Raw genomic sequence first — 72,089 nt, 5'->3', positions numbered from 1 at the left:
TGTGTTTCTTCTCTGCTTATAAGGACACAAGTCATATTAGATCAGAACCCACCCCAAAGACCTCACCTTGACTTAACTAATTACATCTGCAATGACTGTATTTCCAAATAAGGTCCCAGTTGCAGGTCTGGCAGTTGAGACTTGAACATAACTTTTTGGAGGACACAAATGAACCCATCACACTCGTGGTTCCATGGTACAGACTGGTGAGCAGGCGGCTGCATTCTATCGTGTGAGCCCTAAGAGGGCTGCCAGTGCTCCTACCATCTTACTGAGATCCTCTCCACAAACCACTAGTTTACCTTCTTTCTGCCACCCATCTGTCTGGGACTCAAACGTGCCTGGATGAGGGTGCCTGAGCACACACCTACGAGCCCGGTCCAGAGCCATGCGGTCCCCACTATTGTCCTCCCCTCAGGTGCACATTCCCCCACCCACCCTACCCCCCTCATTGTGAACCCGCGCTCCCCCAGAATTCCATAATCAGCCCATTCAACATTAGCCTCCTGTTAAACCCCAACTTTCCATACGTGCGCATGGAACAAGCGAATCTGGTGCCAGCGGGGCCCGCAGCAGACAGGCCACCACATCGCTTTGCCTGATTCTTGCCATCTGCTTTTGCTTCCAGAGGTGTTTATGGGCTGGTTGTCACACCTCGTGTGGGCAGCGTGTGGCCCTTACTGTGCACTTGTTCTCATCACCTTGGAGGTCATGGCCAGTGAACGAGCAGCCTCCGCTTGTCTCTGCTGGACCAAGGCCAGGCTGCTCTCAGCGACTGGCTTGGCAACTCTCCTCAGAAACTGCAGTGCCAGGCCTGTGAGGCTGCTCCCCAGACTCCAGAAGTGGGAAGAGCGTGTTGATCTGAAGGGCACTTCTTCTGGTACGTGGCAGAGAGAGGCAGAATCAGGAGCCCTTGGAGATTCTTCAGGCCCCTCTGCACCTCAGTGCTCGAATTTACTTCATAGCATCTGATCGAGTAAAGTTTTTGAATCCCTGCTTATACATGTCCTGAGTAGGGGCGCTTGCTACCACCTAAGGCGGCATACTCCATGACTAAACAGCTTTGGCAGTAACAGCAATAGTCTCAATATGATAGTTGACCCTATAGGACAGAGTAAACCGCCTCACAGGGCTTCCAAGACTGTAGTCTTTATGGAAGCAGACTGCCACATCTTTCTCCCATGAAGCAGCTGGTAGGTTCGAACCGTTGACCTTTCAGTTAGCACCTGAATGCATAACCACTGTGCCACCAGGGCACCTAATAATTATTGCAGTTAGCATTTTTACAGAGCACTGCTATATGCCAAGGAGTCCCTGAGTGGTGCAAACGGTTAAGTTCTTGACTACTAACCGAAAGACTGGTGGTTCAAACCCACCCAGAGGCACCCCAGGAGAAAGGCCGGGTGATCTGCTTCCAGAAGGTCAAAGCCATGAAAACCCTATGGAGCACAGTTCTACTTTGCAACACATAGGGTCACCATGAGTTGGAATCTGCTTGACAGCAACTGGTGTTGGTTTAGTATTCTATATGCTAGCTGCTAAGCACTTTACATAGGTTATATCGTGGAATTCTCACAACAAACTCTATGAGGTGGGTGCTATTATCATCCTATTTTACCGACGAGAAAGTTTAGGCAAGAGAAGTTAAGCAACTTGTCATAGGTCACACAGCTAAGTGTTGATTCAAATCCAGGTTACCTAACTCTTAAAAGCACTTTCTTTGAGTTCACTTTCTCTCTCCTTTCTCTCTTTCTCTTCCTCTCTCTCTACCTCTTGGCTCTAGGTTTGCTCTTCTAGACTCTGTGGGCCCAGTGTTCTTATTCTTTCCTGTTACAGCCCTTCAGAGCCTTGATGGCAGAAATCATGGCCCCTGAGCTCTGTATTTTTCCATTCCTAAGAGCCCCAGTTCAGAGTGTTCCCCATTTTTCCTACGACATGGCTTCCAGCCCTCCAGCCCTCTCCCCATCAAGCAGCCTTCCTCCAGGACTCTAGCTGGGTGTGCCCACTTTGAAGTGAGCATAGGCTCAGATATACAGGTAAGATCAGGACCTCACATCCCTTATCCAGGACACTGAAAAATGCTCGTGAATGCAGCCCAAGGGCATTTGGGAATCCACACCTAGAATGCTGACTCATTCGTAGCTCCACGTCAACGAAATCCCCTTTGGGGATTTTCTCGTTGGCTGTTGCTGCTGAGTCTTCCTTCCCTGTCTTGTACTTGCACAGTTATCTTTCTGAACCTGAGAACTGGACCTGACAATTGTGTCTTTTAAAAATCTCAAGCAATGACAGTCCTACAAGGCATTAGACTCACAAATTAGAGCAAAGTTTTCCCAGACATCCTGACTGGAAGTGGCTGGTAGTTTTGCACTGGCCTTAGTTGGCCAAGTCATCAGCTTTGTTAACCTCAAGAAGGTGCAAAGGAAAAAAATGGGATTTTGAGTCAGAAGACCTGGGTTCTAGTCCCAGGTGACCTGCTGAACTGGCTAGGTGATCTTTGGCAAGATGTTTCACCTCTTTGAGCCTCACTAGCACATACCATCATTGTTGTCGTTAGTTGCTGTTGAGTTGGCATCAACTCATTGTGACCCCATGTGCAACAGAACAAGTCATTGCCTGGTCTGGCGCCATCTTTAACATCATTAACAGCTTTGATTTAGCAGTGTTTGGAGATATACAGACCCTGAAGCCTGACTCCTGGGTTTGGATCCTAGCTCTAGCACTAATAAGCCGTATGATCTTGGGCAGATTACTTAATCTCTCTTTGACTCAGTTTTCCCATCTGTAAAGTGGAAATAATAGTAGTGCCTAATTTAGGGGTTGTTTTGAGAATCAGTGAATTTAATATATGTAAAGCACCAAGAACAAGCATATACATAACAAGAGTAGGATTACATTATTACTTGTGTTTATTAAATATTTACTGTATTCTCACAATAATTGTGGTATATAAGTAGAGTAGGAAATGTGTTGCTGTGTGCCATCAAGTCAACTCCAACTCAAAGTGACTCCATATGACAGAGTAGAACTGCCCCATAGGGTTTTCCAGGCTGTAATCTTTTTACAGAAGCAAATTGCCAGATCTTTTCTCCTGAGGAGTGACCCTATTTGCAACAGAACGAAACACTGCCCACTCCTGCACCATCCTCAGAATCATTGCTATGTTTGAGCCTGTTGTTGTAGCCACTGTGTCAATCCATCTCGTTAAGGGTCTTCTTTGTTTGCTGACCCTCTACTTTACCAAGCGATGTTCTTCTCCACGGACGGGTCCTTCTTGATAATATGCCCAAAGTATATAAGACAAAGTCTCGCCATCCTCACTTCTAAGGAACATTTTGACTGTACTTCTTCCAGGACAGATTTGTTTGTTCTTCTGGAAGTCCATGGTGTATTCAGTGTTGTTCATGGCAGAACCATAACCTTAGTCAAATCAGAGTTCTGGCCGTCATTTCCCCCAGGTCACTGGGGGCTTACAAAGTGCCAAGACATTATTGGTAGGGGATTTGTGGTTCACTGTCTTCACCTTTTACCCACGTTGGTCACTTCTACCCACTTCTTGCCTGGGCCGCAAGGCCCTTCCAGGACTGACTCTCTTGAAGTGTCTTCCAAGATGCTCAGCATGAACTCTGGGAGGTTCTCTAGGGTCCACTAGCCTAGTGTCTGCATACAGCCATCTCTAGTCAACTGTTTTCCACCCCACGGAAAATTCTGTAAGAACTGCCTCCTCCCAAGGCTCTGCTTAGAAGGCAAGGTAAGAATCCTCTATGCCCTTGAATCCTCCAAGCCCACCAGGAGTTGCCCTCACCCCTACCACTCTCAACACTCGGTCTGAGTGTGTGGAAGGGCAGTGTACAGGGTCACTATGGATTTGGAATCAACTCAGTGGCACAGAACAACAGTATGCTTGCTGTAAACAGAAAATTAGAAAATTCAGATAAGTGGAAAAACTAAAACGAAACAAAATAAAGATAATTTAAATCACTCATAATCCAACCACCCAGAGACAAACCACTACTAATGTTTTCTCTGTCTGAGACTCACACACACGAAGATTAAATACCTAGCAGATCTAGAATCTGACTTATTCTACAGTAACAATATTTCTGGGGTTGAGATTCCTGACTTCAAAGGAGCACAGTGATAGAAAAACATATTTAGGTATGTAGTATGCGCTAAGAAATAATTAAATTTTAAGAACATTTACCGTAAAAATGTCCTGTGAATCTGTTGAAGGGTGGATTACAAATAATGTCAGATTGTAACTGTTGAAGATGGGTCTCTTTTTGCCTGAAAATGGGGAAAAATTTTACAAAGCGACTCTATATGACAGAGTAGAACTGCCCCACAGGGTTTCCAAGGCTGTAATCTTTACAGAAACAGACTGCCACATCTTTCTCCTACGGAGGCGCTGGTGGGTTTGAACCAGCAACCTTTCCATTAGCAGCCAAGCACTGTAACCACTGTGCCACCAGAGCTCCTTACACAACACTCACATTCTTTATGAATTCTCACACTCGAAGTCAGAATTTGCGAAGTATCAAAAAGCATCATGTAGTAATAAAAATGAATATTGTTTATTTTATAAGCCAATTTATTATTTGAGTGGAAGGTGACCTCTGGAAGCAGCTTCAGTTCCAGATTCAAAGGGTATCTTAGGGCAATAGTCGTGGGAGCTTTTCTAGTCTTTATCAGTCCAGTAAGTCTAGCCTTTTTTAGGAATTTGAGTTTTGTTTTACATCTTTATCCCGTTCTATTCAGGGCCTTCTACTGTGTCCCTAGTCAGAAGAGTTGGTCGTGTAGACGGGCACCATCTAGTTCTTCTGGTCTCAGTCTAGATGAGGCTGTGGTTTGTGTGAGCTATTAGTCCTGTGGACTAGTTTGTTCTTTGAGTTTTTGGTTTCCTTCATTCTCTTTTGCTCCAGACAAGTAGAGGCCAGTAGTTGTATCTTATTAATGTTTTTCGAGCCCTGCTGGTACAATAGTTAAGGGCTACAGCTGCTAACCAAAGGACAGCAGTTAGAATCTACCAGCCTCTGCTTGGAAACCCTGTGGGGCAATTTTACTCTTTCTTATAGGGTCGCTATCTTAGTCATCTAGTGCTGCTGTAACAGAAATACCACAGGTGGATGGCTTTAACAAAGAGAAATTTATTCTCTCACATTCTAGTAGGTTACAAGTCCAAATTCATGGTATCAGCTCCAGGGGAAGGCTTTCTCTGTCGGCTCTGGAGGAAGGTCCTTTTCATCAGCCTTCCCCTGGTTTAGGAGTTCTTCAGCATAGGGACCCCAGGTCCAGAGGTCACACTCTGCTCCTGGTGTAGCTTTCCTGGTGATATGAGGTCCCCAACTCTCTGCTTGCTTCCCTTTCCTTTTATCTCTGGTAAGATAAAAGGTGGTACAGGCCACACCCCAGGGAAACTCCCTTTATATTGGATCAGGGGTGTGACCTGGGTAGGGGTGGTATTACAATCGCACCCTAATCCTCTTTAACATAAAATTACAATAAAAAAATGGAGGACAACCATACAATACTGGAAATCATAGCCCAGCCAAACTGATATACACATTTTTGGGGGAGCATAATTCAATTCATGACAGTTGCTGTGAGTTGGAATCGACTCGACGACAATGGGCTTGGTTTGGTTTTGGTATTAATGTTTTTACTACTAAAGTTGTTTTTATAAATATGTTGTTGTTGTTGGTAGCTGCTGTCGAGTTGGCCCGCAACTGATGGCAACCCCATGAACAACAGGATTGGACCATTGTGATCCATAGGGCTTTCATTGGCTGATTTTTGAAAGTAGATCGCTAGGCTTTTTCTTCCTAGCCCATTTTAGTCTGGGACTGCACCAAAAGCTGCTCATAATCATAGCAATACACAAGCTTCCACTGAGAGACAGGTAGTGACCATGCTTGAGGTGCATTGGGCAGGAATCGAACTCAGCTCTTCTGCATGGAAGCCGATTCGACCACTGAGCTATCACTGTCCTCTTTATAAGTACAGTATGGCAATCTTGAAAGTGTTCTCTCCAGTAAATAAAATGCCTCTGATAACAGGCCTACTGAGGGAAGGAGAGCCCTCCTGTGGTCAGGCTCAGGGCATCCCCTCTTGGTCAGGGTGTCCAGGATTAGGTTTGAGTTGGAGGGTGAGCCCCAACCTTGCCATTCATGTGCTGTATGCCTTGGACAACTTCTGTCTCCTAGTGCCTTCCTAAGCCACTTGTAAAAGAGTTGGCTAAAGCCAAGATTTTTTTCAGCCGACCAGCCTGCAAGTCTGTGGCAGGACTTCTGGGGTTTCCTCCAGAGAAATCGACTCTCTAACCCAGGCTGGGTGTGAGCCAAGTCCTAATGCGATGTCCTTTGAAGGCATGCCCACCTTCACCATCTCAAATGCAATATGCTTATTGCTGGTCTGATTTTTATTGGGAAAAAGAAGCGGTGTACTTTCCAGGTCCCTGGGGTCTGAATTAAAATAGAGGAAGTACTTTAAAAAATCAAATCCAAAGAGCAGGACTTGGAAGCATGTTGTTTAGCAGGGGTATCACAGACCTTGGAAGCTGCTTCCGCACCAAGTTGTGAGACAAAGCCTCATGGTAATTGCATTTGGGGGTCCCAAAGGTATTGGTAATGGAGGCAAGATTTTCTGAGTCCTGTTTACATAGCAAATGCAGATAAATTACAAATGCTACTGCTTATTGAGTACCTACTAAGTGCCAAGTCCTTTGTCATATTTTATACACCGAGGGTCCCTAGATGGCGCAAATGGTTAAGGGCTCAGCTACTAACCGAAAGGCTGATGGTTCGAATCCAGAAAAGCCTGGTGATTTCCTGCCAGAAAATCAGCCACTGAAAACCCTGTGGAGTACAGTCCTACTCTGGCACACATGGGTCGCCATGAGTTGGAATCAACTCCATGGTGACTGTTTTTTTTTTTTTTTTTTTTTTATAAAAGCTTTCAAATATATGCCAAAGCAAAAAGAGGGTAGCACATTAAACCACCATATGTCCTTCACCTAGATTCAATAATCAGCAACACTTTGCCACACTTACGTATCGGCTCTTTCACTTGCTTTTTCTCTTCATGAAATTTATTATTATTATTGTACTTTAGATAAAGGTTTACAGAACAAACTAGCTTCTCATTAAACAATTAGTACACATATTGTTTTGTGACGTTGGTTACCAACCTTATGATATGTCCACACTCTCCCCTTCTCGGCCCTGGGTTCCCCATTACCAGCTGTTCTGTTCCCTCCTGCCTTCTAGTCCTTGCCCCTGGCTGGTGTGCCCCTTTAGTCTCATTTTAGTTTATGGGCCTGTCTAATCTTTGGCTGAAGGGTAAACGGCAGGAGTGACTTCATTACTGAGCTAAAAGGGTGTCCAGGGTTTTCTTTTTAACCATAGGAAAGTTTTTTGTTTGCTTGCTTTAAAAAAAAAAAAAAAAGTCTGATCTTCAGTTTCCTCATCTGTAAAATGAGGATAATATCCATTGTAACCAGTCGCCAGGCCTTTCTTCTGAGGTAACTCTGGGTGGATTCAAACCTCCTACCTTTCTGTTAGCAGCCAAGTGTGTTAGCCGTGTGTTAGCCATTCGCACTACCCAAGGACTCCTTCCTGTGGTTACAGAGGTCATAAGTGACAGAGCTGAGATTTGATGCCAGGTTTTTATTACACCAAAATCTGTATGCTATCCTTATAGGCCAGGGGTTTTCAAACGGTTGACTTAGACCTTGTAGTGAGTCATGACATAAGTTTAGTGGTTGCAATAAACATTTTTAAAGATGAAATAGACTACAGTAGCAAATGTGATTGCATTGCATGGGTGAGGATAACTAGTGTTTCACGAGACATACATACACTTACATACATATAACATATACAAGGAGCACAGTGGTTAAGCACTCAGCTGCTAACCTACAGGTTGGCAGTTCAAACCCACCAGCTGCTCCACGGGAGAAAGATGGAGCAGTCTTCTTCTGTAAAGACCTACAGCCTTGGAACCTCTATGAGGCAGTTCTACTCTGTCCTAAAGGATCACTATGAGTAGGAATCAATTCGACAGCAAAAGGTGTAACACCTGTTTGTATGTGCCATGTCATGATGTAAGAAGGCCCCAGTCAAAGTTTGAGAAAGCCATGGTTGTAGGACACACTGCTTCCCAGCTAGGAAGAGCTCACCTTTACTAAGATCTTCTCTGTGTTTGGAAAATTTTACATATACGGGCTTAATTAATCATTACAACACTGTGAGGCAGGCACTATTGATAGCATTCCCATTTACAGATGAGAAAACTAAGGTCTGGAAAGATTAAATATTTTCCCAAAGCCGCACAGTTAATAAGCAGCCAAGCCTGAATCTGAACTGAGATCACCTGGCTTTAGCACTTGTGTACTTAACCTCTTTGCTGTTTCTGCTCCAGGTGCCAGGAAGCCTCTTGACCACAAGAACCACACAGCCAAGTCAGTAGGTCCTGAAGAGTCTGACCTCCATCAGAGTAACTGCAGCCAACTGACTTTGTTATCATCTTCCATTGCTTCAGTCCCTTATCTTCCTCAATTTTCATTAGCAAGCCAGGCTCACAGTCCTCTCAGTTGAATCGGTAGCTTCAAGTTTCTCTCATCCTCCTATATTTTAGATTAATTAACCTCCTAATTATTTAGACAATCATTCACCAACTTGTGTGCAATTCAAATCTATTACACTTCAGGGGATGTGTCTGTATCATGTGTATCCTGCTGCGAATCCCACGTAGTCTGGAGAGAAGGGGGGAGGATTTGAGGAATCAATTTTTTAAAAATTCCGATGCATTTCTGAGGCATCTGAAGTGTTGATGAGATAGCTGGGGTTCTTGGATGCTTGACTTTTAAATTCACATTTCTGAAAAGCAAGATACAAAATTGATTATACAGTATGATCTCAACTGTGTTAAAAATGTATATAGAGAGGATTTGGAAGGAAGTGAACAGTGGTTGCCCCTGGGTGGTGGGATGATGGGTGATTTTGATTTTCTCCTTTCGTTTCTCTCCTCCCAAATTTCCTGCAATTGATAGTGTGGCTTTAAAAATTCTCTAAGTAAAATTGAATTTCCAAGGTAGACTACGGGTTTGTATCTAATTTTAAGGAATGAGTTCAGTTTGTAAGCCAAAAAAAAAAAAGCCAAAGGCATCATGATTTTGGTACCAATTAGGACGTGTCAGAGCAGCTCACCAGAAAGGCCTGAATCATGTGGCATACCACGTGGTGTGATGACCCTGTTCATGTAGATGCGAGCGATGATGATGGCGGTGATGACGATGGTGATGATGCCTAAACAATTTCTGGGGGGTGTAAGGCTGTGAGTGGCAGGGCCCAAGCCATATGTCCACCCCTGGAGTCAGGGGTGGTAGCAATTTTGGAACCACGTGGATGGAGAATGGAGCAGTGGTTCCCAGAGGAAAACCAGGATGGAGTCACCAGATGATGGAGGAGAAGAGGGAGATAGTAAGTACAGTTCATTCTCACGGAAAGAAGAGAATGCAGGATTTCAAGGTAGCAGAAGACCAGCCTTTGAAGTCCAACCCTTCCACGTGCTGCATGAGTAAGTCACATTAATTCTGGGCCTCAGTGCCTTCTAGTCCGGCTTACAACTCACTGATGTCCCTGTTTCCTAAATCATGAAATCTAATTCCTTACCTTGTGTACAAGGCTTTTCTCCATCTGGGCCTGGGTTCTCCCTATCTCATGTGTAATCTATAACCTACCGTGAGCAGTTACTTTCAGTTTCCTGAACATTTCTTACACCACTATGTCTTAGCACACACTGAGCCTGCTGACTAGAATGTCCTTCATCCACTGAACGCCTAAAACCCTGCTCTGTCTTCAAGATAATGGTGGTTAACCCTTTCAAGGATTTGCTCATTTTTGTGGGGCCCTGGCGGCAGAGTAGTGAAGTGCTTGGCTGCTATAAACAAAAGGTTGGTAGTTCAAATCTACCAGCTGCTCCCTGGAAACCCTATGGGGACAGTTCTACTCTGTCCTATAGGGTTGCTATGAGTCACAATCGACTCAATGGCAATGTGTTTTTTGGTTTAGGTTCATTTTTAAGTACTTTATATATGGTAACTCATTTAATATTTGCAGGAAACCTATAAGGTGGGTACTGTTATTGTCCTCAGTTTATCAACAGGAAAACTGAGGCAAAGATGATTTAAATAACTTGTCTTAGATCACACAGGTAGTAAGCAACAGAACTAAGATTTGAACCCATGCAATGTTGCTATTAAAAAAAAAAAAAAGAACCAAACCCATTGCCATTGAGTTGATTCCGACTCATAGTGACCCTACAGGGCAGAGGAGAACTGCCCCATAAAGCTTCTAAGGACCACTTGGTGGATTCGAACTGCTATAGAATCTCTTTTTCCAGCCACTGCGCTGCACTGCCTCTCTCACTTTAAGACATTCAGCTCCCCAGCGCTCAATCACAGAGGGCAACACATTTAGATTTTTGACATTACCTCCAAGTAAACACTTTCATCCAATCACAGAGGTACATTGGCAGGACTGAAAAAGGAAGATATCTGTCATAAAACATGAAACTATGTCCTGTTACTGGACCCTCCCATCTGAAGTGCACAATGAATCAATATGTTTTTATAACCTTGGAATTATCTTGTGAACAGCACTGTTACATTGCATTATAGCATATGTGCATTAAAATAATTTATGTGTTAACCATGACCATTTAATATAGATTAAAACCATTGTAGCTTTGATTTTATGTATTTATTTTGACATACCAGAGCCATGAAAATAGAAGTGATGTGGGCTTTTTGGGTTCTAGGAGAGGCCCTGTTTACCTCCTGTCCCAGATTCTACCCTCCTCTGCCTCACCCCTTCTTCTTCACTACAATACCAAGGTGGACATTTCTCAGATGCTACTTAACATGTCACTCTGGGCTTGATTATCTAAGTATCTAGAACATAGTGCCACAGTAGACTTTAAAATCAGATTGCTTGGGTTCAAATCCTAGTTCGGCCATTTGCTAGCTTTGGGAATTTGGGAAATTTATTTAACCTTTCTGGGCCTCAGTTTTCTTACCTGTAAAATGGGGATGATAACAGTACCTATCTCACAGGGTTGTCCTGAGGATTGAGTGAGTTATTATCTGTGAAGCGCCCAGAACTGTGCCCAGCATGCAGGAGTGCACAGTAATGTTAGCTGTCATTAGGATGAACACGATGATGTCTTTGTCTCCTCTGTTGGAGTTCGAGCTCTTTGAGAGCTGCAGTTGTGTTTTATTTATCTTTCTATCCCAAGAACTTCCTAAGTGTTGGGCTCAAAATAAGCATTCCCAAAATATCTGTTAAATAAACGAGTGAATAGCTCTGTAAAAGCAGGATGACTGAACCTCCTTCACAGGGTTGTGGTGAAGATCAAAAGAAAGAAAAGGTGATAAAAATGCCCTATAAACTGTAAAGCACAGGACGATTGTTGCTTTCCTCTTACTTCACCCCTCTTCCAGACCCTGGGCTTCCTTTACAAACTTGCTTACCTAATTCACAGGTCTGCTCATGGACAACACTGACTAACCGGGCCGAGCGGGTGAGTGCAGACCAATCACCACCAAGCAGGCAAGTGATGACCAATCACCAGCCTGTGATGGGCTGTCATGACTAATCACTGCTTTAGGTGGGTGCTGACCCTTTGCCTTTAAGGTGATGGCACCTGAAGCAGTAATCCCAGGCCCAGGTCTGCCTGCAGCTCACTCAGTGCTTCCGGGCACTGTGTTCAGGAACCGGTGGTATTGGGGATGGAGGGAACCTAGTCCAGTACTCTGTCAGCCTGGGGGCTTGGCCACCTGAGAGCTGAGACTATCCTTAGGGCACAGGGGTTGCCAACGGAACAGGCATTCTCTCACTCAGGAGTTCGAGGACTTATTGCCCCCACTTCATGTCCATCAGTGGTCTTAATGCTGTCGGAGAGGCTCTCTGGCACTCCGCGTAGCCCGCCTATTTATGACATCTTTGGTTGTCCCTGACCTGTGACTAAAGAAGGAATCTAGGAGAATTGGAAAACCATCAGATGCAAACTGATCACTGCTTTTGTTCTTTTTAGCACGGAACTGTGCTCTGTGTGGAGGTGCAGCTCCTGTCTGGCCTGGATCCTAGTGATGTTGTATTGGAGGAGCGCAGAGGAGCTTGCGTTGGCCCTTTACTTTGGTAATGAATTCCAAAGTGCATATTAATTGTATGTTTTTTGAATTATGCTTCTAACAATGCATGCCCACATCCTCTAGGTGGTATTTCTGTTGCCTGGTCTTCCTTTCATTGTAGGTGCAATGCTAACGGCTTCCTTTTCTTTGTCCTGGCAATGGTGCCAGCAAGGATCCACAGCATGCTTGGAAAGGAAATCTGCAAAATCCCGCAAGCTCTGCAAACATGGTTGAGCTGGAGGAGACTTGTGGCCTTCTGTGGCTTTGCAAAAGTCCATTACAATATACAATCTGTCCTCTGGGTTTTCCTCCCTCATTTTGTTCTTAGACATTTGCTTAATCAAGTCTCAGAAGATTGTTTTAAATAATTCCTCCAGTCACTGGTTCTGAGAACCTACTATAAACCTGAAGTGGGCACTGTAGCCCACAAGGGTCAATAAAACAGATTGCCCTTGCTCTTCTGGAGGCTGCCACCTAGAGGGGGAGACAGCTATTGCACACTTATTCTAATGTTAGGGTTGCTACGTGCCATCAAGTTGATTCCGACTCATAGCGACCCCTATGCACAACAGAACAAAACACTGCCTCATCCTGGCCGTCCTCACAATCGTTGCTACATTTGAGCCCACTGTTGCAGCCACTGTGTCAAATAAAGAGCTGGGTAACACCAGTGCTAATTTTAAGGTAAAAATAGTTTGCTAAGAGAAGCATAGAAGGAGTGAATACTTGTGAAGGAAGAGCTAGTAAGTCAAGGAGACTGCATAAAGAAGGACACCTGCGAGCCAGACTCAGACCAGAAGGATTTCAATAGGAAAAGAATGGGAAGAAAAAACTTTGCAAAATCATTTTTAGAACAGGAGGAAGAAGGATTACAGACAATGCTCATTAACATTACTTGAAAAGTATGGTGTTGGGCATGATGACAGATCAAGAAAATGAAGGCATGGTCCCTGCCTTTGAGGGCAGGGTAAGAGAGAAGGGGACAACTGCATGACATATGGCAGCCCGCACTAGTGCTATAATTGTGGCACAAATGAAATATTTTGGGATTATGGAGAAGGGAGATGATCACATGTCACAAAATAGTTGGCATTTGGCTATATTTCTCTTTTTAGTTTCTGCTTAGTTCATGATTTCCTGGAAAATGCCATTTCCTTCCCTCCCTCCACCCCTCAATATTTATGACACCATCTTTTCTACAAATGGATTGGAAGACAGTCTATCTCATGACAATAGCTACCACTTATTGGCTGGCTATTGTACCCGATACCTTATTTAATCCTCACGACCACTGTATTATCTATTGCTACATTACAAATTCCCCCAAAACGTAATGGTTTAATGCAGTAACCATTTATTATCTCATAGTTTCTGTGAGTCAGGAACCTGAATGCATCTTAGCTGGGCCCTCTGGCTCAATGTCTTACAATCAAGGTGTTGGCCTGGCCAGGGCTGCAGTCATCTTAAGGCTCCACTTAGGAAGGATCTGCTTCCAAGCTCAGTCACATGGTTGTTGGTTTGATTTAGTTCCTCACTGGCTATTGGACTAAGGGTCTCAGTGCTTCGTTGGCTGTTGGCCAGTGGCTGCCCCAGCCCCTAGGGCAGCTCACAGTTGGCAAATTTTTCCATCAAAGCATCGAGGGACAAGAGCCAGAAAGAGAGTGCAAGCAAGACGGAAGTCACAGCCTCTTGTAACCTAATTTTGGAAGTGATGCCCCATCACTTTTGCTGTGTTCTATTTGTCAGAAGCAAGTCACTAGGTCCAGCCCACACTCAAGGGGAGGCGATTCCACAAGAGCACGAATACATAAGGTCACTGTGAGTCATAACTGACTCCATAGCATCTAACAACAACAACAATGACTACAAGGAGGCGGGGATCTTTGGGAGCCATTTTAGAAGCTCTGCACCACAACCGCTCTATATAGTAGGGGTTCTCTCAGTTTTTCAGGAAAAGAAACTGTAACTTCAGACACCTTGCTCAGGTGCACACATGTTTTAAGTGGTAGATACAGAATTGGAACCATCCTTTCTCCAAATCGTGCCTCTTCCCACCCCAACCTGCTGCCTCCCGTGGCTGGTTAAAGCCTCCGGACAGACAGGACTACATCCCACCCCAGAGTTCTCAGAGCACGTGATTTGGTTGACAGCTGCCCAGCCACAAACTGAGGTTCCAAATGCCAAACCTGTGCAACTTCTCTCCTCTCCCTGATACTGAAAGCATTTATTTCCATTCCAGTTGTAGACGGCATTGAGGAAAGGCCAAATATTTGATGCCCTCTGAGCAGCCCCTCTCCTGAAAGCTTCTGCACCGATGCCCAGGGTCTTGTTGAAAACACTTGAGTGAAAACATGCACCTTGCAGTAATGTACTTTTTCCACAGACGATTAATCAGGAGCGTCCCTGGAAGGTTTGGCACAGATGTAGGTAAGAGAGAGCCAGATCGTAAATCCAAATTAAATTTATAGCCTCACCATCCATCCCATTATTACATCAGGAAGGCTGTGTTTCCTTTTAGAGCTTGAGGATATGGGAGAGGTTTTGCATACTGAGGGCTCAGTCCACTGAAGCTGAATCTGCCTGGCGGGTTTTGATCAAGAGTTATCAATGGGACATTGTTTGGGAGGAATCTAAGGATCTCACCTTTGTGGGTGGGATCAGCGTTATAAAATTTTAAAACTCTTTAGGTACTTAATATGTGCTGCCTTAGATTATAGTTCTTCTTTTCTATTTTTCCCTCTGGTTTGAAACCTCTCAAAGATTATTATCTTGATATCACACATCTCCTAACACATCTTGCCCATTGTAAGTACCTGTTGTTGTTAGGTGCTGTCGAGTTGGTTCCAACTCATAGTGACCTTAGGTACAACAGAATGAAACACTGCCGGGTTCTGCACCATCCACACAATGGTTGCTATTTTTGAACCCATTGCTGCAGACACCATGTCAATCCAGTTCATGGAGGGCCTTCTTCTCTTTTGATGACCCTTTACCCTACCAACCATGATGTCCTTCTCTGGGGTCTCCTTCCTCTTGATAAGATGTCGAAAGTATGTGAGGCAAAGTCTCACCATCCTTGCTTCTAAGGAGCATTCTGGCTGTATTTCTTTCAAGACATATTGGTTCATTCTTCTTGCAGTCTGTGGTATATTCAGTGTTCTTTGCCAACGCCATAATTCCAAAACACCAGTTTTTCTTCGGTCTTCTTTATTCATTGTCTAGATTTCACATGCATATGAGGTGACTGAAAATACCATGGTTTGGGTCACGTGCACCTTAGTCTTCAAGGTGACATCTTTATTTATTTATTTATAACACTTTAAAGAAGTCTTCTGCAGCATATTTGCCCAGTGTAATACGTCATTTGATTTCTTGACTGTTGCTTCCAAGGATGTTGATTGTGGACCCAAGTAAAATGAAATCCTTGACAACTTCAATACTTTCTCCATATATCATGATATTACTTATTGGTGGAGTATGAAGATGTTTGTTTTCATTATGTTGAGGTGTAAACCATGCTGAAGGCTGTGGTCTTTGATCTTCATCAGGAAGTGCTTCAAGTCCTCTTTGTTTTCAGCAAGCGAAGTTGTGTTATCTGCATATTACAGGTTGTTAATGAGTCTACCGCCAATCCTAAAGCTGCGTTCTTCTTCGTATAGTCCAGCTTCTTGGATTATTTGCTTAGCATACAGATTGAATAAGTACGGTTAAAGGATACAACCCTTATGCATACTTTTCCCGACTTTAAACCAGTTTCCCCTTGTTCTGTTCGAACGACTACCTCTTGGTCTATGTACAGTTCTGCATGAGCACAATTGAGTATTCTGGAATTCCCATTCTTTGCAATGTTATTCATAATCTGTTATGATCCACACAGCTGAATACCTGTGCATAGTCAATAGAACAAAGGTAAACATCTTTCTTGTGTTCTCTGCATTCAGCCAAGATCCATCTGACATCAGCAATGATATCCCTTGTTCTATGTCCTCTTCTGAACCTGGCTTGAATTTCTGGCAGTTCCATGTCAATGTACTGCTGCAACCGTTTTTGAATTACCTTCAGCATAATTTTACTTGCATGTGATATTAATGATATTGTTTGATAATTTCTGTATTCTGTTGAATCACCTTTGTTTAGAATCTCTTCCAGTCAGTTGGCCAGGTAGCTGACTTCCAGATTTCTTGGTATAGTTAAGTGAGTGCTTCCAGCATTGTATCTGTTTGTTGAAACATCTCAAGTGGCATTCCGTCAATCCCTGGAGTTTTGTTTTTCGCCAATGCCTTCAGTGCAGCTTGGATTTCTTCCTTCAGTACCATCATTTCTTGATTATATACTACTTCCTGAAATGGCTGAACATCAACCAATTCTTTTTGGTACAGTGACTCTGTATTCCTTCCATCTTCTTTTGATGTTTCCTTTATTGTTCAATTTTTCACCCATAGAATTCTTCAGTATTAAAACTTGAGGTTTGAATTTTTTCTTCAGTTCTTTCAGCTTGAGAAATGCCGAGTGTGTTCTTCCATTTTGGTTTTCTAATTCCAGGTCTTTGCACATTTCATTATAATACTTTACTTTGTCTTCCCAAGCTGCCCTTTGAAATCTTCTGTTTAGCTTTTTTGTTTCTTCATTTCTTCATTTCTTCTGTTTGCTTTAGCTACTCGATGTTCAAGAGCAAGTTTCAGAGTCTCTTCTGACATTCATTTTGGTCTTTTTTTTTTTTTTCCCTGTCTTTTTAATGACCTTTTGCTTTCTTCATATATGATGTCCTTGATGTCATCCCACAACTTGCCTGGTCTTTGATCATTAGTGTTCAATGCATCAAATCTATCCTTGAGATGATCTCTAAATTCAGGTGGGATATACTCAAGGTTGTATTTGGCTCTCATGGACTTGTTCTAATTTTCTTCAGCTTCAACTGGAACTTGCATAGGAGCGATCGATGGTCTGTTCCACAGTCGACCCCTGGCCTTGTTCTGACTGATGATACTGAGCTCCTCCATCGTCTTGTTTCCACAGAGGTAGTCAATTTGATACTTGTATATTCCATCTGGTGAGGTCCACATGCATAGTCATCATTTATGTTGTTGAAAAAAGGGTATTTCCAACAATGAAGTCCTTGGTCTTGCAAAATTCTATTATGTGATCTCCAGCATCATTTCTATCACCAAGGCTGTATTTTTGAAATACCTATCCTTCTTCTTTGTCTCCAACTTTTGCATTCCAATCACCAGTAATTATCAATGCATCTTGATTGCACGTTTGATCCATTTCAGACTGCAAACGTTGGTAAAAATCTTCAATTTCTTCATCTTCGGCCTCAGTGGTTGGTGCATAAATTTGAATAATAGTCATATTAACCGGTCTTCATTGTAGGTGTATGGACATTATTCTATCACTGGCAGCATTGTATCTCAGGATAGAACTTGTTCTTTTTTTTACCGCTTGTCTGTCACTTTGTTGTACTGTGGTGGCTTTCACATTGCTGTGATGCTAGAAGCTATGCCACCGGCATTTCAAATACCAGCAGGGTCACCTATGGCAGACAGGTTTCAGTGGAGCTTCCAGACTGAGAGACTGGGGAGAAGGACCTGGTTATCTACTTCTGAAAAAATAGCCCAGTGAAAATCTTATGGACAGCAGCAGAACATTGTCTGATATAGTGCCAGAAGATGAGCCCCTCAAGTTGGAAAGCACTCAAAATATGGCTAGCGAGGAGGTGCCTCTTCAAAGTAGAGTCCACCTTAATGACGTGGATGGAGTCAAGCTTTCGGGACCTTCATTTGCTGATGTGGCATGAGTCAAAATGAGAAGAAATAGCTGCAAACATCCTTTAATAATCGGAACATGGAATGTACAAAGTGTGAATCAAGGAAAATTGGAAGTCGTCAAAAATGAAGTGGAATGCTTGAAGGTCTATTATTCTATGCATTAGTGAGCTAAAATGGACAGGTATTGCCATTTTGAATCAGATAATTGTATGGTCTATTATGCTGGGGATGACAGCATGTAAATATAGATATACTTATATATAAATATATTTATACTTATATAAATAAAAGAAGAACAATGTCACATTCATTGTCATAAAGAACATTTCAAGATCTACCCTGAAATACATTGCTGTAAGTACCTAATGTTTCTTTTCAAAGAATGTGTAACCGTCCTTGTAGTGAATTTAAACAGTCATCTTTACATGAGTTTCAGTTCAACCTTTTCTCTTTTCTGAAGCCTGGAGTGATAGAACGAGCTTCCACACATGTAGCATTTCACACCTACAGGGCTTCACTGGTCTGTATGGCCAGGAGGTGGTGTTGTATGAATTTGCTATTTCACATTAAGACTTTCGTAATTACTGCAGAAATGTTCTGTGGAGACTGCGGTCATCCGTTCTGATTCTATGACATTCAGCTCTGGAAACTGAGGCCTCTGGCTTTTGTTCCTGGCTCTGCCTTGATTTCTGGGACTGCCCTACACTGGGCTTTTCCCCTCTGTGTGCCACAGTCTTCGTTTTTGCTAAAGGTAGAGAGCATAAACCATCTTGGATGAGTGAAGACAGGCAAGTTCCTCAGTAATAGAAACATTGGTCCAGGAACCAGAACTCTGTGTAAAAGTTGTTTTGTTTCTGATGTTGTCCTTTTTATGAGCTGATGGGAAAAACACTTTGCTACTTTTTTGCCATGTGGTCTTGGTCCAATATTATATGTTCTAAGCCTCATTTTGTTTATCTCTAAAATGAGACTAAATTACCCCACTGCTCACAGGGTTGATGTGGGAGTCACAAGAAATAATGGATATAAACCACTCCATGATATGATGTTAATGATGACAACAATCAATGAATCGCTGTCATGCAGTTACTATGTGTTGGGATGTTTTGCTAAATCCTTTACATGAATTATCTCATTGAATTCTCATAATAATCCCATGAAGTAGGTAGTATTATCCTCATTTTACAGATAAGGAAGCTGAAGCCTAGAAATGTTAAGTGACTCCGCTGAAGTCGTAGAGCTAGTACGTAAGGATTCAAATCCAGCAACCCAGTTCCCAAATCCACAAATTGTCTTATTTGTACAAAACTAGTGCCTTACACAGAAAGATTTAAAAAAAACTACTGCCTTACAGTATAAAAGAAAAAATGGTATATTATATAGTTCTATTACAAGCTCTGGTGGTACAATGGTTAAGTGCTCAGCTGCTAACAAAATGATTGGGAGTTTGAGCCCACCAGTGGCTCAGCGAGAGAAAATCCTTGGTGATCGGTTTCTGTAAAGATTACAGATTACAGCCTAGGAAATCCTGTGGGGCCGTTGTACTCTGTTGTATAGGGTTGCTGTGAGTCAAAATCGACTTGGTGGCGTACAACAATAACAACAACAATGTGGTTCTATTACCTTCCCCCCCCCACTTATACAAGTATAAGATATGGCTATTTTGTTTTTCGCGTTTAGCTGTTGAGTACATTGAAGTCTTTGTCCTTCACAGTATAAAAAACATGTAAGAAATCTTACATTAAGGTATGTAAGTCTGGCTAATTTGATTTGTTTTCATTAAAAATAACTGGTTTTATATTTTTTTATTATTTAAAAATTATAAAATTATACCAGTTCGTTGAAGGAAAAGAAAATGCAGGTAAGTCAAAAGTAGAAAATTAAGACATTCATTATCATAGAGAATGTCACATTTAAAACCTTTGCGTGCTTCTGGGCTGTCTCTTTCTTCCTGTCTGTCATTTTTCTTTTTTTCCCCTTTGATTCAGTTATGCACCCTTCCATTCTTCAGGAACGTTGAGGTCACTCTCTATTGTGAATTCCCATCTATATCAGAGCTTGCTCTTACCCATCCAATGAGGGGAAAAACACTTTCTAAAATCAAGCTAAGTGATAAAACGCTGAAAAGGAGCCAAGAAATGTGTGATCAGAATTCTCCGATTCATGCTGAGACCATTTGGAAGTTGTGTTGGAAAGGACAACTTTCAACACACTGTGCCCAGAAGTCTGGGAGATGTGCGGCCAGAGGGATGATCTGCAGTGTTAGAATTAGTCCACGGCAGAGAGAAAATAATATTTTGTAGCTCCCACTTGTCCTCCATGCTAGCCTCTTTAATGGGTTGTAGAACATGCTTAGACATGTTCTTGGTCAACATTTTATTTGTGGAAATCAGGTTCTGACATCTTCCCAACCAACATTGTGCTTTAGCTCCACCCTTACCTTTCCAAGTACAGATAGGGTTCTAGCCAGCTAATTAGAGTTCGAATTTCTATTATTATTTATTTGCAGTAATATAAAAGGTAAATTGATGACTTCCTTTTTAAGGAGAAAATGATCTGGTAGTGGATCTTGCTTAGTAGGGTGCTTTTCCTGTTCTTGAGCACAAGAGGTTCCGCCAAGGTAGACTTTGTACTTGATTTCTCTTCAGGGAGCCTTGCCGTCCGTGGCCTAGACTCTCCTGCTTCATTTGGTTGTTTGGAAGAAGGCAAACATTGCCGCAGCTTAGATTTCGCTTATAGGATCAGGAAGAGGGCTGAAAGACAGCCTGGTGTCTACTTCTGATTCTGCATTGACCAATCGATCTTCCCTCCAGGGCTGTCCGCCTCACTTCTCAAATGCCATTGCAACAATGCAGTGAAAACCCAAATCCAGGTTTCTATTTTTATCATTTTAGGTACTTCTTAAGCACATTCAGGAATTTCCATTACTTCTTGGCTCTTTGGCTCTCCGTTCCATGCAGTTTTGTCTACCTGTGCTCCTGGGCTTTGACTTCCACCTGGGCTGGCTTCCTTTTGTTTCTATTGCTTCTCCTTGAATCTTGCTTTGGGTGGGCCCTGACAAGGCTCTTGGGTCTTCTAGGAGCCAACAGTTTGGTATGTTTTTTCTCCTGGGGAACATTCTAAATGGTCCTCAAATTTACCCTGATCATCTCAATAGTTCACCTCAGCTCTTAAAGCTATTATAATGCTTTCCCCAAATAATTCTTAAAGATTTATTAATTCTCTCATTTAACAAATATTTATTGAGTGCTTATGTTTCAGGGCCTTGCTAAGCATGTGATATAGTTAGGAATGAGAAAATCCCCATCTCTGAGTTCAGTTGGAATGAAGAGATAGGTAGTTTCTAAGCTATCAACACAAAGCTCGTTGTGATGGGTCTAAGACTATATTATCAAAGTGCTTTGGGAACATGGAGAATGTGCACTGATTATCCCTTTTCTCTCTTTCTCCCCCCTTAGCTTCTAAGACATCAAAAATCTACTTCCTGCCTCTCTAACCAACTATTAAATGCAATTGTTAACCAGGATCCTATCCTAGATTCTCTCCTCTTGTCTTTTCTGGTCAAGCCATGGGTTCTTTTCTGGATGATTTCATCTTTTCCCTGGACTTCAGTTACTACCAATTGCTGGTGAATTCTTAATCTAGTTCTCCAGGTGAGACATCTCTTCTGAGCTCCAGACTCATCTGTGCCCCTGCCCGCTGGATTTGTGTCCAACATGCCCTTCCACCTCAGCATGTCCATAATGGAAGTCTTTACCTTTCCCCAAAATCCTGCTTCTGAAACTCTGGTCTAGCAACTTTATCTTACTTATACTTCTCATCCACACCCAATTCAGAAGTTGATTCTTTCTTAACTTTCCATATATCTCATCTCCTCTCTAGATTTTCAGTGCTACCCTTTTCCCCTTAGTCTAGGTCATTGGCTTTCCAACTGTACTTGGAGTCCTTGCAGGGGCTGCTGAGGTTGGGATTTGGAGGGAGAAGGGGTTTTGAACAGAAAGGACTGTGGGCTTCCTGCTTCTGCTTCAACCTAAACAACTGCACATTTATCTGTTCTGTATATTCTTTGAAGAGCATTTGATGCAGAAAAATATTTGAAACCATGAGTCTTACATCCTCATCATTGCTTTCCTGGATTTTTGCAGGACGCCTACTGATCACCCTCCTCTGTACTTTCACCCATCTAATCCAGTGGCTCCCAGTCTTTTCTTGGCTGTAACACACATAATGTGCATGTGCTGAGCACCCTCCTTGTTGTATATTGTACCTGGTGGTGCAAATAAAGCAATCAGAATGCAAGTGAATGGATGTGGTGCTATATAAGCATAACCTTGAATCCACTCTAATTTATTAAAATAAGTAAATCCTCTTTGGTCTTTAACTATTATTCATGATAAATTATTTGTGACACACTTCACATATGATCCCGGCCCCTCTGCTCTAATCCACTCTCCACACTGCTGCCACCCTCTGCCATGTGAATCTCAGTTACTATTCTGCTTGAAACCCTTCAATGATTCCCAGTTGGCTCTCCCATGAGCTTTAAGCTGCTTTGTGTAGCTGGCAAGTTCTGCTGCTATGATCTGCTCCTTGTAAACCTTTCCAGCTTCAGCTTTTGCTCCAATTCACACACACCAGCCATGACCACCTAGCAAGTACCAGGCTGGCTAGGCTCTGGGCTCTTGCTCATGTGGCTCCTTCTGCGTGTTACACTCTCCTTCATCTTCTTCCTTCAGCCTGTGTGATGAACTCCAATGAATTTTTTTAGATGAAACAGTTTCATTTTTCCAAGTGACTGCCACTTGTTCCATCTACCCCTTTTTCCTTTCTTGCTGGGTAGCAAAACTATCTTAAAACAAGCAAACAAAAAACCCGCTGCTGTCAAGTTGATTCTGACTCATAGCAACCCTATAGGACAGAGTATAACTTCCCCATAGGGTTTCCAAGGAGTGGCTAGTAGATTCAAACTGCTGACTTTTTGGTTAAAGCTGAACACTTAACCACTGCACTACCAGGGCTCCAGGAAAGATAAGTAGAGACATCTTAATCCAATAAGACTGAAAAAATTTTCAGTCCTATTTATTTCTTAAAGGACTCGTTCCTGTCCTTATTCAGTTCTGGTCTTTTTTAACTCTTTATTTTGAAAAATTTTTCAAATGTACAGAAAAGTTGCAACAGCAGTACACCTTCTGTACCATATATCTGATTGTACCAATTAATATCTTGCCACATTTGCTTCTGTCTTTTTTCATTTTCTCTTTCTATATATGCATGTATAGATATACACACACATTCACATTGCCATTCTTATTTGTTTAACCTCTTGAGAGTAGACTTCAGAAGCTTGCACCCTTCACCCCTAAAAATTTCAGTATAAGATTTTCTGGAACACTTTTTTACATATCCACAATCGAATTCTGGAAATTTAACATTGAGAACAATTCATTGTCTAAGAGAGAGTTTATTTCATATTTTACCAATTATCTGAATACTGTCTGTCATGAATTGAATTGTGTCCCTCAAAAAGATACATTGAAGTCCTAGGCACCCACTCCGTATCTGTGGATGAGACCTTGCCTGGAAACGGGGTTTTGGGAGATGTTGCCAGTTAACATGAAGTCATACTCTAGTAGGGTGGATCCTAATCCAATATGACTGATTTCGTGATTAAAGAGCAGAGACACAGAGCAAAGATGGCCATCTGAACACGGAAGCAGAGATTGGAGTGATCTACAAACCAGTAAAAAAGAAGAGTTGCCAGCCGTCATCAGGAGCTAGGAGACAGCAAGGCAAGATTCTCCCTCAGAGTCCTCAGAAGGAATCAACATGGCTGACACCCTGATTGCAGACTCTCATCTTCCAGAGCTGCTAGACAATAAACCTCTGTTCTTATAAGCCACCAAGTTTGTGGTACTTGTTATGACAGCCTGAGGAAACTCATAAACTGTCATTTACAGCTATTTTTTTTTTTTCCTAATCTAGGGTCATTAACTTCTTTTTAAAGACTCTCTCCAAATGTTATCTGCTCCTTGGAGTCTTTCCTAATTACTCTTTTCAACAGTTGGCACTGACCACTCTCTCCTTTATTCTGCCACTTTACCCTCTACAGTCTTCCCTCAGGATGTGTGTAACATTTTATTACACGTGCTGGTTTATATGTTTAGGTTTTCCTCACCAAATTAGAAACTCCTTGAGGACAGAGACCAGATCTCATTTAACCTTGTCTCTCCAGTGTATCTTATATAAATGATTTCAGTACTGAGTATTTGATGACTAGCTTGGACATTTAAAGCCCTGGGTTATTAGAGACACTTTTCTTTTTCATGGTACCTTCTCTCTCCCTGATCTTGCTTAGGCACAGGTATGATGGTAAGTTGGCTAGGAAGGTGGAACATACATTGGACTGAGCATGAGGAGACCCTGATCCTAATGCCAATTGTGTTTCTAACCAGCTCATTGGCCTGGGGGTAAATTATTTCAATCTTTGTGAAATTCAGTTTCTTCTTCTGTATTTTGAGGTTAATAGTACTTGTGATGCAAATGGCTAACATGATTGGCTGCTAACCAAAAGGTTGGAGGTTCACATCCACCCAGAATCTCCTTGGAAGAAAGGCCTGGCTGTCTACTTCTGGAAAATCAACTACTAAAAACCCCGTGGAGCACCTGCATGGGGTCTCCATGAGTCAAAGTTGACTCGATGGCAATTGATTAATATTTGCTGTGCCTACCTCACTGAGATGTCGGGAAGATCAAATGTTAGGATGGGTGTAAAAATGTTTTGAAATGGTGGTGTTATTTCAGAGGAGATATGGTTGTCTCTCTGCTAGGAATGTTCTTAGTTCCAGGTCTGTCAAGATCACTGAGTTCACAACCATGCTAGTTGCCGTACCTCAGATACACTCTGGGGCTCTGGCTCCTTCTTCTGAGAAGACTGAGAGTGCTGGGTTTAGTACACTAAACACAGAGACTGGCAGTTTGTGTAGGCTACTCAGGCTGGGTGATCGTCTGGGTTGAATAGTGCCCTCCAAAAATTCATGTCTGCCTGGAACCTCAGAATGTGACTTTGTTTAGAAATAGGGTGTTCACAGATGTAATTAGGTAAGATGAGGCCATACTGGATTAGCGTGGGTTCTGAATCCAAAGACTGGTGTCCTGATAAGAAGGCCATGTGAACACATAAGGAAGGAAGATCATGTGGTGATGGAGGCAGAGATTAGAGTGATGCAGGTATAGGCCAAGGAAGACCAGGGATTGCTGGCAACCACCAGAAGTTAGGAAGAGGCAAGGAAGGACTCTTCCCTAGAGCCTTCAGAGGGAGCATGGCTCTGCCTACACCTTGATTTTAGATTTCTAGCCTCCAGAACCATGAGAGAATATATTTCTGTTGTCTTAAAGCCATCCAGTTGTGGTAGTTTGTTATGGCAGCCCTAAGAAATGAATACAATGGCCTTCTCCTTCTACCTCCATGACTTCTGCATTAGCAGAACTGCTGCAAGAGGTGAACGACCAGACAAATGTTTGAGATGCAAAGGGGTAGAACTAGGTTGCTGAGGGCATTTTGTGCCTTTCTATCCACTATGCAGATTATAATCCAGGGGGAGGGTCTGTGGTCTGCTGAGGGGACAGAGCAGAAGAGCCTCTGATCAACCCCTGGAGCAGGACTCAACTTTTTTTCGTGTTAGGGAAAATGCTCTGAGGCAAGAGAGTACAGAGCCAGAGCTCGGCATCTTGGGCCCTGACATCCTGGATAGTTAGGTTGGCAGCGTTACCTGGTGAGGTCACCTGAGCTTTGGGAGGGTTTGTCATGGCCTCAAGAGGGTTGGCTCAGTTATTAGTAGAGTCTGGAGTTTGAGGCCTGTGCCTGTCGGTGCTGTTTGATGTTGAGAGAGATAGAGCATCTATAATCAGAGGGCATCTTCTCTGCCAAGGCATGTCCTTACCAGGGCTGGGCTACTTCCCTGATGTAGGAAAGGCACACTGCACACTTCAAGGTGCCCTTGTGGGCTGCTGGCCCATTGCCTATTTTCTTTGGGTAAAATGCTATCTGGGCGGGTGTCACTTCCCTAGCCCTGGCTTGTGGATGTTGGAGGGAAGGAGGAGAACAGGAGAACATGCAGCTGAGAGTGTTTCTCTCAAACTGGAATAACTTCAGGGGCCCACTCAGTTCCATTATTATGATGTCACAGAAAGGAACAGTGGCAGAAGGGGTGGGATAGACTCATGAAGTCATCTGGCCCTCTGCCCTCTTCAATCTTCCATGCCACCAGGATAGCAGAGATTGGAGCCTGTTCTTGGCAGCTCATCTCTTGAATACCCGAGGCCACACAGCAGCAAAGTTGGGAGATGAGCTCCTTGGGCCTTTGCCCAGCTGCTCACCTGGGAAGATCTACTGGGATTCTCCCTCGTAATCATCAGATCCGGACTCCTCACCTTAAAGATTATACCAGCCTCCTACCCTCAGACCACAGCCAAAGCTTCTCTTGGGATAATTGGTGATGGCTGATAATGAGTGAGAAACGATGACTCATGTTACATTTAAGCAAGATTCTGGGTGTGCACATAAATGGGAATTGCTCAGAATGGGTGTTGGGGTGTTGCAGATTGTATCAAAGTGTGTGTGTGTGTGTGCACGCATGTGTGAGTGAGAGAGAGAGAGGCAGAGAAAGAAAACGTAAGTCTACAAATTTTAACATTAAAGGGACACAAAGACCCAAGAAATTTTCTAGAGAACGATAGTTTGTGCCATTGTTGATTTTGCCTTCAAAGTCTCTGGAAAACACTTTATTGGTTTGATGCTTTGAAAGTTCTTTAGGGAGAGAAAGTAAGAAAGACTTCCCTTAGCCTTATATGATGACAATACAATAAAGTTGCCAAAACCAACACACAACAGTTAGGACCAGAGCTCCTATGAAGAGAGGAAGAAGGGGCAATAATCTGACCTCATCCCCTGCCTCTTCCCCTTACTCTGTGGGGTTTAGCGCATTGTCAAATGCCTACGTGATCTTAGTCAGAAAACTCCAGAGAAGAACCTTCTAGTTGATCTGTTTGAAGAGTTTCAGGGTACTGCTAATATTTTGTATCGACAACCACCCTGGCTGATGGCATCTAGATTTGCTTCTTTTTGCTTCAATGTCATGATGCCCTTGTAGCAAAAGCTAAGGGAGCTAGCCAGAGTTGAAGAGTTTAGTCTGTAACCTCATTCCTTTCTCCTTCAGGGGAAAGGGATGAGTCTGATATGGCAAGCAGGCCATGTTTCCCTTTGATCTCAGTGGGAATGAATCATGTTGGAACTTCACGTTGATGGTGATCGGAGGGCCCCCCAGCAAGAGCAAACTTTTACAGGAAAAAAATATATTGTAGCAGGTGAGAATTTAGTCTAAGCAGACAAGGTATTGCTACTTTCCAGGCCAAACCAGAGATAGTCCTCTATTCCCCGCTGATACCCCAGGAAGCCTCACACATCCAGGCTTTTGGAGAGTTTTAGAAGCAGGAAACCCATTGCTATCGAGTGGGTAGGAGCAATCTTTTAGCGTTAGATGAGGAGGATAAAGGGTATCAGCTGCCATCAAGTCGATTCCTACTCATAAGGACCCTATGTGTGTCAGAGTGGAATTGTGCTCCATAGGGTTTTCAATGGCTGATTTTTTGAAAGTAGATTGCCAGGCCTTTCTTTTGAGCTGCCTCTGAGTGAACTGGAACCACGAACTTTCTGGTTCACAGCTGAGAACATTAACCGTTGCCATCACCCAGGGACTTGAGGTAAAGGGTAAAACCTGATTAAAAGTACATGGCTCCAGAAACCTACAGGCCAAGAACTTGGAACTTTATTCATGGGTTAGAGCTGGGAGAGGTAGCTCTGGTGCAAAGAGCGCAAGTACTGGACTTGAGATCAAAAGACCTGGGTTTAAGACCCAACTCTCCTACACAGAACCACCTGTGTGACCTTGGGCAAGTGATTTCACAAATGTTTTCTCAGGTAAAATGGGAGTAATAACTCCACTAAAGGACTCTTATGAGGATCGAATTCTATATTTGAAAGCACTTTGAGTAAGTGTTATGCAGGCGTTGGGCGTTATGATTCCTACCGTCACCTTGAATATAGGCTGCAGAAGCACAGTGGTTATGTTCACATCACAAGCAGCCAAGAAATCTGGGTGGCCACAAGCATTGAACTTAGTCATAAGATCTGCTTTCTTCTGAGAGCAAAATATCTAGAGGTATTTTTTACCTGTAGGTGGCAAAGGAGACTCTTTCTTAGACATTCTAACTAAAACGCCTGCTTGACCCTACCATTTACTGAAAGACCTTGGGTGACTTGTGCCACCCATGTGAGCCTTTGCTTCTCCATCCCTAAGATGAAGGTTTGGCAGAGATTTCCTTGCTGGTCCATTTCAGCTCAAAGTTGTATGGTCCCTCAGACTTACTGGAAAGCATCGAACTGAACCAAATTGCTTTACTGAACACTGATTGCAAGCAAGGAAGTGTGCTGAGGGTGGCCGGAGGACACTGGAGTCTTTGAGGCATGGATTTCTAGGGCTTGAGCTCACAAACCTGTGAAAGCACACATGCCCAAATAGCTGACAGTGCTTAGACCAAGTGTAGCCACCACTTCAGAGAGCCAACAGAACTTCATGGGCGCTCAGAGCAGGGAGGCATTAAGCTAGCATGGAAGGGGAGTGGAATGGAGAATCAGGGAAGGAGGTGGCCTTGATCTGCCCTTGACCAATAAGAGAGTCCTGCAGGTGAGAGGAAAACACAACCTACATGGTGAACAGTTTGTGTGAAGGCTTACAAAAAAAGAAAAATCAAAACCATTGCCGTTGAATTGATTCCAACTCGTGGTGGCCCCATGTGTTGCGGAGTAGAACTACTCCATAGGGTTTTCTTGGCTGTAATCTTTACGGAAGCAAATCACCAGACCTTTCTTCCTTCTTACCAGTGGGTGAGTTTGAATGGCCAAGGGACCTTGTGTGAAGGCTTAGAGGCAGGAAATGGGAGGTGGCATATTCAGCTATTGCATACTGAAAGTCTTAATAAAACAAAATTAAATAGGTACTGAGATTAGGGGAGTGGTTACTGTCGTCTGGGTACTACCCCCCACCCGCTGGTAATTGGCACATGTTTCCGAGTTTATCACTTCTACTCCCTTTATTGGCAAGAGTACTTGTGTGCCAAGCTTCATCCTGGTAGGACTGGGCGCCCACACCCTGCGCATAAGGCTGCCTGGGTGGAGGCAAATTTCCTGTCTGGGCACTGCCACTTTCCATTCAGTTCACATGCTGGTGTTTTGACATGTTAGTGCCTGGCCTGTTAACACGGGATAACAAGGGAAAGCGCCCAAAGGCGGTGCCCAGCTCCTGAGCTGGCACCCAGCCAGGGCAGCCTTGTTTAGCTCCTTTCCCTGGGGTGGCAGGAAGGTAGCTACTTAGTCTTTCTAGCTCCTCCGAGTGCTCCCAAACAGAATCTCTCCAAATGTCAGGGAGGAGAGTTTATGACTTTGTCTTTTTATGATGTGCCTTTAAGGCCAATTATTTCTAGAGCTGATAATCCTAATAACCCATTGAGTTAGGCATTGGTGAGAGAAGGTATATATTTTGAAATGCATGAAATTGCAAGCAGATTGCATGACTTAGTATTCTAGGTGAAGGCTTTACAGTCTGTGGTTATTATTATTACTATTAGTATTAATAAGTATTCATTCACCCCCTCCATGGGCACTGGGCAGAGCCCACGGGGGACACAGCCCCTGTCCTCGGGGATCTGTAGAAGGCTGTCTCTAAGACACTGTAGTAAATCACGTGCGTATTGTAACTGTCAAGGTTTTACACACCTAAAAATCAGGACTATCATTAGCAATCAGTAATCACTGTTATAGAAGAATAAATCTTGTAATCTCCAAATTACCTGTTTGCACCAATTAGAGTTCAACTGATGAAACATACCAATCAAAGGGGAATTTACTTGAGGCACCCAAGCTTATCTAGGTTTTAAAAAAAAGAAAAAGGAGCCTGCTGAGCTCCCAAACCGTTGTTTCCTAGCTCGGTATGTGCTCAGGTGGATTTCCTGGAGGCAGAGCTGACAAACCCTGCACAAGTCCCCCCAGGCAGGAGGGAGTCCGTTGTTCATTTATTTGTTTATTTATCATTTATTCCCTGTCTGCCTACCAAAAGGATTTGAGCTCAGTCACAATAAAAACACGTATATAAGACGGTTGTTTTAGAAAATCAAAAGAGATCAGAAATCATGGAGGGGGTGGGGGCTCAGTTTGAACGTTTGATTTCATTTCCACAAACATTTGCTGAACACTGTGTTAGACCCCGTAGGAGCAAAAACATAAACACACTCCTCTTTAAGGAACTTATGACCTAGGCTGAAACACAAACTCTGAGTTTAGCTCTCAGCTTCTTAGAAGACAAGGCCCAGGCGAAAGTACAGGAGCCACCTGGTTCTCAGCATGTGATGGAAGAAGGCAGGCACTTGTGGAGGCTGGCTTTTTTTCCCTGGTCCTAAAGACTAAAAGAATGAAAGGGACCCAGTGGAGGAAATATCTCAGAGATGTTCTCTGTGTGGTCATTTCTTGGCAGGAATTGGATGAAGGAAATGCAAATGTAGATCCACTGAGCTTTCCTCGGTTAGTGCCTGAGCTTCCAGGAGAGGCAAGGAGGTGGGAGCTGGGCAGTGAGCTGGCAGGAAACCAGTCTCCTCTGATATTTAGTTTGGGAATGAGGAATGCAAATGAGGGTTTAAACTGGTGAGACTGCTCTCAGCCCCGCTCACCCCTGCACCCTGCGCCAGGTCCCTCTTGAAGCTGCCTCTGCATTCTGTCACTGGGATAGTCCCAGAACCAGGCCTTGCCCATCCCTGGATTGCAGTCACCTCGCCGGTTCCCACCCTCTGCCTGGCTTGCTTTCTGGTCCACCGATAATGCTTTATGCTCCATCTCCAGGGGATTATGTTGCTGTCCTATTGTGGTTGTATGCTGTTGAGTCAATTCCAACTCACAGAGACCCTAGAGTCATATTAAGACCTCCTTTTTAGTTAGTTTGTTTTTTGCTGTTGAAATTTACTCGTGTTCACTTTGATTTCTGCACTTGAACATGTGTAACCAACCGGTTGCCCTGGAGTCAACTCTGGCTAGTGGCAACCCCATGCGTGTCAGAATAGAACTATGCTCCATAGGGCTTTCAATGGCTGTTTTTTTGGAAGGACATCATCAGACCTTTCTTCTGAGATGCCTATGGGTAGACTTGAACCTCCAACCTTTTGGTTAGTAGACAAGCACATTAAGGAACATCACCAGGTTATCATAATAGCAAAACTGTTTAAGTGGCACCTGAGAGTGTCTCTACGCCAAACCTGGGGTAGTCAGCCTCCAAGATGGTCCTCCAATGATCCCTGCCTCCTGGTATTCATGCCCTTGTGGAATATGTGAGCTGGATGCATTCCAAATGTGAATGAATTCCCCCATGCACTCCTACATTGAATTAGGGTTGGTCTAAGCGACCAATAGAATGCTAGGTACTAGAGATACCATGATGGATCTTTGACCTCATGGAGCTTATAAGGCTTATGCTCTATAATGGAGAGAGCATGGATTTTGAAGTTAGATAGCACTGGCTGCATCTTGGGTTCTCCACTTGTCTTTGTGGCTTTGGGTAAGTTATTTAACCTCTCTGTGCCTCTGTTTCCTTATCTTTAAATTAGGCAAAGTAATATCCACCAAGAGTTAGGTGAGGCTTAAATGTGACAGTGTGTATAAAGCATTTAGCACAATGCCCTGTTTTGGTAGATATTCCAGAAATGTTATTCCCCCAGCTACGCTAAACCCAAAACCTAGGTGCTAACAACACAGTGATGAATGAGACGTTGTCTCTGCCTGCCCTTAGAGAGCTCAGAGTCAAGTGGAAGGGACAGGTGTCTACTCACTAAAGTTCAAGGCACACTGTGACAAATGCTCTAATAAAGGTGGTGAGGGCTATGGGAACCCGAAGAAGGGCAGAAAAAGCTTCTTAGAGTCTAGGTGACATGTGAGCCAGGCTTTGGAGGATAAGCAGAATTTTCATCAATGGAGTGGGGCAAACATATTGCAGGCAGAGAAAATCCCAAGACACAAGGTGTAAAACCTCATAGTATAAAAACTGATGAACAGGCACTAGCTGAGTGCCCTTGGTCATATTATTTCCATTTGGTGGGCTAGGATTTCCTGATCTGTAAAACGCAGCTGGGCTAGATAGTAAATGATATTCCTTCCAGTTCACATATTCCACGAGAGCAGAGAGTATCACTTTGTTCATTACCAATTTCCAGCTCCAAACACATGGGAGGCACTCAATAAATATTTATTAAATGAGTAGGTATAATTATGTGTGTAAGCAGCTTGTCCAAAATGAGAAGATCAAGGGAGTATTTTTTTCATTTACTTGACATAAGTCATTTCCCTTGGGTCCATGCGTTGTGGCGATTCACCAGACGACACTGTTTTGTCACCCTTCTTCCAATCTGTGCCTTAGGTTTCTCTTCTGTGCTCTCTCTTCCTCCCGTATACAAGTCTTGTTGTGGGATTCCACCCAAACTTTAAAGCTACTGACATTTCCTTGGAGATTTCTTTAGTGCTCAGAATCATGTCATCAATCTAGGTATGGTAGACCCAGCCAACTTTGAAGAAGCTTCTCAGGTTTTGTCTTTCATTTAACTTCCATTTCACATTTGGTGTCTCCGTGAATAGAGTAACTTTGAAACAGAGTTCTACAGAAGAATTTCCAATGCCCTTGAACTATGAAGCTGTAAGACAGGGCTGGCTAAAGGCAAAGTTGGGCAATAGGGAGGCTTAGGCTCTGGACCTCCTCCCACTTTTGATTTCACACTGCACCCTCCTCCAGCCCCACAGGCCGGAGCTTAAGACCCCCATGTTGTTTTCCCCTGGGCTGATCTGCTGGCACTCCCGTCGTATATCATCCCTGGGGTTTGCTCTGCCCCAAACCACCTTATTCTTTCAAAGCACCAAACCGTCTCTTCTTTCCGAGCTTATCTGGGTTCTGTTTCTTCAGAGATCTGTTTTTGGTACAATTCGGTAAACATTTGCTATCCACCCTGTGCCTGAACCAGAACTAAGATCCCAGGCTGCAAAGATGAATGAAACGAGATTCTCAGCTCCTAGTCTTGTTTTTGAAGTCGATAGTCAACCAAGATGACAAACAAAACTATGTAGAAATATCAATGGACAGTCCCTTCCAGGTAACAGATTTGCATTTTACCAAGAGCTTTTTGAAGGCAAAGACTTACTTTCAAAAAATAATACATCCTTTAAAAAAAAAAACTTCAAAACAATTTCTTTTTTAAATCATAAGAACAGTAGAGCAGTACTTATTACCTGTGGAAAACATGGAAAGTAAAGAAAAATATGACGTAGGGGAAAATTTTTTCCGGCTCTCACTACCCAGAGGTGAGCCACTGTCGGCACATTTTTCCTGTCTTCTTCTGTGCACTGAATATAATTTTGCATAGCACTTTTGTTACAGAGCAGTACATCCCTGGTGGCACAGTGGTTAAGCGCTCAGCTGCTTACCTGAAAGATCAGGTTCAAACCCACCAGCCGATCTGTGGGAGAAAGATGTGGCGCTCTGCTTTGGTAAAGATTACAGCCTTGGAAACCCTATGGGGCAGTTCTACTCTGTCCGATGGGGTTACTACGAGTCGGAATTGACTGGACCATAACGGGTTTGGTTTTGGTTCAGTATATCCCAATCACTTTGTAATGTTATAAAACACACTGAAAAGTGATTCTAGTGGTAGGAGTTTGTCAGCAAACACCCAAAAACCCATTGCCATCTAGTGAATTTCAACTCACAGCGATGCTATAGGACAGAGAACTGCCCCACAGGGTTTCCAAGGAGCACCTGGTGGATTTGAACTGCCGACCTTTTGGCTACCAGCTGAACTCTTAACCACTGCGCCACCAGGATTTCCTGTTGGCAAATAAGAGTGCCAAAGTTATTGGCACACGTTCGGGGGTAAGGCCTCTAACGATACCCCCTTTTCCGCCTACTTGTAAAACAAGCCCTGCCTCCCTGTGAGGGTCTCCACACCAGGTCTGTAACTTAGCTGATCTGCTCAGCCCTTCTCTGGAGAAGCCACCTGCTTCCTGTGCTGGAAGGTGGGAACATTTCCAGCCTTCACCCCTCACTCTCTCCCCTCCCCCACCCCAATTTCCCTGTCTCCAGCTAGCAGCAGCGATCATATCTTTCCTCAGTGCCTCTCTCCCTGCCTCCGGTGACTGCCTCCTCTGATGGATTCTCTCTGGGTGACTTTGGCATTTGCATATTTCCTCGCTTGGATATTCTGAGATGTTGGAACCAGAGAGCAGGTTGACGCGATCAGGTACTTAGCTGAATGAGGCTTTCTCAGGAGCTGCACAAATATTTGGAGTCGGGTGTGTGCCAATAGGCAATTCAAATGTGGACACAGCAAGCTTCTGGAGGAAGAAAACGAGTTGAGAAATTAGCTGTGGGAAGTGGTCCTCAGCAAGACATAAAACAGTAATTTGGGAATTTCCTTTACGTGGAACTGAAATTGATTTGGTACAGAAAAAAAAAAAAAAAAACAAAGACGAAGTGTAGGATCAAGGCTAGCTAACTCTTGCAACACTAGAGCTGGTAAGTGTTCTGAGAACACAGGTCTTTTTTTTTTTTTAAGGAAAAATTTATTTTTATAATCAGAACGTTCTAATAAAGTTGTTATTGTATTAGCTACCTTCATTTTCTGGGACTCTGGACTGGGAGTCACAAAGTAGGCTGCCAGCACTCACATTAGCTCTCTGAGGCCTCCTACCTTCTTGAGGTAGATCTGAGGTGCACTTCCAGCTCCCCCAACCTCCCAGCCCTGCCCGTGGTGAGCTACCTCAGTCCTGCCAGGACACCCTCACCTCACCTGCCCCTCTTCCTCCTCCTGAGCAGGTTAAGGCCTCCTTCAACCTCCCACAGCGCTGCCAAATGCCCCTTGTCTGAGCTCCATCCTGGTGTTGGAAATTCTAGCCTGCCCACTTAACTGCCTCCTCAAGTCTTGGCCCTGTCTCAGTTCACTGCAGCTCTGGCTGCGTATAAACCAAAAAAAAAAAAAAAAAACCAAACCCAGTGCCATCAAGTTGATTCCGACTCATAGAGACCGTATAGGACAGAGTAGAACTGCTGCATAGAGTTTCCAAGGAGCACCTGGTGGATTCAAACTGTTTGGTTCGCGGCCGTAGCACTTAACCACTATGCCACCGGGGTTTCCCTGGCTGCATACAGCAGGCAGCAATAAGAGGGAGAGGGCAGGGTTGCACCACCTGGAGCCGACAGCCACAGTGCCCCCCACCCTGTTGCCGGGTGACACCCTCGTCTGGACCCTCAACCAGCATTCAGGAAGGGCCCCGCTTCCTTCTGCCCTTCCACACTTGCAGAGGGAAGAAAGCCAAAGGTCATTGGCAAGTCTGGGCAAAGTCAGGACCAGAAGCAAGATGTCCTCACTCCAGACCAGGGCACTTTCCGCTTTATAAGCTGGCTGTCGACCTGGAGACCTGGATTATCATATCAGGAGCTAAAGGGCGAGGACTGTGATTTAAGCATTTTCCTGTCCCCAATGACTTTGTGAATATATTTAGTAAAACTCATAACACTACCAAGGTACTTGCTGACTGTAGCCTTAATTCAAGAAGGGAAGCACATCTGGTCAACCTTCACCCAGCACCCACTCAGAGTCTGGCTGCCCACTAAGCACTGGAGAGTAAAAGTAAATACAATTGCCATGGAATTGATTCCGACTCATGGCGACTTAATGCATGTCAGAGAAAAAATGTGCTCCGCAGGGTTTTCCATGGCTGATTTTTCAGAAGTAGATCACCATGTCTTTCTTTCAAGGTACCTCTGGGTGGACTCAAACCTCCAACCTCGCAGTTATCAGCTGAGCACATTAACCATTTGTACTACCCAGGGACTAACCACTGGGGATAGAGATGATTAAAAATAGGGTCCCTGTGCCACAGCAAGCGGAGCCCTGGAGGCGTAGTGGTTAAGAGTTTGGCTGCTACCCAAAAGGTCAGCAGTTCGAATCCACCAGCCGCTCCTTGGAAACCCTATAGGGAAGTTCTACTCTGTCCCATAGAATCACTATGAGTCGTAATCGACTGGACGGCAATGGATTTGGGTTTATTTTATCATTATTTTTTGGTTTTGGCCACAGCAAGTGACGTTGGCCTGATCCGAGGGCAGGCCCAGGTTCCTGATTGTCTTCTTTAGAAAGTATGAAGCCTCTGTGTCCATCTACATTTCCCTGTGTTCCAGGAGAACGGACCCATGTCCTTATTTTCACAAATGATGAATACGGAAAGAAGAGCTCTAACTCTGACCTGCCTTAGAATTCAGGTTGCTTTAAGGTGAAACGAAGGTCGCTTTTGGTCGCTCAGGTATGTGAGGCCAGGATGATCCACCTTAGGCTTCCCCCGGAACATGGTTTGCAAAGTGTGGTCCCTAAGCTTGCTGCATCGGCGTCACCCGAGAGCTTGCTAGGGATGCACACTCTCAGGTTCCATCCTAGACCTACTGAATCAGGAACTCTCGGGGTGGGGCCCAGCAGTCTGCGTTTTAACAAGCCCTCCAGGGAATTCAGATACTCTGTCAGGTTTGCAAACCATTGCACTAGAATTCCGGCACCAGAAAAGTAATCTATTTTTAATTATTGAATTCTTAACTTGTTGTTGTTGTTGTTAGGTGCTGTTGAGTCGGTTCCAACTCATAGCGACCCCATGCACAACAGAAGGAAACACTGCCCGGTCCTGCGCCATCCTTACAATCGTTGTTATGCTTGAGCTCATTGTTGCAGCCACTGTGTCAATCCACCTCGTTGAGGGTCTTCCTCTTTTCCGCTGACCCTGTATTCTGCCAAGCATGATGTCCTTCCCCAGGGACTGATCCCCCCTGACAACATGTCCAAAGTATGTAAGACGCAGTCTCGCCATCCTTGTCTCCAAGGATCCTTACGAGTAAACTCTATTTCAGAATGCCCAGGTGAGCTGTTTCTGTATATTAACTGAGAACCAGTTGCCGTCCAGTCAGTTCTGACCTATGGTGACCCCATGTGTTTTAGGGTAGAACTGTACTCCCTCCAGGGTTTTCAAGAGCTGTGATCTTTTGGAAGCAGATTGCCAGGACTTTCTTTTGAAGTGCTTCTGGATGGATTCAAATCAACAACCTTTCTGTTAGCAGCCAAGCACTTAAGAGGTTGCACCACCCAGGGACTCTTGGCTCTTTTTCTACATATTGCTAGGTGTTAAACGGGAAACATTTTTGAGTAATTCTTTAAATTTTAAGTGACCGGCACAATTAGACACAGTTCTGGTGAGTACCTCCAGTAAGTACAATATTTTCATAATTTAAAGTTCCGTAGAATGACTGAACAAGTTAATTGATTGCTTAATCTGTTATTTTTAGAATATCACCTCCTTACCTCATGTGAAACTTTATTCAAAATTCAAATGGGAACATTCTATTACCCCAAAATGTTTTCCTACATACTTTAACATGTTACTAAGGAAACCAGTTGAAACATTGCAGAGATACTGTTGCTCAAACAAATTAACTATTCAGCTATGTATATGCAATACTATAATGTTTTTTTTCCCCCCTCTCCCTCTCTCTAGAAAATTTCACACTTACTGAATTTATACATGTATAACACAGGACATTGGAAGCAATGGGAGCAAATCTGGAAGGAGAAATTGTATCCCTGAGTGACAGGATATTTCCCCTGAATGTATTCCATGGTGTTTGAACATAAGCAAAACTAGGTACTTTTGCTTTCTGCATTAGGAGGCCCTTAGTGCGGGGGAAGCTGAGTTAGAGAGAACACCATTTCACAAGGACACTTTGGTGACGAGGCTTGGGAGGTTCTAACTGGTGAGTGTCTTAGTCTTCCGGAATGACTACAACTGGGCGTGCGGTGCAAAGTGCGTGCTAATCACACTTGTAGGAAATCAAAAGGCATCAAAGCATTAGATGGAGCGGCTGAGACGGCACCAGGAGATGGGGGCTACTGCACAGTGGGAGGCCTCCTGCTTCTTCTTTCTTGATGGGGGGAGGAGATGTTATTAATGATGGGGTGAATTAGAACAGATGGGTACTTTTGACACATTTTCCAGTGTTGTTATTTTCCAATTTCCCATCTTCCCACCACCTAGTCATGTGCCTTTCTCTTGGTGAGGAGTGATAGCATGTGACTCTTTAAAGGGAAGCTTCAGGAAGGGAGGGTAGATGTGGAGATGTTGGCAGGGAACTCAGGGCAAACTCAGTCAGTCTAGAAAGTTCTCCTGCAGTCTTTTGCAGAAGGGGGAAACAGAGAGGCCACCAGGTACACATACTCTTGGATTCTGTGTGCAAAGGCTGGCAAGCCATGTGATCCTTTCTACTTGCTCCTTGCCAGCCGATGGTGGTGCTCCATTGCCGCAGCCCTCACCTGTTTCCTGATTACCTTTACCTTTCTGCAGCCTTGAGGAGATTTACATTGTAAATGGTGTTTGTTAGGCCCCTGAAATAATATTAATCATTGTAAAACAATTATGTTGCATAATTCGTACATAAAAAAGAATGACCTTTTGCTTGAATTAATATTTCGTCTATTATGTATCTTTCTCACCCCTACGAATAATAAGACCCTTGTCTGTCCTTCTGGGTGAGAAAGGCCCCAGAACCTTCTTATGGCTTCTTGAAATGACACACATCTGTTCAGGGCCAGATAGTTTATGCAGTTTCAGGTGGAACAATCAGGGACACGGGGGAAGTGGTCATCTCAGTATCTCATCATGAGATCCTTGCTGCAAGAGAAGGGAAAGAGGGATGGGTCCGATGGGATTGGACAAAGGGAGGCCCTGGAAGGGGAGCAATGAAGGTGTGAGGCTCTCTCCACCTGTCTTTGTGTATACACCCTTGTATCCATTTGGGGATAAACAGTCATTAGTGAACAGAAACCTCAGGGAGTTGGAACCCATCTTCTACACCCACATTAGTGGGTTGGTGGCCTCCCAAAGATAGGTCCACATTCGAACCCTTGGAACCTGCGAATATGATCTTATTTGGAAAAATGATGTTTGCAGGTATAATTAAGAATCTCAAGATGAGATCATCCTGGATATCCTGGTGGGTCCTAAATCCAATGCCAAGTGTTCTTATAAGAGACACACAGAGGAGAGACAGGCAGGGAGAAGAGGAGAAAGCCACTGAAGATGGAGGCAGAGATTAGGTTATGCAGCCACCAGCCAAGAAATGCCTGGAGCCACCAGAAGTTGAAAGAGGCACTAAAGCGTTCTCTTCTGCAGACTTCTGAGGGAGCTCAACCCTACTGACACCTTAATTTCTGATTTTTGGCCTCCAAAAAGGTGAGAGAATAAATTTCTGTTGTCATAAGCCACCAAGTTTGGCAATTTGTTACCTCAGCCTAAGAATCTAAGACACCCACTATACCCTACCTCTTCCTATAGCCTCCCAGGGAGGTTCACGGCTTACATTTTGAGTTTATTCTCTGGCTCTGTAATCAGGGAACCACTGTCAGAGGCCCTAGATCACATCCTAGCATGTCAGATTGGTGTTTTGCGCTGTACTTCCATCCAGGTCAACTTCCCTTTCCCAGCAACTCAGAGGCATGAAGACACTCACTGTTTACTAGGTCACTCTGCTCTACAATTTAGGAGTAGAAATAAGGGTCTGGATATGAGGCAAGACTGGAGGAGGGCTCTCAGGCTGTTTGGACTCCCTGCCTCTTTAGCAAATCTCATTGCTCCATGGCTACATTTAGCACCCACAATCTAGGACAATATAAATTAAAAAAAAAAATCACAGTCCCATTTATTGTGCACATAGGTGCCAGGCACTGAAGTAGAAATTTTACATTCATTATTTCCTGTATCCTTGAAGCAGTCCTGGAGATATGTAGGTACGATTGTCCTGATTTTACAGATAAGGAAACTGAGGCAAAGGGACATTAGGTTATATTGCCAAGGTCAAGAAGCCAGTAGTTGGCACAGCCAGCATTTGAACCCTGGATCTCTTTGACTCCACAGCCTATACCCTCAGCTACTTCATCACCGCTTTGTTCTTAGAAATGCAGCCCCGTGCAGGGACACACATCTGTCCCCTGGGTACTGATCCCCCAAAAGAATATTAATATTTCTGTGTTTGAGGCCATTGAGCTTGGGCAGTTCATTCACATTGCGCATTTTCTTTCTTTAGGACTCCAGGGGTATTTGAGGACAGATTCTAACCTGAGCTGTCCCCTCTGAAAGGTGCTTTCTGGTTTGATTACTGCTCTGCATTTGTGATAAAGTTCACATTCTTGAGCATTGTATGCAAGATTTCAGGGTCTGGTTCTGCCTGTCTCTCTAACCTCAACTCTTAAAACTCTTCTCTCCACCTCTTGTGGTTGACTTTGCAGTTGTTCTAAGCTACTTTCTGTTTCTTCTGTGTCTCATGTTCTCCTGGACTCTAGTCCTTTGTACAAGCTGCTTCCTCTACTTGAAACTCAACCTCCTTCTTCCCTCTGCTTCCCCCATACTGCCACCCCAGCTCTATCCTTTTACTATTATACTTGGTTAACTCTTGTTTACCCCTCAGGTCTCAGCTTAGAAGCCAACCACTCCAAGGAGCCTTACTGGGCTACCTAACCTTGGCTGGGTATCCCTCTTGATATATTCATAAAAAAACCAAAAAAACCAAACCCAAGTGCCATAAAAATCTATCAATTCCCAGCTTATCACTTGGTATTGTAATTACACTGTAGCTCCACTATCTGCAGGCTGAGGGCAGGAAGAGTGTCTGCTTAGTTCACCACTATATCTCCAGCACTGAGCCCAGGGCCTGACATATAATAGGTGTTCAATAAGGATTTGTGGAATGAATGAGTTTAGAATGTCAGAGATGCCTTCTTGGATCATTAGGCTCAGAATTATGTCATTGATTAGGACACTGAAGAATGTTGTATTAAAGGGCATAGCCATCTGACCAGTTGTCATCCTCAAAGGTTAAGGATGTTCTCAGAATATTCTAGATTGTTTTACAAGTTACTACCCACAACTATATCTAAATCATTTGGACAAATTTCAGCATTGAAGAAAATGGTGGTATTTGATGTCTTAAGTTCCTTTCTTCTCTGGGATTTTCTGATTCTGGGACTTTATTTTTAGTATGATCACTTAGAGCAACGAATTGCAAATAGTTACCACCCGCTGCATAAGGTAAAAATCTCTATGTTGTTTTTAAATTGACCCCTACAAGCTTCCAAAGGAACACCCAAGGTTTGCTGAGAGTGGCTTTTTTCTCAATCTCCTTAGTGACTGTGGATTTGGATTCTGTCCCTTGGAAACCTGACCATGCTGAGTAGAGGTCATTTCAATCTGTCCCATGCTCTACTTTTCTTCAACACAAAGTCATTGTCACAGTCCTCTAGTTTCTTTCTGGCCTGCTCAAAGGGCAGTGACATTGTTCACTTGAGTCCAGAGCCTGAGTGAATGTGCTGGGCTTTGAGAACTGTTTTACTTGGTGAATGATGTGATGCTCTGGGGCTGGTACAGGAGAAAGCCCTAGATTAGGAGTCAGAAGACCTAGGTTCTAGACCAGTTCCTCCTTATGAACATCTATGGGCTCCAGAGTCCTTGTGAGTGAAATTAGAACAATCTTATCTGCCTGAGAGATAGTTGTGAGAACCAGAAGAAATAAGAGATGTGAAAGTGCTTTATAAACTGGAAGGTGTACATGTGTGAGGGTGATGGGCACGTAATGAGTACTCAGTTCATGTCTGCTGAAGGGTTGTGTCCTGTGTCCATGGATGGTATTGTACCTACCTCTGCGCAGCAAAAGGGATCTTCATCTTTGGCTTTTGAGGGAGTGCATGCTCTTCCTTCCCTCATCCTATCTTCTAATTGTCTTTCCTTCCCCGCTCTAAAACATTCAGAACACAGGACAAACTCCATAGACCTGTCAGAATGGGAAGTCTCGTTCTATTATTTTTTTTTTTTCACTCCCTACCTGAAGTCCTGCCTTCAGTTGATACCAAAATATCCTTGCAAACAGGGAAAATGGAGAATCCCCATTTAAAGCTAATGGTAACAGAATATGAGGATGATGGGGTCAAAGGAGGCCCTTGAGTGATGCAAACAGTTTGTGCTTGGCTGCTAACCAAAAAGTTGGTGGTTCAAACCCACCCAGTGGTGCCATGAAAAAAAGGCCTTGTGATCTACTCCCATAAAGATTACAGCCAAGAAAACCCTATGGAGCTCAGTTCTATTACATAATACACGAGATTGCCGCAAGTTGGAAATGACTTGATGAAACAAATTTTATTTGGTTTTAGATCAGAGGAGGAAGGGAAAGAGGAAAGAAGGGGTAGAGAGACAGAGAGAAAGAGAGATACAGAGACAAAAATAGAATATGATACATGGCTTATAGGATGCAATGGATGAGTTTCAGGGCTAATCATTTGATTTTTTTTCTATAACTTGCTTCCATAGTTGGGTTTTCTTAGTGGGAGCAGTGACTATGTCCATGTGAGATGAGTACAGATTGAAATGATGTGATAACCAATGACCTCCATCGCCCTCTCTTGTTTCCTTTGGGTAGTTTGTGTGTGTGGTCAGCACTAGAGGGGAGGGAACAGTAACAGTGGAGGGAGGGAGAAGGAGTATGGGGTTCCCCCTACTCCAGGCTGGTAAGGTTGGTATCAATTACTGTATCAATACAGCTCCCGCACTGGCCTCTGCAAAGTCAGCCTGTCACACCCAGGCCCACTACATCCCTTATGCAACAGAGCTGGCTTGTCTTTCAGAAGATAAAATGGTGGTACTTGGTGGTAGGCTTTTATTCACCAAAAGACGCATGTGGTTGGGCCAGCATAAAAGGTGTCAGAGACAAGGATGAGGCAGGAGGCACCAACTCTCAACCCAATTTATCTTCTGGTGTCTGGTCTAGCTTGGGTCTTGTTGAATAGGGAAAGGCTTGCTCTCTGATCAGTTACTGGGTATTATCCTGACCTCCCCTTTAAATAGAACCTACAGATGGGAAGTCTTACAGCACTGATTCCTGGGTGCTGGAGGTTGCTCTTGTCCCACCGAGGGGCCGTAGTAAGGCCCATCTTTGGCTATAAGAGGAGACCTTAAGGGAAGTTCTCTGGGGCCTACCCTGGGGCCTAGGAGAGGGCCGTGCCAACCTAAACACTTCCCCAGCTGAGCCTCTGGCTAAGGCTGCAGGGTTTGTGCCTCCTGCCCAGAACCAGGGCAGACAAGTTCCAGTCAGGCCAGGTCCTTGGGCCTTCAGAAAGGGATGTTCAAGGTACAATAGGCACAATTATGAAGTCTGTCTCTCTAGGCTTGGCAGAAGTTGGTCTTCCTTCTCCATCCACTTGGCACTGCCAGAGGGGTAGTTCAAGTATTACCAACTCTTGTTAGTACTATTGACAGAGTCACCTAAATGGGTCTTCTTGGTTGTGTTTTCATCTTCTCCAATCCTTCCTCAGCAATGTGGTTAGTAATATTTATTGAATGACAACTGGGGATACAGACTCTGAGCTCTGGGTCTGACAGGTAAGACAGACTGTGACAGATGATTACAACATGGTGTCTTGAGTGCTGTAATGGAGGTAAGCTGATGCTGCTTCAGAAGTATAAAGAAAGTCACAACAAACCAAGCTGGTGACACTAAACCAAGCTATAAAAGGCAAATAGGCATTTGGCTGACAGTAAGGTAGGGAAGGAGATTTTAGACAGCAGGATGAGCGTGTACGAAGTACCCAAGAGCACTGAGTTGGTGTGTCTAGTGCCTTCGGGACCATGGATGGGGAAGACTTTGTGCTAGACTAGTTGCTAAGCAGGGACCAATGAGGCAGGGCCTTGGATGCCATACTGAGTTGGCTAGAATTTTTGCTAACACCAAAACCTGACCATTCCACTCCCTGCTTAAAAACTTTAAATCGTTAAAGGGTAGAGCACAAATTGTTGTTTCCTTTTCCTGAATAGCCTTTTGCTTCCCCCATATCCACCTGTTGAGCTCTGATGCATCCTTTATCAGTTATTGTAGACCCAACCACCTCTGAAGATTTTCCAGGTTCCTCTAACTGAACTCAATCTTGTCTTCTTTGAACCCTCACAGCATAGAGTGTCGCTTTGATGATGTCTCCCTTCTCTATTCTGTATTTATATCTGACTCATTATTTTTCTCCATAGAGACCTGCACAATACCTGGCACGTGGTAATGACCAAAGGTTTGTTGAACTAAGACTGTTTTTACTGCCTGTAAAATGGTAGGAATAGTAGTAGTAGCCTCAGAACCTGTCTAATTCAGAGAGAATAATGTGAATCAAGATCAGCCCAAGGCTGATCCCTATGAGATTGAGGTCAGACATACCTCCACTCTCCAACCTTTTTACCAATTCTGACACCGTTGCCCCTCCCACGGCACTCTCTACTTCTCTTTTGGGTTCAATAATCTATTGCAATGACCACACAGAACTTAATAACAGTTAAGTGGTTTATTAAGGAACAGGGTATAACTCAGGATCAGGATCAGGAAGCATGCAGGCAAAGTCTCCCTTCATCAGTGCAAGACAGCTACTTTCAGCCTCCTAAGAACAGGCCTCCTCTTGGACCCTCACTCCCCCTTCCAGGGCTCTTGCTGTCTTCAGTGTTACAACCCTTGACCCATGTTATAGCTCTTTTAGGAGATTCCTTACTTCTTCTCTCCCTCTGCTTCTTCTGTCTTCCTTCTGCTTCTTCCTACTGCTTCCCTTCCTGCTTCTTTCTGTCTCAAAAACCTCTATGGGGCTGGCTGCTTAAATACGCAAACTCATTGTCAATTTCAAGGCATGGTACTCCCACTAGAGCCATGAACTGACCAATCCCCTCTTACTAGACCACAGACACTTCATTTGCATAATAGGCTACAACTCACCACATTTGCATAGTCTATTGACCAATCCCTGCAAGATGCACACCAATCACAAGGAAGGCTGCAGCCCAGGACCAGACAAAAAAGCATCAAAACCAAGTTGTTTACAGCTTACCCAGGAAATGTCAATCAACCTGGATAAAAGTAACAAACTACTGGGGTAGAAAATTAGGGGAAAGGTAACTTCTCAGGGTTTAGGAGAAAAATCTCTCAAGCTATTTTTCCAAAGAACCAAGACAAAAGCTCATATAAAAGAACTCATTTCATCACAATGCCCCTTACCTCTTTACTCCTCGTCCTCTTTCCCCGTGTGCCATGGTGCAGCTCCCTGATTTTCTGGGCCCTGACAGTAGACCTTGTCTGTTCCCTCCAGCTGAGTCCCTCCCTGTCTCATCTGTACTCATCCCTCTCCCCCAACCATGCCCATCTCTTTTTTAAAAAGTTTTATTGTGAAAAACCTAGATAACAAAAAAGTTGCCAATTCAACCATTTTTAAGTTTACAGTTCAGTGACATTAATTACATGTTGGGCAACCATCACCACTATCCATTTCCAAAAGTTTTTCATCACCTCAATCAGGAACTCAGTACTCCTTAAGCAATAATTCTCATTCTTCCTGCCTCCAGCCCCTGGTAATGACTAATAAACTTTTGTGTCTATGAATTTGCATCTTCTAGATATTTCATATAACTGGGATCGTACAATATATGCCCTCTTGTGCCTGACTTATTTCACTCTGCATACTGTTTTCAAGGCTCATCCACATCATAACATGTATCAGGACTTCATTTCTCTCTTTGCCTTATTTTTGAGGCTCTGCTATGCCATCATTTGCTCTTGTATTAGTGTATGTCTTGATTGAGTAATGACCTTGAATTTTAACAGGGGCCTTCTGGAGACTTAAAGCTTTTACTCAAGGACATAAGTCTAAATATGGGGCTCTCATAGCATCACAGAATGTCATTGCTGGAAGAGTCCCTGCTGCAGAGGTGGAAAGAATGAGACTCAGAGAAAGCAACTCAGCTAAAGGCAAACCACTTAGTCACACATTCATTCATTTGGCAGGCATTTATGGACACCTACTCTGTGCCAGGCACTGAGCTGGGTTTGGGATATACGATAGGGATTAAAGGAAAAAGGACAGATGAAACTTGCCCTTTTGCATCACCCATTCCGTGTATAGGGCTCTCTGTGAGCCAAGGAAAGAAGCTAACTCCCCACAAAAGGACCATATACTCCTCCCCACATTTATTTATTCCTTTGTTCATTCACTTTTTATACATTTGTCTTAGTCATCTAGTGCTGCTATAACAGAAATACCACAAGCGGATGGCTTTAACAAAGAGAAATTTATTCTGTTAGAGTAAAAAACAAAACCAAACCTGTTGCCGACAAGTTGATTTCGACTCATAGCGACCCTATAGGACAGAGTAGAACTGCCCCATAGAATTTCCAAGGAGCACCTGTCAGGTTCAAACTGCCGACCTTTTGGTTAGCAGCTGTAGCACTTAACCACTACACCATCAGGGTTTTCTGTCAGACTAAAGTAGGCTAAAAGTCCAAATTCAAGTGCCAGCTCCAGGGGAAGGCTATCTCTCTCTGTTGGCTCTGGAGGAAGGTCCTTGTCATCAGTTTTCCCTTGATCTGGGAGCATCTCAGCGCAGGAACCTCAGGTCCGAAGGACGAGCTCTGCTCCTGGCGCTGCTTTCTTGGTGGTATGAGTTTCCCATGTCACTCTGCTCTCTTCTCTATCTCAAAAAACATTGGCTTAAGACACGACCTCATCATTATAATTGCCACTAATCCATCTTATTACATCATAGCGATAGGATTTACAGCATATAGGGAAATCACATCAGAAGATAAAATGGTAGACAATCATACAGGGGAACCATGACCTAGCCAAGCTGACAGATACTTTGGGGGACACAACTCAATCCATGACAACATTCAAAAACATTTATGGAGTGCTTTCTATGCACCTAGTGTGGGCTAAGTACTACAGACACAAATTCTTGGTCTTTCTCTTGAAGAGCACACAGTCTAGCCAAGCAGATAGACATATGAGCAAACGACTGTAAACTAGTGTGATGATGATACACAACAGAGGTGGGTTCACCGTGCTTGCCTTTGTAGAAATGTAATCAATATTCCCAGAAGAAGGGGAGTTTACACCTTGAAGCATGAGGCCAGCTGCCATGTAGGGAAGTGCAATGGAGTGCTGCAAAAGGAGGAAAATCCAGGCAGAGGGAACAGCACGGGTGAAGGCATGGAGACGTGAAAATCCGCAGCATGTTTGGGAAGCGGCAAGTGAGTTCAGTATGGCAGGGTGCAGGGTACAAGGGTTGAGAGTGTTGGGAGACCAGACTAATGGGGAACCAGTTTCCTTTTTTCCCTGTTAATTTCTTTCCTTGGGGTCACTTGGGCAAGATATGCTGTGCTTTTCCACTATCAAGTTCTAAATAGTTTTCATAAGTTTAGAGATTTTTTTTTTACTGTTCTTTTCCTTAAACAACTCAAATTTAAGGCATCACAGGGTCTCTCCATTTTTTCTGCATCCTAAGATATGGGAATGGGAATTCCAGAACACTTAATTGTGCTCATGAGGAATTTTACATAGATCAAGAGGCAGGTGTTCAGACAGAACAAGGGATACTGATTGGTTTAAAGTCAGGAAAGGTGTGCATCAGGGTTGTATCCTTTCACCATACCTATTCAATCTGTATGCTGAGCAAATAATCTGAGAAGCTGAACTGTATGAAAAAGAACGGGGAATCGGTATTGGAGGAAGACTCATCAACAACCTGCGTTATGCAGATGATACATCCTTGCTTGCTAAAAGTGAAAAGGACTGGAAGCACTTGCTAATGAAAATCAAAGACCACAGCCTTCAATATGTATTACACCTCAACATAAAGAAAACAAAAATCCACACAACTGGACCAGTGAGCAACATCATGATAAAAGGAGAAAATATTGAGGTTGTCAAGGATTTCATTTTACTTGGACCCACAATCAACAGCCATGGAAGCAGCAGTCAAGAAATCAAATGACACACGGCATTGGGTAAATCTGCTGCAAAGGACCTCTTTAAAGTGTTGAAAAGCAAAGATGTCACCTTAAAGACTAAGATGTGCCTGACTCAAGCCATGGTGTTTTCAATCACATCATATGCATGTGACAGCTGGACAATGAATAAGGAAGACTGAAGAAGAACTGACACCTTTGAATTGTGGTGTTGGCAAAGAATACTGAATATACCATGGACTGCCAAAAGAATGAACAAATCCGTCTTGGAAGGAGTACAACCAGAATGCTCCTTAGAAGCAAGGATGGAGGGACTGCATCTTACATACTTAGGACATGTTGTCAGGAGGGATCAGTCCCTAGAGAAGGACATCATGCTTGGCAAATTACAAGGTCAGTGGAAAAGAGGAAGACACTCAACGAGGTGGGTTGACACAGTGTCTATAGAGCTCAAGCATAACATAATTGTGAGGATGGCGCAGGACTGGGCAAAGTTTCATTCTGTCGTGCATGGGGTCACTATGAGTCAGAATCAACTCAATGGTGCCTAACAACAACAACAACAAGATAATATAGTGAAAAAACATAGACCTTTAAGTAAGACAGACTGGGATTCGGAGCCTGCCTCTGCCATTTACTAGCTGTTTGGGTATAGGCAAGTTATTTATCCTTCCTAAGCCTCTTTTAAGCCTCAGTTTTCGCATCTGTAAAATGGGGACAGAAAAGTGGCAGGCACATAGTAGGCACTCGAGAAACATTTCGCTTTGAGATCCTGGTGACTGACCAGGCCATCAGAAATAAAACAACTGCTTCTCCAAAGGTGGAAGTCAAGGTTGCTGCCAGGTGCTGGTGGAAGAACATCAATTCCCTTCACTTTTCATTTAAGTGTCTTTAGACTGAGCAAACGCAATGTCCTTCCAGTGAGGTCCCCTTCCACTGAACTCAGCTGAGTCCTTGGTTAGCACTGAAACCTCATTTTTCACCAAAACCTCATTTTTCACTTTTGCCTGGTCTCCTCCCTTTTAGCATTTGAGATCTTAAGATGTTCTTTGTTTCTGTCACAATGTGTGTGTGTGTGTGTTGGAGGGAGGGGTTACAAAGAGGAGAGGTGTATTTTCAGAGCTGTAGGGGAGCTGGCAGAAATTGAAAATAAGATTTTCAAGTTCATATGTTTATGCTGTAGAAGAGATGTCGAAGGAAAGGCTCAGTGGCGGTCTGTGTGACCCGCTCAATATCTGAGAAGCTTTTTGCGACATGCCTTCCAGCATTCTGATTAAACAGCAGCCCTGCCCATTCGTTGGCTGCCTCCTTGCCTCTTCCCCTCCCCCAGCAGAGCCTGAATTTACCAGGTGGGTGGCCTGCTCAGGAAGGTGGAGACTTTTGTGCAAACATCGCTGCTTGGATGAGAAACCTGCTTTCCCAGGTTTGCAGGGCCCCAGGATCAGGGCAGATTAATCCCCAGTGGTGGCCAGTGCACAATTAACATTTTTGCCTCTTATTTTAATTAAGAAGGGGAGGGGGTAAAGGGCGTTTGCCTGTCTAATGGGACCGTGTGACACGTGCTGGCTGCTGGAGGAGTTGCAGTTATTAGCATTTGTTGAAGACTTTCTAGATAATTAAATACCACATTAATCATTGCTCCGAATGGACATAGGTTTGTATTTTTCATCTTGACTTCTCACAGCCAGGAGGCAAAGTGGATCATGGGCTGGGTGGTTCCCCAGGACCCAGGCAGGCGCACACCCCACGGATGCCCACTTTTGGTGATTTTGTGGAAAAGGATAGATTCTCCAGACATTCGCCTTCGTGGATCTGACAGCTGAAGCCCTCCTCACAGGCGCATTAACATGACCTCATTAGTTTCTGCATATACTCTTCTAACCACATAAAACGGAGTGCAGTAGGAGCCAATCATGCTAATTACATCAGATCGGTTTGCATATTCATAACCCGTTTTCTGTTTTATGGACAGCAAAAATAAACACAGTATCTCTTTAATAATTTTAAGTGGGTCACTTTCAGGACTGTATCTGTTTTAAATAAATTATCATATTGTTAAAGGCCACAGTCAAAAGCTATTTTTTGAGCAGCCTGAGAGGTGGGGGTGAGGGGCAGGGTATAAGGGGGGGACTCTGGAGTCAACAGGATTAGCCAGTTGGTCAATTCCCGAGGTCTCTTTTGCCAAAGAAAATCCGAACTTGAGAAACCTCCCTGGCTGAGTGAACAGGTGCAAAGCAGCCTCTTACTAACGACAAAATATATTCTAGTCAGAAATATGAGATTATCAGAATCACAGCCTTAAGCAGTAGGACTGAAACCTAGGAACATACCAATTCTTGCATTTTCTTGGAGATTTTTAATTTTAGGGGCCAAGTTTGACATTCTGAATCTTTTCAAGGAGTGATGAAAAATTAACTTAAGAACAACTAGAGGTTGGAGTCAAACCCATGAACATCAACCTTCCCACTGTTCCAGTTGGGCCACCTTTCTACCTAGATACACTGAGGACTGGAACAGGCCCACCCAAAGCCTTCTTATTTTGTAGGTGCCCTTCCAATTCAGGACCTGCGACCATTGACAATGGAGCTGAGTCATTGAGTTCCTTGGTTTTAGGGGGAAAAAAGGTTTGAGAAGCAAAGATAAACAAGATTTCCAGAGAGCGTGCTTAACCTAGTTAGGAGAATAAACTGTTTTCCAGACTACCCAAAGACCTCGTTATACAAGACAATTGATTTGATAATTACAAATCATTGCCATTCATTCATTGAAGTAGGTCCTAGAAAAAAAAAAAGAGGACTAATATTTTCCTAATCGGATTGAGCACTACATGTATCTTCAGGTAATAAGACAGCATTTCTTTATTTAAGAAACACCCTGTAATCTAGGCATTCCGCCAATGCTAGCTGATCTTTTTTATAATGTTTAATAGAAAGGTGGTACCCCATTTACAGGCGGTTACAACACCAGGCTTATTTCTAGCTCTGGATCTTGCTTCCCTTTCTCTTTGTTGTAAACACTCTGGGGGAATTAACGTGGCATCTTTTTTTTCTTTTTTTTATCTTAGTGGTAGTACAGGCTATCCCCATCTTGTTGTTGTTTGTAAAATGCTGCTTCCGATTCAGTGGGTGGTGGAGCTGGCAAAGGCTTTCCTTTCTGTTAATGCCTAGGTCCCTGACTCAGAGTTTCTTGAGGACTTTCTGTTCATCCTCCAATAATGTTTGCATTCATTCACCTTCCCGACTCAGTTAGTAGACTCTTAGCACAGATGGCTGCCCTGCGTTATTATCTGAACCAGAGTTGAGGCTTTCGTGTGTCAGCTGCTCTGACTTTCAGACACCCTATTATTTGTGCAATATACCTTGGAATTACAGTTTATAATTTCATGAAAGCTTAACATATCTGAATGTTTACAAGTTCTATCCCTTGGGGAAATATATAGTGTTCATTTCTTTTGTTTAGTCTATTTGAAGCAGGACCAGATACAAAGCAGGAGTGATTGACAAATTAATGCTCTCATCTCCTACTCAAAAGTCCTTGAATTATTAGTACAAAAAGCATGTTACAAACTGTAATAATTTTAACTCCGTTTCATTGCTAAAAGCTAATAATAATGAAAATAGTAATGCAATCTAACGCGAACCAGAATGGAAGCAGTCACAGAGTTGGGACTCCGCAATAAGATAATTAGTTTCATTAAAACTCAGGAACGGGTGAGTCTCTTCATTTATTTTGGATTCAGTTCTGTGGGAGGAGAAAAAGAGGAAAAAGAATGGCCCCTGTGCAACATAAATCAGACCTAGCCTTCCTCCTTTCATCTTCCTTCCCCGCACAGCCGGATGACTGCATTTCTGCAATGGTGGCCATGCTCCCTCGGTGGAGGAGAAGGAGCGGAGGAGGTAATAGATGGCACAGATGAGTGGGAAATCACTGCTGATTGCGATTAGAACAAAGGAGTGTGGACGCCTCAGTTCCCACCTGCAGACTGTATCAGCCGTCTTGGGGGAAGTGAAAGAGCTGGGGAAAGCCAGGTGGGCATTAGTGGTTCAATACTAGAATTCTCACCTTCCATGCAGGAGACCCAGGTCAGATTTGATTCCTGGCCAATGCACCTCGGGCACAGCCATCATCAGCCATCACTGGAGGCTTGTGTGTTGCTATGATGCTGAACAGGTATCAGTGCAGCTTCCAGACTAAAACGGACTAGGACGTAAGGCTGGCAGTCTACATCGGAAATAATTAGCAAATGAAAACCCTGTGGACCATGATGGTCTGATCCACAACAGTTTTGTTCTGCCTGCAGTCAACTCGAGGGCAGCTAACAACAACAGCGAAAGCCACATAGAGAAGGCCAGTTATTCAGAAATGTGGGATCTCTAATCAGAGCTCACCTGGTGAGTGTATCAGTTATTATCTATTGATGCAAACAAACCAGTGTAGCTCATCTAGTCTGCTGAGCTCACTCATGTAACTACAGTCGGCGGGTAGGTTGACTAGGCTGGATGATCTAAGGTGGCCTCATTCATGTGTCCAGGGGTCGGCATACTGTCAGGTGTAGAGAACGGGTCACGTATCTCTCATCACCCAGCAGGCTAGCTAGGATGTCTTCACATGGAGGCAGTCACAGGGTTCCAAGTGCAAGCACTTTGCAAATTTCTGCTGGCATCATGGTGGCTACTGTACCATTGGCCAAAGCAAGTAACATGGGCAAGCCCAGAGTCAGGTAGCAGGATCTACCTAAGGGTGTGGACATAAGGAGGTGTGAACAAATCGGAGGCCATTCCCACAACTATCTGCCACAGTCAGTGTCTGGATCCCCTAGGAGGGACAGATGTGGGAAGACATGAGTGCTCTGCCTGGTATTCCCTCTCAGTCTCCTTTGTGGTTTCTTTGCTCTCAGTTTATCGTTTAAATGCTGGTATTCCCTGAGGTTTGTCCTTGGCCCACTCACTGCAAGGAGGGTGATGTTGGGACACTAGTCTGCGGCCTCAACCTGGTAATTCTAGAATATCAGAACGTGTTACCGGTGGTGCAATTTGCATGTGGAGGGCATTAGTGGCTCAGTGGTAGAATTCTTGCCTTCCATTTGGGAGACTTGGGTTCAATTCCTGGCTAACGCATTTCATGCCTCATGCACAGCCATCACCCATCTGTCTGTGGGGGCTTGCATGATGCTATGACGCTGAACAGTTTCCAGTGGAGTTTCCAAACTAAGATGAACTAGGAAGAAAGGCCTGACAATCTACTTCTAAAATTCAGCAAATGGAAACCCTAGGGATCACAAACACCTGCCCAATCTTATAGTACATGGTGTCGCCATAAGCCAGGGGCCATCTCAACAGCAACTAACAACAAACAAAAGTTTGCATGTGAACCTCAAAGTCCTTTGAGTGGAGTCTTTGAGATATCATCTGGCCTGGTCCCTTGAAGAACCTATTGCCAAACCCGTTGCCAAACCCATTGCTGTCAAGTCAATTCCGGCTCATAGCAGCCCTATAGGACAAAGTAGAACTGCCCCATAGGGTTTCCAAGGAGCACCAGGTGGATTTGAACAGCTGACCTTTTGGTTAGCAGCTGTAGCTCCTAACCACTACGTCACCAGGGTTTCCCTAAAGATGTCTCAGGGAATTCTAAAACAAGCTGCATTTACATAGTGGTCAGGTCATCAAGCCCAGGGTGCTGGTCACCTGGAGAAGTGTTGCCCTATCTCCAGGCACAGGTGGATATTGCCCTGGTGACTATACTAATGGAAAGGCCACCTCAATGATGTGCATGGAAAATCACTGTGGCTATTTAGAAGGTTCTGTAGCTATCTGGTACTTGGGAAAAAGCTGGGTCAAAAGGGGCAGGGATTTTGGTGTCCTGGTGGATTGGAGTCAAATCTCTGTAATTATCATCTGCCCTCGGATGTAACACAATGACCAGGGGAGCAAAGACTGACTTTGTGATTCTGGAGGTGGGAATGAAGGATGTCTTCCCAAGACTTGAAGCACTTTGCATCAAGACGTTTGAGGAATCTTACCATAAACTAAAGAACCTGTGACCTCCAGGATCCTGATGCAGCCTGGTGACCTGGTTTGTCCAGGAAGTCACCAGCTCTGCATGGATGTGGGGTCAGAATCTGTGCACAGCCAGCAGCCTCCTAGAAGAGCACAGAGCCACCTACGGTTTTTCCTTGCATGTTGTGCTGCTTCTGCCTTCTGAATTAAAATATTGTACAGAAATGCAGGTTTTTTTGTTATCAATCCCATCTCATGAAACTTGACAAATGTATTCTTATGCAGATAATTAAGAGATAATGTCAACTGAACAAAGCTTTGTCATTGAAATAATGGTTTCCCGGCTGTGAAGTTTATGCCTCAGCAAAGTCAAGATGCTTGTTCCCAAAGTATAACTCCCTATCCCTTTAACAACCTATCTGCGATGTTCTCTTTCATCCCCTTACCCTCCTCCCCAAGCCTTGATAACAGCAGGACCAATGTCTGGGGACACTAAGTAGGAATGAGAATTCACTTCTCTCAAGAGTACAATATGGGGACCAGAATTCGGGGCTCCAGTGCAGGCTGTTTTCTTTCTGCTCTATGGAGGGGTCACCATGGGCAAAATACCCCTCCTCACTCTGCCTTTATTTCCCCTCAGAACTGATTCAATGGCAACAGGTTTTTTCTTTTTTTGGTAACACGAAAAAGACTAATCCCTGACCTTGTTTCCAAAGTTGAGTGGGATGGATCTTAAGGCATTTGGGTCTCTTGGACTACTGGCGTGATATACATGTAAGGTAGTCACCTGATCTCATTCTGCTCCATACAGGCTGTATTTCTGAAAGCAAATATCAAAACAAGCTCAAAGATGAAGTTAAAATTGATTTCAAGGGCATTAGAATTTGACATCAATTAAAACAGCTAGAGAAGCTTGTGTCATGTATGATCCACTGTGCTTTTCTTTTGCATGGTCTAATAAGAGTTAAGTAAGCATATTACCTCCAGTGTGAAGTCTGAAATAGCCCTGATTGTCCCAGGAGCAGCTATAATGGGACTGAAGGTCCACCTCTTCATTAAGCAAGTGTGAACACTTCACTAAAGAAGTATAGGCCATGTTCCTCTACAGCAAACATAAATCAGATGATACACTGAGAGGGCAGGCTGGTGAACCTGTTGGAAGGATGTTCAAGTCATCAGGCTCTTCAAGGCAGAAGGTCCTGCCCTAGCATGGAGGTGCTTTGTGCATCTGCCAGATGGAGATGGCTACGTAGGGGAGAACTCTAGGAGGGAGATTATGTGGCTTCCTGAATCCGACCAGTTGCCGATGAGTTAATTCCAACTCGTGGCGACCCCACGTGTGTCAAAGTAGAACTGTGCTCCATCAGGTTTACAGTGGTTGATTTTTCAGCAGTAGATCATCAGGCCTTTCTTCCAAGGTGCCTCTGGGTGGACATGAACCTCCAACTTCCTGGTAGCAGCAGAGCACGTTCACTGTTTGTACCACTCAGTGACTCCCGGTTTCTTGGATAGACAGGAGGGATGTAATAAAGATTCCAAGCCCATTTGTTCCAAATACTTTATGGGGTTTTATTTCTAGGTCTCCTTTTATTATATCAGTTAGAATTTCATTATCACAGGCTATGAGGGAAAAAATTTTGCTGAAGATCATTCAGAAGTGGTTGTGCCAGTACATCAACAGGGGAGTGGCAGAAATTCAAGACAGTTTCAGAAGTGGACATGGAACCAGGGACCTCATTCTGCTGTGAGATGGATCCTGGCTGAAAGCAGAGAATACCACAAAGATGTTTACCTGTGTTTTATTAACTGTGCAAGAACATTCGACTGTGTGGATCATAACAAATTATGGCTACAATCATGAAGAATGGGAACTCCAGAACACTTAACTGTGCTCACGAGGAACCTGTATATACACCAAGAGGCAGTGATTCGAACAGAACGCGGGGAAACGGTGAGGTTTAAAGTCAGGAAAGGTGTGCGTCAGGGTTGTATCCTTTCACCATACTTATTTAATCTGTATGCTAAGCAAATAATCCAAGAAGCTGGACTATATGAAGAAGAACAGGGCATCAGGATTGGAGGAAGACTCATTAACAAACTGCGTTATGCAGGTGATACAACCATGCCTGGTGAACACAAAGAGGACTTGAAGTACTTACTCCATAAAGATCATAGACCACAGCCTTCAGTATGGATTACACCTCAACATAAAGAAAACAAAAATCCTCACAACTGGACCAATAAGTAACATCAAGATAAACAGAGAAAATATTAAAGTTGTCAGGATTTCATTTTACTTGGATCCACAATCAACCCCCATGGAAGCAGCAGTCAAGAAATCAAAAGACATACTGCATTGGGAAAATCTGCTACAAAAGACCTCTTTAAAGTGTTAAAAAGCAAAGATGTCACTTTGAGGGCTAAAGTGTGCCTGACACAACTCATAGTATTTTCAATCACCTCATATGCGTGTGAAAGCTGGTTAATGAATAAGGAAGACTGAAGAAGAATTGATGCCTTTGAATTATGGTGCTGGAGAAGAATGTTGAATATACCATGGACTGCCAGAAGAAGGAACAAATCTGCCTTGGAAAAAGTACAGCCAGAATGCTGCTTAGAGGCAAGGATAGCAAGACTTTGTCTCACATACTTTGGACATGTTGTCAGGAGGGACCAGTCCCTGGAGAAGGACATCATGCTTGGTAAAGTAGAGGGTCAGTGAAAAAGAGGAAGACTCTCAATGAGATGAATTGACACAGTGGCTGCAACAATGGGCTCAAGCAAAACAACGATTGTGAGGAGGGTGCAGGACCAGGCAGTGTTTCATTCTGTTGTACATAGGGCTGCTATGGGTCGGAACCAACTCAGTGACACCTAACAGCAACAACAACATGAGGGAAGATGAAAACCCCAATTTCTGCTCTGACGTTATGCCTGTTTTTAAAGTAGAATGTGATAATAGATATGAAAAGGGAGAGGCACAGGGCTGGAAGTTGAGAACTGGGTTCTAGTCCCTGCTCTGCCCCTCACCCCCTGTGTAACCTTGGGTGGGTCACTTGAACCTAGGTTTTAACAAGGAGGGTATAACTGACGGTTTACTTCAGAAACCATCCAGTTCTGATTTTTATTATCATAATACTTAGAATTAGAGATGATTATCTAGTAGAAATGTGTTATTGATCCCATGTTTGAAATATACTTTTAGAATGGTATCAAAATGTAGTTTTCTTTAAATTTACATTTCTCCCCAGATTTGTTGTGTGTATGATTAATCACTGAGAAAGAAGCCATAATTCCTGAAAGCAGATTAGTTGGAGGAGTCCTTCTCTTTAAGGAGAAAGTGCCATTGGAGATTCCTCTTAATTTCTACTCATTTTTTCTTGATTTGAGGGGAAGGAGGAAGGTGGAAATCAGTGATTCAGATGGATCTGAAGCTTCTCCATCTCCTACAAAGCTCAGTGTATTAAAATTAATTTTGGTGAAAAATAGAGGTTGTGGTGCTGTGGTTTTGAAGTATTGCTTTCTTGTAAATTTTGTTGGGGCTAGTGTTTAGACACCCACATGTCCGTCAGTTTGTCACACTCTGGGGGCTTGCATGTTGCTGTGATGCTGGAAGCTATGCTACCAGTATTCAGATACCAACAGGGTCACCCATGGAGGACAGGTTCCAGCTGAGCTTCCAGACTAAGACGGACTAGGAAGAAGGACCTGACAGTCTACTTCTGAAAGGCATTAGCCAGTGAAAACCTTATGAATAGCAGCGGAACATTGTCTGATATAGTGCTGGAAGATGAGCCCCCCGGGTTGGAAGGTACTCAAAAGATGACTGGGGAAGAGCTGCCTCCTCAAAGGAGAGTTGACCTTAATGACATGGATGGAGTAAAGCTTTCAGGACCTTCATTTGCTGATTTGGCAAGACTCAAAATGAGAAGAAACAGCTGCAAACATCCATTAATAATCGGAACCTGGAATGTACGAAGTATGAATCTAGGAAAATTAGAAATCATCAAAAATGAAATGGAATGCAAAAATATCGATATCCTAGGCATTAGTGAACTGAAATGGACTGGTATTGCCCATTTTGAATCCGACAATCATATAGTCTACTATGCTGGGAATGACAACTCGAAGAGGAATGGTGTTGCATTCATTGTCAAAAAGAACATTTCAAGATCTATCCTGAAGTACAACACTGTCAGTGATAGGATAATATCCATACACCTACAAGGAAGACCAGTTGATATGACTATTATTCAAATTTACGCACCAACCACTAAGGCCAAAGATGAAGAAATAGATTTTTATCAGCTGCTGCAGTCTGAAATCGATCAAATGTGCAATTAGGCTGCATTGAATTACTGGCAATTAGAACGCGAAAGTTGGAAACAAAGAAGAAGGATCGGTAGTTGGAAAATATGGCCTTGGTGATAGAAACAATGCCAAAGATTGAATGATAGAATTTTTCAAGATTAATGACTTCTTCATTGCAAATACCTTCTCTCACCAACATAAACAGTGACTATACACGTGGATCTCGCCAGAAGGAACACGCAGGAATAAAATTGACTACATCTGTGGAAAGAGATGATGGAAAAGCTCAATATCATCAGTCAGATCAAGGTCAGGGGCCGACTGTGGAATAGACCATCAGTTGCTCATAAGCAAGTTCAAGCTGAAACTGAAGAAAATCAGAGCAAGTCCGCAAGAGCCAAAATATGACCTTGAGTATATCCCACCTGAATTTAAGAGACCATCTCGAGAATAGATTTGACTCATTGAACACTAGTGATTGAAGACCAGATGAGTCATGGAATGATGTCAAGGACATCACACACGAAGAAAGCAAGAGGTCATTGAAAAGACAGGAAAGAAAGAAAAGACCCAGACGGATGTCGGAGGAGACTCTGAAACTTGCTCATGATCGTGGAATAGCTAAAGCAAAAGGAAGAAATGATAAAGTAAAAGAACTGAACATAAGATTTCAAAGGGCAGCTTGAGAAGACAAAGTAAAGTGTTACAATGACGTGTGCAAAGAGCTGGAGATAGAAAACCAAAAGGGAAGGACACGGTTGGGGTTTCCCAAACTGAAAGAGCTGAAGAAAAAATTCAAGCCTCGAGTTGCAATAGTGAAAGGTTCCATGGGGAAAATATTAAACAAGGCAGGAATCATCAAAAGAAGGTGGAAGGAATACACAGAGTCATTATACCAAAAACAGTTGATGTTCAACCATTTCAAGAGGTAGCATATGATCAGGAACCCATGGTACTGAAGGAAGAAGTCCAAGCTGCTCTGAAGGCATTGGTGAAAAACAAGGCTCCAGGAATTGATGGAATATCAATTGAGATGTTTCAACAAACGGATGCGGCGCTGGAGGTGCTCACTCATCTATCCCAAGAAATATGGAAGACATCTTCCTGGCCTACTGACTGGAAAAGATCCATATTTATACCTATTCCCAAGAAAGGTGATCCAACCGAATGTGGAAATTATAGAACAATATCATTAATGTCACACTTAAGTAAAATTTTGCTAAAGATCATTCAAAAGCAGCTGCAGCAGTGTATTGACAAGGAACTGCCAGAAATTCAGGCTGATTTCAGAAGAAGTTGTGAAACCAGGGATATCATTGCTGATGTTAGATGGGTTCTGGCTGAAAGCAGAGAATACCAGAAGGGTGTTTACCTGTGTTTTATTAACTATGCAAAGGCATCTGACTGTGTAGATCATAACAAATTATGGATAACATTGAAAAGAATAGGAATTCCAGAACATTTAATTGTGCTCATGAGGAATTTTACATAGATCAAGAGGCAGTTGTTCAGACAGAAGAAGGGGACACTGATTGGTTTAAAGTCACGAAAGTGTACATCAAGGTTGTATCCTTTCACCATACCTATTCAATCTGTATGCTGAGCAAATAATCCGAGAAGCTGGACTATATGAAGAAGAACGGGGCATCAGGCTTGGAGGAAGACTCATTAACAACCTGTGTTATGCGGATGACACAACCCTGCTTGCTGAACGTGAAAAGGACTTGAAGCACTTGCTAATGAAGATCAAAGACCACAGCCTTCAGTATGGCTTGTACCTCAACATAAAAAAAATAAAAATCCTCACAACTGGACCAATGAGCAACATCACGATAAATGGAGAAAATATTGAAGTTGTCAAGGATTTCATTTTACTTGGATCCACAATCAACAAACAGCCTTGGAAGCAGCAGTCAGGAAATCAAAGGACACATGGCATTGGGTAAATCTGCTGCAAAGGACCTCTTTAAAGTGTTGAAAAGCAGGGATGTCACCTTGAAGACTAAGGTGCGCCCTACCCAAACCATGGTATTTTCAATCACATCATAAGCATGAGAAAGCTGGACAATGAATAAGGAAGGTTAAGGAAGAATTGAAGCCTTTGAATTGTGGTGTTGGTGAAGAATATTGAATACACCATGGTCTGCCAAAAGAACAAACAAATCTGTCTTGGAAGAAGTACAACCAGAATGCTCCTTAGAAGCAAGGATGGCAAGACTGCATCTTACATACTTTGGACATGAGGGATCAGTCCCTGGAGAAGGACATCATGCTTGGCAGAGTACAGGGTCAGCAGAAAAGAGGAAGACCCTCAACGAGGTGGATTGACACAGTGGCTGCAACAATGAGCTTGAGCATGACAACGACTGTAAGGATGGCACAGGACCCAGCAGTGTTTCGTTCTGTTGTGCACAGGGTCGCTATGAGTTGGAACCAACTCAAAGGCACCTAATAACAACAAGTGTTTAGAATAATTGCATTTGAGGAAAGACATTTTTGGGGGGAAATTCCACACCTGTCAAATGTTAGCATAACTGAATATTCTTTTTAAGGTTTTTATTTTGTGGCAGGGAGGATAGAGAGTAAGGATGTCTGTGGTTTCCAGGACTTAGAAGAATTATTTATGTACTCCTGAGTTTCCTTCTTCTATGTAACAAGAGAACGACATCCCCTAGAAACAGAAGAAACATACAAAGAAATGTCTCAACTGAAATTGGGGGTAGGGGTTGAAAGGAACCAGAATGTTCCAGATAATAAAATGGGAGAAGGAAGCAGTAGTGGTCCTGAGAGGCAAAGGATAAGAAGAAAGGGAAGGGGCAGGAGAAAGAGCAGAAGAGGAAAAAGGACAACGGAGCCTCATGGAAATCTATTAAGAAAAGGATTTCTAATAACCAATTATAATTTGTTAGCTTTGCAGGGATATAAACCCATTTGCATTACCTTTAATAAAATCTCCTGCAAACATATAGGTCTTCGGTAAATGTTTTTATTGTTTTTACTGCCTTCACTGTTTGTTGGGGGAACCTCCTTTCCTCTGGCTTTGTTTCCATGTGGAAGGGCATCTTGACCTCCCTTGGTCATTTTGTCTTGGGGAAGGAGGAGTGACTGATTGGTGAGTTTGGGAGAGGAACCTGGCTTGTAGCTCAGCCTGCTTCTCCTTGTTTCTCTTTGGGAGCTGTCTGCCAGCAGAGACCTGTGCCTGGGTAGCCCTCTCAGTAAAGGTGAGGCCGGTGGTTTTCCAGCTCTCCTGCTGACTGGGTGGGTCCGTCTGCCCAATCCTGGGGTTCGGCAGTAGGAAACCTATTGTTACCCCGTGACCAAGCCACACTCTCCAGAGTCAGTCTTATCTAACTCTGTTGTCTCTTTCAATTGGTCCAGAACTTAGGCAATAGAAGAGGGAGAGACTTTTTTAGTTCCTTAACCCCAGGTACAACTGCTCACACATTAGACAACAGTCAATGTTTCTGGAATGAAAGATCAAACCCATGAATCATTCATCATGGTATGAGTCAACGAATGAAGTAGCACGGTCAAATGCATTCACAAAGTAGGAGTTAATATTGGGTTGACCATATGAAATTGCTGTTTTCGCAGGTCAGAACAGTCGGATATTGGCAATTTTATATGGTTCAACCTGGTAATCCTCCAGTCCCAGGGGAGCAGTGAAGATGGTTTCTGAGCTCCCAGGGGCCTCATCCTAAAAGAGCCAACTTTCAGCTGTTGACTAACTGGAGAGGTGTAGGCTGCTGCCTGGGGTGCTTCTTCTGGGGTCTGGATCTCTACATGGAGAACGCTGTCTTATTTCCTACCATCTAGACCCAGTCTTAGCCCACTACCTGTGCTGTCCCATCCAGGCCAAAAGTGGCTCTTGTCCTATACTCATTCACCTGTGATTTGGAGAGCAGCAGTAACAGATATCCTCCAGACCCTCCCTAAGTCCTGGTTCTTCCCAGATAAGTGACCAGTTTTATCCTCTCCCTCAACACCTAGCATTAAGTGTAACACATGTAATTAAGTGAAAGTCAGGTACTACATGACTTATAGGCTACAAAGCACTTTTACACCAATTGTCATAACAATCTCATGAAACCAAACCCATTGTCATCGAGTCAATTCCCACTCATAGCAACCTTATACGACAAAGTAGAACTGCCCCATAGGATTTCCAAGGAAAAGCTGATGGATACCAACTGCTGACCTTTTGGTTAGCAGCCGAACTCTTAACAGCTACACCACCAGGGCTGTTTTTATCAAGAACAGTGAGGTCCTAATTGCTGTTAGCTCTGAAGCACTAACAATTTGAAAAGCACTGTGTTATACACTTTAAATAGGACAACTTCATCCAATCCTCACAACCCTCATGACAGAGCTACTATTACTCTCACTCTACAAATGAGAAAACTGAGACTAAGAGAGCTTAGGTATCTTGTCCAGGATCACACAGCTAGGAAGTGGTGAAGGTGTTTTGCGTATCAGCAGGTTGGAAATAGCTACGTATCCTAAGCATCCTGACTCTAGAGTCCATTAGGCTGTACTGACTCCCTCATTTGGTGTCCCTGAATGGTGCCAATGGCTAACACACTCAGCTGCTAACCAAAAGGTTGGAGGTTCTAGTCCACCTAGAGGTGCCTTGGAAGAAAGGCCTGGCAATCTCCTTCTGAAAAATCAGCCATTGAAAACCCTATGGAGCACAGTTCTACTCTGACACGCATGGGGTTGCCATGAGTCAGAGCCAACTCAATGGCAACTGATGATCTCCCTCAATTATGTGACAAGACTCACTCAAAGTCACATGAGTAAGAGACTAGTAGAACTGAAACTTGAAGTCAAAATGTGATCCATCGTTTGCTCCCCAAATGTATTTTATCAATCAGTGTTGCTTTAGAATACAAATTTATTTCAAAAAAAAACCTAAATTCTTAGAATCGGAAAACAATAAAGATTTGTAATAAGCAAATAGAAAATATTACACAGTACTAATTCAAGGATCAGAACGAAATTCTATGTGGAACTCTGTATGTAACTTTATGTGCTGTAAAGTTACTAATACATGTAGGGATAGATTCAGATTATAACTATTACAAGAGCTACTCAAGGGAAAGGCCCCTGACCTCACAGTGAGTGTTTTGGTCTCAGCCCTACCATTCACTAGCACATTGACCTTGAGCAAGTCATTTAATTTCTCTGTACTTCACTTTCCTTTCCTGAAAAATATAGCCCCACTACCTGTCTGTCAGTGTGTCTACTGTGGTGATTTGCATGTTGCTGTGACACTGGAAGCTATGCCACTGGTATTTCAAATACTAGCAGGGTCACCCATGATGGACAGGCTTTAGCAGAGCTTCTAGACTAAGACAGACTAGAAAGAAAGACCTGGGGATATACTTTCAAAAATTAGCCGATGAAAATCATGTGTGACACAAAGGAACATTGTCAACATGCTTGTTTTGGACATGTCATCAAGAGGGATCAATCATCACAGGTGGACATTATGTTTGGTGAAACAGAGGGCCGGTGAGGGTGAGGAAGACCCTCTGTGAGAAGGATTGGCACCATAGCCAGAACAATGGAGTCAAACATGCTGGCAATACTGAGATGATGCAGGACTAGGCAACGTTTTGTACTGTTGTACATAAGGTTGCCATGAGTTGGACTCAACTTGATGGCAGCTATCTATCTATCTATCTGTCTGTCTGTCTGTCATCTATCTATCTGTCTGTCTATCATCTATCTATCTATCTATCTATCTATCTATCTATCTATCTATCTATCTATCTATCTATCTATCTATCTCCATCCATCCATCCACCCATCCACCCATCCACCCACCCACCCACCCACCTACCCATCCACCTACCCATCCATCCATCCTTCTAAAACAGAACCAATAAATTCCTGCTTTGCATCTCTCCCAGTGCCTCTGGGAGGTGCGAAGAGGTTAATAAACATAAATCATCTGTATGGTCTGTCAAATATTGAACCAAACCAAAAACCAAACCCACTGCTGCCGAGTCGATTCTGACCCCATAGCGACGCTATATTGAACAAATCTATGTATTATCTTTGAGAACACTAACAAGAGGCACAGATTTGTGTTATGCTCTGTGGAGGGCCTTCCCCAGGCTAGGTGGGAGGCCTCCAAAAAGGGGAGTCAGGGAGAACCCTGCCAGAGCACCAAGCTCCACCTGGGATGCCTGGAAACCTCCTATCCTCTTACCACGCAAACTGTTGCAGTTCCCAAACCAAGAGAGATATCACTGCCGCCGAAAGCGAGGTGTGATTGCACATTCCCACCCGGTTTCTGCCTGCACGCCGCCACACAGCCTGCTGATAGCGTGGGCGCACATGTGTGTCTGCGTGTGTGTGAGTGTGTGTTTGTACTTGGAGAGGGTGTCTGTGAAATCTAAAGGGCCAATACCGGGCTCGATGCAGCTCTGAACAGCCAGCACCGTCTGGGGAGCCCCATCCAGTATTGACGTACTGTGCCGTGAGTTGTAACAGATAGCGTTCTGGAATTAACGTGTGAATTTGTTTGGGGTGGATTTGTGGGGAAGTTTGCTGGCTTTCCTGAGCTCTCAGGAACAGCAGCCAAGTGCTCGCTTGCTGTGATCACGATTCACTTTAGCTCTGCCAGGGGACTGTTGCCCTTGTTTTATGAAATTGCTTGAGAACAGTAACATGTAGGCTGTTCCTGTTATTACTATTATCACTATTATCGTTGTTTGTAGTAGTAGTATTACAAGTGACAATACTCTGGCACACGTGTGTCTGCATGTGTGTGAGTGTGTGTGTTTGTACTTTGTTGTTAGTTGCCATCCTTTTGGCTTCGACTCATGGCGACCTTAAGTGTAACAGCAGGAAACATTGCCTGGGCCTGCGCTACACTCACAATTGTTGCTGTGTTTGAGCCCATTGTTGTGGCCACCGTTAGGGTGATTTGAAAGTCCAGCTTTAGAGGCAAGATGGTCCTTCCTCCTTCCCCTTTCACATCCCCATCCGCTCTCCCTTTTTTCTCTTGAAAAATCACATTGATTTCATATTGTTTCTTTGGGTTTAATGACCCAAACCACATCTGGGGTATAAACGGGGTCGCAGCTGTGTGCCCTCAGCTAATTCAGCTGTCCCTAGGTTTGTTCAGAGAGGCAGTGGTGGTTCAGGGGTAGCACTGTCACCTTCTATGCGGGAGACTTGGATTCAATTCCCGACCAATGCACTCAAGCGGGCCACCATGTGTCTGTCAGTGGAAGCTTGTGTGTTGCTTGATGCTGAACAGATCTCAGCAGAGCTTCCAGACTAAGAGGGACTAGGAAGAAAGGCCTAGAGATCTACTTCAGAAAATCAGCCAGTGAAAGCCCTATGGATCACAATGGTCCAATCCACAACTGATCATGGGGATGGTGCAGATCCAGGCACCATTTCGCTCCGTCGCGCATGGGATCCTCACAAGTTGGAGACCGACTAACAACAGGAACAGGTTTGCCCAGGAAGTTGAAGAGTGGGCCAGAGATGTCCGTGAGCCAAGGCACCAAGCAGTTCAATGGGAAGGGAAAGTGTCGCGGGGGCCCTGGGCCACCAGCCCTCAGATGCTGGGGAATAAGGCCCACCTCTAACCCTACAGGCAGTGGATTAAGTGGCAAGCAATTTCCCCAGTATTGTAACTGCATTTGTGACCCCCTTTGTTCCCAAGGCTGAGGACCCTGGGAAACACTTGTTACACATCTCAAGGAAAAGGCTGCTGAGGAGAGCTTTAGAGATGCTAATTTATATAATGGCTTGGAATTTATATAATGGCTTGGATTTGATTGACAGGCAGCCAGACAATCAGCCCGGAAATTCGGAGGAGCCAGGCTTGAGCTAGGCTATGGGTGCCTCAGGGAGGGAGGAGTTAAGGGCTTCTAGGGTTAGATTCCCTGGAAGCAGACGATTTGGTCAGGTGTCTGCAGCGAGAATCCAGCAAATAAGAAATAATTTAGAGGGGTTTAGTTTGTTTTGTTTTTAACTTGGGGGTCAGTGGATGAACTTTAGGGGGTCTCTGGGCTCTCTGAAATGAAATACCGCATTTTATTTGTGGGCAGATTTTTCTGGAGAAGAGGAGGCATAATTTCATTAGGTTGTCAAAGGCACATGTGACTCCAAAATGTTTTAAAGGTCTAAAGTGTTTAAAAACCACTGGGAGGAACAGGTCTGAATTGTCAAATCCAGATGGGTGTTAAGCTCCCAATGCTCCACTCAATTTGCAACCTGCCCCCCCCCCACCCACCCAAGTCTCTTAATTGCCAAACTCACTGTTGTCTTTTAAGCGCTCTTCTGGTGCTTGGGGGAACCTGGTGAGGCAGTGGTTAAGCCTTTGGCTGCTAACCAAAAGGTCGGCAGTTCAAATCCACTAGCCACTCCTTGGAAACCCTATGGGGCAGTTCTACTCTGTCCTGTAGGGTCACTATGAGTTGGAATTGACTCGCAGCAACAGGTTTGGTTTTGTGTTTTGGTATAGCGCTTGGAATAGGTCCCTGGGTAGTGCAAGTGGTTTGCGATTGGCTACTAGCCTAAAGGTTGGCAGTTCAAACCCACCCAGCGCCACCACATAAGAAAGGCCTGGCAATCTGCTTCCATAAAGATTATGGCTGTCAAAGAGAAAAATTAAAAGTAGACATCCTACTTTGATTTTAAGCTTTTCTTACCCATGAAACCAAATATTCACTGTAAAGAAACTCTTGACCAAAATTAATCCTGCCAATAGTTTTTCTTTCATGCAAAGTTGCTAATCTTTCCTTTCCTGTTTGAAGCCAGGCTTAGTAAATTTGAGTTTCAAAAGTTACGGCTGGGTGGAAGGCCAGAGACTGCTTTGAGACCTGATATCCCTTGATCTCAGTAAAACGGGAGAAGGCAGGGTTCAATCAATCACGTTACGATTAGCAATGTTGATCTTGTATATTTCTCCCTCCTCTTCTCTTTATCACTCATAGCGACCCTATAGGACAGAGTAGAACTGCCCCATAGGGTTTCCAAGGAGCGCCTGGTGGATTCGAACTGCTGACATTGTGGTTAGCAGTCGGAGCTCTTAACCACTATGGGTCAGGATTTCCTATGAGTCAGAATCAACTTGAAGGCAACAGGTTTGGTTTTGGTTTTCTTCTCTTTATAAGTCTCATTGTACCTAGCTTCTTCAAACCATTTGCTTTTTCTGGAATCAAAAGGGTCTCCCTATATGCATATAGAATAACTTCTCAGAATAAACCTTACGTTTCAATTTCTTCTCGTTTTTATTAATTTTTAGCACAGCCAAGAAAACCCTATGGGGCAGTTCTACTCTGTAACACCTGGGGTCGCCATGAGCTGGAATTGACTGGACAGCAACAGGTACAGGTATGGCCTCTGGCCGCCTTGACCACTCCTCTCTAGAAACTCCCACTTCCCTGTTTCTGTGACACTAATCTTCCGGGTTTCTTTTTGCCTCTCGAATTTTCCTTTCAGTCTTTTTGGTGGGCCCCATTTTCTCAGTTTAAATGTCAGCCTTCTCTAGGTCTTCTTTCTCTACTCTCTTACCTTGACATGGAAACCCTGGTAGTGTAGAGGTTAAGTGCTAGGGCTGCTAACCAACAGGTCAGCAGTTCAAATCTACCAGGTGCTCCTTGGAAACTCTTTGGGGCAGTTCTACTCTGTCCTAAAGGGTCGCTATGAGTCGGAATTGACTCAACGGCATTGGGTTTGGTTTTTTGGTTTTTTACTTTGACATAGGCCCTAAGTGGCCTGGCCTACAAACCTGCTCCCTTGGAATTCCATATCATGGCATCTACCCATCATCTCATCCGGAAACCTGGGGCTGGGGGCTCATCCTGGTTGAATCCCCCTCACATGGTTTCCCCCACCATCGAGTCCAACCCGTAATAAAGGTCTGGTATCTCTCAAATAGGTGCCATAGGACTTCTTTTCTTTCCCAGTTATCATGGCCTAGTTCAGGCACTCAGCAGTTCCCCCAACAGGTTCCCTAGCCTCTGGTCTCTCTCCTGCTTTCTTCACACTGTCGCCAGAGTGATATTTCTAAAACAAAAGCCTAATTTTATCATTCCTGTACTTAAAACCCTTCAGCAGTTTCTTAGAGTTTTCATGATAAAGAAGTTCAAATTTTTAACCTGAGCACACAAGACCTTTTACGAGCTGGCTGTTGACTAGTCTCTGGCCTGTCTCTCAGCACAGTCCACTTGACCTTCCCTCCTTTTAGTGCCCTCAATGGCTCATGCTCTTTCACATTTCTGTTCTCTTTCCTTTGCCTGGAATGTCCTTCCCTCACCCTCTGCCTGTCTGTGCTGTCCAGTATGGTAGCCATTAAAACCAGTTGCCATCAAGTTCATTCTGACTCATGGAGACCCCATGTTTGTCACAGTAGAAATGCACTCCGTAGTGTTTTCATGGATATGACCTTTCAGAAGCAGATCTCCAGGCCTTTCTGCTAAGGCACCTCCAGGTGGGTTTGAGCAGCCAATCTTTCAGTTAGAAGTCCAGCACTTAATTGTTTGCATCACCCAGGAACTCCTATGGTGACCCCTAGACGCATTTTAATTTTAATAACATTAAAAATTCAGTTTCTTAATCACACTAGCCACATTTCAAGTGCCCAATGACCACGTGTGGCTAATAGCTACCATATTAGACAGTGCAGAAGAGCAGATTATAGACCATTGACATCACTGCAGAAGGTTCTATTGGTCAGCTCTGGTGTAACTAACTCTTATGTATCCTCTGAAATTCAGCCAACTGTCACCTCCTTGCAGGAGCCTTCCCAGGCTCCCTCCCTCCAGTCTAGGTCAGACACCCCTCTTCAGTGTACCCTTTATATGCCTCTATGACTCTAAAAAAAAAAAAAAATTTTTTTTTATATGACTCTGTTCTACAATACTTGATTGATTTCCCTGAATGCTGTACCATCCCGTAGGTTTCTTGTGGACAGGAACCATATTTTACTTGACTCGGTATCCCCAGAACTGCGTCTGGCAGAAAATAGGTGCTCAATAAGCATTTGTTGAATGCATGAAGCTGGGCTGAGCAGTATAGCCATGCCCAAGAGATCTATGGGCCAGATAGTTTGTTATAGATGACCTGTGGAAGAGAGATGAGTCAGTGATCCCAAGTTTGGAGGGGCAAGGAAAGAGGTCTTTATAGTCCCTTGGCTGATGCAATAAAGGTGGCCAAAGGCAACTGTTGAGGACCTTTGGTTTTCTGTGCACACAATCATAACCTGAGATTCAGGCCAGCATGGCTTTCTTCTCTCTTATCTAGGCAATTCACAAACCTATACAAGTAGAGAGTCGTGGAATCTTGGAATTAGAAGAGATCTTAAAAGTAAAGTCACTTGAACCCTTACCCAATGTATTAACCTTCTCTGTAGCAGGAGCCTCCACTTGATCACATCCAGTGACAGGGAACACCCTCCCTCCTGAGTCAGGCCATTACATCTCCAGGCAGTTCTTTTTGGTGGAAGTGCTTTTTAATATTGACACGCAGTCTGCTTCCCTACGTCTGCAGCCCGGGTCCTAGCTTGACCTTCTGGTGCACAGAGAATGCATTTGTCCCTCTTCCGTAGTCAATAGCAACTTTTGGGTGCAGACATTGGTCCCTTCCTCCAGGGACCACCCCACGGGTGGTTAATTTTTATTAAACTGATCATTTCATCATTTCCTCACTGATTCCTACAAAGATATAAATCAGCAAACTTTTCTTGTCGTGGAAAAGCAGTATAATATTTTATCCCTTAAATGCTTTTTACACTTTGGAACCGAAACCAGTTTTTGGCTGAGATACAAGCTCAGGGAGGGGGCCGAAATGACAAGTGAGTCATTCTCACCTGACAGGGACCCCAGGACGCAGAGTAGATGTAGAATGGGTAATTGACATAGTACAAGCAGAGGTCTGTGTGCCGACACTTCATAGTTGATATTTCATTATTTATAGAATGTGATGCTGATTAAAGGAGCTCTGGTGGAGCAAACAGTTAAATGCTCTGCTGCTAATCAAAAGGTTAGCAGTTTGAACCCGCTCAGTGGCTCCATGGAAGAAAGACCTGGATACATAAAGATTACAGCCAAGAAAACCCTATGGGGCTGGTCTGCTCTGTCCCATGGGGCTGCTATGAGTTGGAATTGACGCGATGGCACCTAACAGCAACAACAACACTGATACATGACATTGACGATGATAACAACAAGATACTATCTCACGCCTACTAAGAGTTTCCCAGGTGCCAGCACGGTTCTAAGCACTTCATATGTATTGCATTTTACAGTAATCCTGTGCCATAGATTTGATTATCATCCCTATTCTGTCAATGAGAAAACTGAAGCGCAGAGAGTGTTTTCAATCTTAATTGGTTAATTTCCTTCTGCCCTTACTGATGTGAGTTCCTGGATTTGTCACGTGCATAAAATGGACCATGCTGTAACAGATCAGATTTATCTTCAACTGACAATACTCATGATCCTGAAACCCTCACAGCATCCCTGTGAGGTGAGGTTTATTCGTTCCATTTAATGGCTGAGAAAATAGAGTCTCAGAGGCAGTAGGAAGTTTCCCCGTCGTAGCTTCTAAGTGATGTTGTTGTTTTTTGCCATTGAGTCGGCTCAGACCTGTATACAACAGAATGAAACTTCGCCTGGTCCTGTGCCGTCCCCACGGTGGTTGGTGTGTTTGAACCCATTGGTGCAGCTGTTGTGTGGTGCCTTCCCAGCTTGGGGTGGGGGCGTCTTCCAGCCTTGCATTGGACGATATTCTGTGCTTTATGAGGTTTTCATTGGCTAATTTTCAGAAGTACGTCCCCAGAACTTTCTTCCAGAACTTTCTCCCTAGTCTACCTTTAGTCTGGAAGCTCTGCTGAAACCTGTCCACCATGGGTGACCCTGCTGGTATTTGAAATACTGGTGGCATAGCTTCCAGCACCATAAGAACGTGCAAGCCACCAAAGTATGGCAAACTGACAGACAGGTGGTGGTTACAATGAACTGGGACTCCAGCAGTGATTTAAAAACCCCAAACCTAGTGTGTTTCCACGATAGCACCGTATCTCTCCAAATGAAAGCAAGGCCTCCTGTCTGTCCAACGTGATCATTTCAAAGCATTTTTCTTCTGTTATTTCATTACCTTTCTGAGGTAGATAGGACAGGCATCCTCACCCTATTGTTATAAGCATGAGGAGGTGGTGAGTCTGAGTGGGCCTACTGCTCAGGTATTCTAGCTTCATGCCCAGGAATTTGGGGAGACTCTTTAGCTTTGATCTGTTTGAGAACCAGCAGGTACAGCAGGGTGCCAGGTATATCCACAGCAGTCTCTAACCACAGGCTTTACTGTAGATGGAAGGCACACTCGGGGCTCCCTGGACAGGTAGAGTGTGCAGAGAGATTTCTGAGCTCCTCCCTTTGGGAGCTCCATTGTTCCAGTTCTTTCAATCCTGGCCCCCTCCTGCCCCGTTGCCCTGGGGTGACCTCCCTGGCTCTGCTACTCTTCCATAATCCTATATGATATCTCTCAAAAGCGAATTTACAGAGTAGAAGGCGTGGCTTTGGGGTCATGGAAAGAACCCCGACATTCCCCCAAGTTCTTATTCCACGCTTGACTCTCTGCAAACATGGCCAAATGATTTATTGTCATTATGCTTTAAATTTTCAAGAGCTAAGATAAAGCCTATAACCTGCCTTTTCCATGGGGCTATTATGAGATTCAAATAGGATAAAATATTTACTTATTCATTCATTCAACAAATATGCACGAAGCATTAACTAGGTGTCAAGCACTCTTTTAAGTGCTATGGATACATCAGTGGACAAAATAAAGTCAATTCCTCATGGAACTTCCATTT

Source organism: Loxodonta africana, chromosome 3, assembly GCF_030014295.1.
Source record: "Loxodonta africana isolate mLoxAfr1 chromosome 3, mLoxAfr1.hap2, whole genome shotgun sequence".
Classification (NCBI taxonomy): Eukaryota; Metazoa; Chordata; class Mammalia; order Proboscidea; family Elephantidae; genus Loxodonta; species Loxodonta africana.
The sequence above is the reverse complement of the archived record's forward strand: the minus strand, read 5'-3'. Positions refer to the sequence as shown.